Genomic DNA, 71,244 nt, shown 5'->3' with positions numbered 1-71,244 from the left:
AGATCTTTCCTGTGATAATGAGCATTTTAGAAGGAAAAACTGGCTGAAGATTAAGTGGGATGGAAAAATTGAAAATGTGCCCCCTATTGCTAGGTTCATCCTTTTAGATGGCATGGGATTCTCCCCAAGTTACATCTAGGCATATCCCAGTCAGAAGTAGATTTTAACATCAACTTTATATTACCTGAGGCCCTAGATCACTTTGGAGACTTTATAATATACAAAAAAGACACAAGAATTTGGAGAATTTAGCTGTAATACCCATGACTAAGCCTGAGACAAAAAACATTACCACTGTGATGAAAAATGATGCTGTCCCACAGGAAGAAATCCTAGTTTGTCGCCATTGTACAGTATTAACTCCTTTGGTTAAAGAGTATGACATTGATAGGGTCTGGGCAGGTGTTTGGCAGACAAAGGTGAAGTTGCACGTGTCTGGTAATGTGCCTGATCACCTGCCCAATTCTTTCTTTATTGGTAAGGAGTGGGGCATCTGTTTTTATGTGGTGCAAGAGATCACCTGGCAAAGGCCTGTATTGTCCTAAGATGTGCCTTATGCAATGCAACAGGACATGAAGCAGAATCCTGTGACCGAATAAGGTGTGATCTCTGGTTCTGGATGGGTCATACACACAGGAAGTGCCACGAAACATATCATAATATGGTCCGTCTCTTTCCAAGTTTGGCTAAAGAGATGAGACGGGAGATGTCACCACCAGCAGAGGGAAATAGTCAGGAGCCAAATGCAGAGGTCTCAGCTTCACAGGATGAAATAGTAACAAAAAGACAAAGGCCCAAGTCAAAAAATACTAAAAAGAAGGAAAGGAAACCAGAGAAGGCAAAAGAACTGGAGACTAGGCGTGAAGCTAAAGAAAAGGAGACCAGGCCTAGGCATGTTGATAAGAATGGTTGGCTTACTGTCCACAATAAAAAGAACAAAAAGCAAGCTTACTCACTTGACCCAGGGGAGGGTGGGTCTGGAGTTTTCTCAGTCAGCACTGGGAATAAATACTCAGTGCTGGATGAGGACGCAGATTCCTGGGGAAATAGGACAGAAAGGTATGAGCAGGAGGAACTTGATAGAATACAGAGGGAGGAGGAGCAGGAGGATATGGAGGTGCAGTTAGCATCCCAAAGAGGAGTTTGGAAGCTGAAGTCTTACCAGTTAGGAGGAAGCCTACAAATTCTGTGAGATCAGGCAAAGATGTTTTGGGAAAATCTGAGGTTGTGTGTGGTGATGGTGGAGGGTCTGATTACCCAACCATTCAAGTTAAACGCTATAGAGAAACTGCTTCTCCAGTAAAGGAGTTATTTTCCTTCAGGAAACATGACTTGCTACTATGGCAGATCTTAGGAGGGCAAAAGCTGAATGGCGGTATGGTCCTTCTTTTTGGTTAATAGCAGAGGAGCTATATGGGGGAATTGCTGTTCTATTTCGTTATAACCTCAGTGTTAAAGTGCATAGTTTCCTTGAAATTCAAGTAAGACGCTCTCTTCTCCTAGACGTAACAGTGGGTGGGAGACTTATTTGTCTCATTAATATTGATGGGCCACAGTATGTGGCAGGTAGGCTGGCTCTGCTGGCTGAGGTAAGACCTTTCCTGCATACATCCCTCCCGGTTGTCTTGGCTGGTGACTTTAACCAGGTACTTAGGCCTAAGGATCGCACAGGAAATCCTAGAAGATCTATGCAAACTGGCATTATCTCTACACAAATACAATACTTACAGGCATATTGACCTTAGACTTTCTGTGATAACCAATGATACCAGATCTACGCTGCTATCACAGACCTTGTGCATTGAATGAGATATATCGATTAGAATGGTATTGACAAACTCATTACTTTTCTTTTAACTATGCCTCTTTTGAAATATTCCCAAGGGATAATCAATTAAAATCACTGCTGCCGCAGTTAGTCTGGCTTCACTGGACAGATTTAAATCGTTTATCCCAGGGGTTTTACTTAGAGATATTAGAGATATTGAGAGAGAATAGACGGATAATAGACGTTGGGTTGTGAGTCTGACTTGTGCACAGTAAGGTGGGTAGATCTTTTACCCTAAAGCAGGTGTTTTTAGGCAATGGCACAGGGTGGATTTTCAAGTGCTTTTGATCAATGCCTCTGGGCTTCATTGCCTTTGAGCTTTCTTTTCCTGGACAGGTCCCAGATATTGTGTTATGTTGGCATATAGATGATAGAACTGATATGGCAACCAGTTGGCACATGAATGAGTGCACAATGATGGGCAGGCAAAAAAAAATGTCATCCTAGCTACCATTGTCCTGTACTCTTCCACTAAAGCTGGCCATAGATGCAAAGATAAAATCTTATGAATTGAAGGTTCTTACGATTTCCGGACTGTGTGTGGATCGCCCGACATTTTTCGTACCATGGCGATCGGTCATTTAGTTGATCGGGCAAGTTATAAAATTTCTGGCGGCATTTCTCTGCATGTATTGTCTATCTGACAATATCAAAAAGTGACTGTGACTATCACTACTATCTGTCAGACATAACTTTTCTTTGATTGCTGTTGCGACCAGAACATTGTCTGATTTGTTCTTTTGCTACTTTATTTAATCTGAATGGTTAATGGCAGGTCGGAAGAGTGCGATGGCTGATGATTCGTCTGATAGAAGGTTAAAATCTGTGTCTATGGTCAGCTTAAGCTCCACTGCTATGTTTGTCCGGCAGTGAGCTGGGGGGAGTTGTTTTGTAAATCAGGGTCGGACTGGGGCGGTGGAACACCGGGAAAAACTCAGTGGGCCCCTGGCTCTTGTGGGTCCCGCCAGTCCAGATCTGAACCCTGTGATCCTTCTTCCTGTCGCAACTTCCCTTCTTCGGGCCAGTTGTGGCAAAAACACAGTGCGCGCATGTGCACACGCATGGCGCAGCAGGGGGCCCTGAGACAGCAGTGCCAGGCCCCCCAGTCTACCCTGTTAGATATAGGCATACAAGAGCTGCCATCACCCTAGGAACAGCTCAGGTGTCTATAAAATTCCCATTCAGTCCCTGCCCAAGTGATCTTACAATCTAAGGTCCCTATCACATTATCATCAGGCCCTGCCCCAGTGAGCTTACACACTAAGGTCCCTATCACATTCCCATCAGTCCCTGCCCTAGTGAGCTTGCACTCTAAGATCCCTATCACATTTCCATCAGCCCCTGCACTAGTGAGCTAACACTCTAAGGTCCCTATCACATTCCCATCCGCCTCTGCACTAGTAAGCTTACAATCTAAGGTCCCTATCAACTTTAACATTTTTAAGATCATTGTTTTTTTTTGGTAATAAGGTTATTTCATTGTTATGACAACTAAATGTTATTTAATACTATACAAATAAAAACATTCACTTTGATATGCAGGCTTTTTTTTTATTTCTTTGTAGGCTTTTGCGAGTAAATTGGGGGGGGGCCTTCAGATCAGGTTCCCTGGTGGGCCCCAGTCTGACACTGCCCCTGAGGGCCGGTATTACAAATTTACTACCAATGTACTTGCCCATACATTTCTAATACTCTATAAATCCCTCTATTCCCTGACCTACCTGTCTGCTGCCAATTAGTGTATTATAGCCATAGGCCCGCCTCTGCCCGTTTCTTTAACCCGCCCACACATTTTCCTAGTATCTGACTGTCACCATCGTCCTGCTCCCAAAGTGACGTTGCCACCAACTGATGCCGTGTCCCGCCCTGACCCAAAAAACAGTATTATAGGCATAGAAAGGTGGCAACCCTATTTATGAATGTGATATTACTCCCCCAAAAAGGGGGACAGGAAGGTGACATAAGAGGTGGGGTAAAAAGGGGACAGAGCAATGGTGCAAAGGGGTGTATCAGGCTATTTGGGTGGGTATAAGCAGGGGGGATAAAGCAGTAGCTGGAGCCAAGATTGGGAGCTACAAATTAACTGCCACTCTATTGTGAACTTTGATGTCTGATACACTATATAAGGAGTCAGAACCAGCAGTGCAGATAATTTAAAGAGACAGACAGCTTTCAATAGAAATTACATTTACACATAACCATAGATATTATTTTTACCTTTTTAATGAATGTTTTTTGGAAAGTTTCTTAAAATTCAGTTTTCTTTCAGTGGGCAAAATGTTGTTTTTAGGTTTCCATCCCCTGGAGCAAGTTCAAGTTGCAGCGAGGGTTTACTTACCTTTGGGGCTGACAATCAAAACATGTGTGAAAGTTACGTTAATAGGAGCCAGTTCTTTGATAAAAAAAATAGACCGTATGAAGCCTAATCTGTTAATCACCATAGCAGTGAGCAGAATGAGAACTTTCCGGCAGTGCCCTTCACCTTAATGTCTTCCTCAGTTGCTTGTTTTCACGTTGGTTGCTAGGCAACTGGGGGCTACCACAGTAACAGCAGTTCGCTGAAGCAGTCTCGGGTTTATCCAAGCCCACAGATACACTGTTTTTCAGCAAAGAGGGTTGAGGAAGCAAGAAAACCCAAACCACGAGGAGAGGCAACAAGCTGAAAGACCCTGCTGGAGTCTCCTTCTCTCTCAAATTACAGGGTTATTAGTGAACACATTCTCGTCCCCATGGTGGGAATATAGGAGCAGAGATGCAGATATAAATAAAGGCAGATGTCTTGGCATGAGCACACGATATGCTAAAACCTATGGGAGTTTACTATATAAGAGCTTGCTGGGAAATATATCAGAAAAGCATAACAATATAACCAGGAAATTAAAGTGTCTCCATATGGCCCTATATACAAAGTACCTACTGGTCAGTGACAGAACTACTGTATAACTACACCTCCTTGGAGCCCACCGGAGCTGTGAAAAGTCTTATCATGAGCAGGGTCATATTTTTCAGTGCACACACCGGTGTGCCGATTCATGGGGGGCAGCGGAGGGCCTGGATACACATCCTGCACCTGGCCCACCTGTGAATAGTTACCCCACTGCTAGTGGTATTTGGATTGGATATTATTGGTAGGTCATGAATGCAGAATTGGCAGCCCTGTGGGGTCCTTACTATCCACCTGGTGCAACTGACACCAAAATAAGCTCTGAATAGCAACAACGTTGTCAGCATTGGCTCCTAGCGCCCGCTAAATAACCTGACATCAAGGTCCCACCCTCGAGAAACTTAGATGGAAAGAGTGCTTAACTGAATAGATATAATATAGTCCTGTGATGGGAATTAGCAAGGGCTGATAAGAATTGCCCTTGGTTGGGGTCAACTAGGGCTAGAGCTCACCGAAAGATTCTTTTGTACCCTAGCTGGTCAGTCCAACCCCTGCATTTATATGTTCACTTTCTAGTGAGTATAAGGATGTTCCATCTATGTAAGATCAACGGTTTGGGCTCCTATCTATCTGATTATGGAAGTTTTGTTGCCTGACCCAAGGTCTAGGTCTTCCCAAATCCTAACCCTGTCTGTCCATGAGAACTCTACTTTCCCATCTGATCTCGTAAACCCACACCTAAGTACTAGGGGCACCTTAGCAGAGTAGGGCTTAACCAGTGTCAGACTGACCCAATAGGATACCAGTAGATCTTCTGGTGGGCCCAGGTGTCAGAGGGCCCTCCTACTTCTAACCATTTAGCCTACTTCTTGGTCATACCAGATTTCTGTATGGGAACAAAGAAGCTAAATAGATGGAAGAGTAGAGCCTAATATGTAAGGAAGAGACTAGGAGAGTATAGAGCAGTGATCCCCAACCAGTAGCTCACGAGCAACATGTTGCTCACCAACCAACTTGGATTGAGTGGCCTCAAAGCAGATGCTTATTTTTGAATTCCAGGCTTGTAGACAAGTTTTGGTTGCATAAAAACCAAGGGCACTGCCAAATAGAGTCTACTGTGGGCTGCCAGTCCAAATAGTGGCTACCAAATAGCCAATAGCAGCCCTTATTTGGCACCCCAGGAACTTTTTTACATGCCTGTGTTGCTCCCCAACTCTTTTTATTTTTGATTGTGGCTCACGGGTAAAAAGGTTGGGGACCCCTTGTATAGAGGTCGATTGAAGAGAGCAAAACAGTTTGAAGCATGATCCTATAGTCTAAGGTTTTCTGGTGGGCCCCTGGCATTTCAGTCCAAAGGGAAAGCGACCATGAAGAGGGGTGAAGATGCCACTTACATGCTATTGAGATAGCAACACTGTTAAGGTGGCCATAGACACACAGATCCTATCGTACAAATCGAGGATTCGTACGATTTTCGGATCGTGTGTGGCGTGTGCAGACATCTTTCGTCCGGCGGAGATCGGCCGTTTGGTTGATCGGTCAGGTTTGATTTTGACCCAACCGATCCCACCGGAGCCCACGGCACATCGTATTTGGATCGGTCAGCCATACGGCCGAACAATCAGATTACCCCCAATATAGCCATGTTTGTTAATGGCATATCGGGGAAAGATCCGCTCATTTGGCGATGTGGCCAAACAAGCGGATCTTTGCATCTATGGCCACCTTAACTCTATCCCAATCTTTACCATGAGGTCAGAACTCAGGTTCAAGTCTTTTCCTTCTCTCCCCATCTGTACTATGAGCTCAGCCTGGAGATTATGCTTCTCCCTCAAAAACCTAAAGCAGCCTGCCCATTAAATGTGTTGGGCTGACAAATGGCCACTTAACACTGTAAATCTTTTAGCAAGAAGTAAAACAACATCCTCCTGCAGTTTTCTCATTTGCTCTTTCCAGAGAAACGCCTTAATCTCCCTAATAGCCATCATACCTTGGCTTTCTGCAAGCAAATTGGTAAAAGCCAATTTATGGAGAGAAGGCCTAGCACTCTGGTTAATGTAAACCTCAGCTAAAAGGCTGCAATGCAAAGGGAGATAAGTCCTGGCCCACTAACTAATATACAGTAGTAGATTATAAGTGACATAAAAGGAAAATGCCTTAAGTTTTCCTCTACACAACAAATTGCAGAGCAGGTGTGCTCATCCCTGTGGCTCAGGTTAATTGGGTCTAAGCTTCAAAACTGAAATGTAAAGAGGAAATGCTCCATTTAGTGAAACATTAAAAAACAAGCGCACTATTAGTAGTACTTTTAGCCTCAGTAAGTCTATCCTTCCATCAGCCATGGTAAGACTTCCTTATGTTTGCCTCAATACCCAAACTGCCACCAGTGCATGGGTAATGATCATGTGATCACAAATAACACCAGTAGGGTTAGCGCTTCACTGGCTTCTCCCTGTATGGTAGTGGAGCTAACAATCTAAGGTCATTACATTCCCACAACACATAGGAATCAAACTGAAATACCTGGAGGAAACTTATGCAAGACACTCTTGTCTGACTAGGGTGTTTGGGGCCAACACCAACCCATCACTCTGTCCGTGGAGGTCTCCTCCCCTGTTGTGAACTTTCCAGCATGTACCTCCTCTTGTAGCTGTGACAAACCAATACCACTGCTGAAAGATCATAGACAGCAGATCTGGGTCAGGGGGGCCACAGGATTTTTTCGCAGTGTCTAGACAGTCCAGTCCAGCCCTGCTTGTAGATGCTGCCAGGCTAGATTTGAACCTGTAAGCCCAATGCCTCAAGGCTACAATGCTGACAGATTTGCCACAATGTGGGGCACCAAACACCTAAAACTGCACCTTGTCTATTGGACCAAAAGAATCACCTCCCTTTCGATATCTGACTGGGCACTAGTCCATGGCCAAAAGTATTTCACTGGGTTAAGTGTTCTTTGTCTGAGGACCAAACATTTAGATGAGAAAACTGGGTAAATATCCACCAAAAACAAGCAGATTTTTACTTGAGGTGGCCTCCCATCTCTGCATAACCAGCTTTATATCCTTAATTTTGCCAACATCCCGAATCGATGATGGTAGCAGAGTCCCTGAAGCTGAATGAGTGTGTGCTTTGCAAGGCAATGAGGAGACACTAGTTCCCTGGGGATGAGGAATTATTGTACAGGGAGGCACAGCAACTGCTTTCTATGAAAGATCATAACAGCCCTTAGCTGAGCTTGTTGGTTAAAATGTGACAACTATGGTGACAAGGGCTTGTAATTTGGTGGGATTTTTTGGAGTGGACAAGCGTTTGAATGTGCAAGGGGGTAGTGTCTCGAAAGGGATTCTGTACCCCTTTCTAACTACCTACTGACTTAAAAATGGGAAAAGCCCTTGATCTTTTGGGTTGAATCCCTAGAACTTTGTCAGCCTTTGAAGCAGCTGTTGCCTCGTCCTTTATTTCTAGGGCAACGAGCATTTCGTGAAGTAAGCGTTTGGCTATGTCAGGGCCTGCAATGGAATCGTCAGAGGAATCATCGCTGGCAGATAATTCACCTGGTTCTGGGTCACTATCATGATCACTTAAATCACTTGAATTAGAGGAATCTGTATCTAAAAGGAGACGTGGTTTACTCATTTTACTCTGGGTAGATGTCTTATTGACCAACAATTGGATAGTGAATTTGATCCAGTCAAATAACTCCTCTAACTGAGGTGGTTTTGCTGAAGTAGAAGGATTTTGTTCCTGTGTTTCCTTAACCCGATTGCAATTCTCTATATCCTGTGATAGGATTGGATGTGGTGATAAAACTGGAGTGGAGTCCGGTGGCTCTGCACAGTCCCGGCATAATTCTTCTCATCTTTGCGCAGGGTATGCTTACATCTTTTGCATTTTTTAAACTGACTATAGGCCCTTTTGTTAGTGGCCTTTTTGGTCTTAGGAGCCGTAGTGAAGCGATGCATGTCCTTTCTGAGGTCTTCTAGAGCGGTGTCTGACTCCATGATCTATCAGCAACGCTGGTATTAAGTGATCTGTGCGACATAAATAAATAAAGAAGCTTTTAGGGACCTGAAGTAAACCCTCCTTAAGCTGTAGGGTATAAGCAATCCCTTTACTCATTAATTAGGCTTGATGGCATAGCATGGTCTGAGGCTTAATGTGTATCAGCCCGTTATGAATATAGTATATGCATAGTATATAAGTTGATCTGCCGTATAATGTGGCTTATTAAATATTTAAGCAACAACTCCAGCCATACCTGAAAAATGCCCAAGATTCGGTATAAGGCTCACTGAGCCGAGAGGTGCTGAATGCGCCTCAGCTCTCCGTTCCGGAGCATTAACTGCGTCTTGCTGTATCCAGAGGTGGATACTTAACCCATAGCGTCTGCACTGACAGGAAGGGCCGGTCTAGAGAAACAGACTTTGCTACCTAAATGTAGGGTAAATCTCCCCTTTGGAAATACATTTCCATGTGTGCTGACCCATTTAGTATTGGAGGGTGCTAACCAATTGCTGAGAGATATAACTAGCCTTTTACCCTGGCCACTGCACTGCTTCTATAATAAACAAAGGGATCTTATGTACTGTACCCCAGGCCAGTTTGCTTGATTTATAGAAGTAGAACAAATACAAAGATTATCTTGAAACACTGAAGGTGTGCTGTATTTTCATGCACCCTCAATGTCATACATGGAACTTACGCTTGCTATTGGGGGGGGGTGTTAGGTGTTTAGTAATAGCTGGTAAAAAAATAACACAATGAATAACACAATGAATAAGACAAGTTAGAATAACACAAAGCTGAAGTCCAATAAGGAGAGTAAAAAGGTTTGTATTACCCAAACGAATCAAGTGTTTCACCACTAGGTGGCATCAGGGTGCAGAAAGATGTATTTCTAGGAGTTATCCTGTAAGCGGAACAGGAAAGCCTTATATAAGTATCAATGAGACTTGCACCACATGTCTCTTGTTAATTATTGTTACCCACAGTATGTAGAGGAGCAGAATTACCGCTTCTTCTTTTACTACTTTTTACTATCAGATCAGCCTGATTTGACCCAGCATTTTGGTGGCCAAAACAACTTGTTTGGTGACCTGGCCATACCAGCCTGCCTCCAGCTTTACTGTTTCCATCTTTTCCTATTATCTCCATATTGCCCTTAAATGCAAGGAACTCTGAGTATCACTCATGTATTATAAGGGATATTGTACCCCTTACTGTAAATTATAAGAATATTAGAAGTCGCTGAGAACTTACTGCTTTCTGCATCTCACCATCCAACTCTGCTGCAAATCTTTGTATTACCATTATTCAATTGTGGGGTAGGTGTTAAAATGCATCAGTTTACGTTTATCTAGCAATTTGTTGCTTGCTTTAGTGAATAGTTTGGTATGTCCATTTTATTGCTATTGATGTCTGTTAGATGACCAGACTCAGAGATTCTTCTGTCTTTAACTTGTCTTAATTAATCAATTGCTGGCCCTCACCCATGTGACCCTCTTGCTGTATATCAGGACATTCATTCTAGGGGAAGCATAGCAGGGGTGAGCATGGCAGGAGAGCCATGGCAGATTTAACAACTTAAGTCCGTTAAAGTACAGAAAGTTTAAGTACAATATATAGAGTTAGACAGAGTTGGCCAGCAGTTGGATCAGAGTTGAATTGGAATCTCCAAGCAAACACTGGACATCACTGCAACAATTCTTCTATCAACAAGATAAGACGGATTATACTGTCCAACTATGTTTAGTCTGATTGCCTTCTTTTTCTCTCTCTCCTCTATACTTATGCATATATCCTCCGCACTCCAACATCCATCAAACTATCCTGAAATTGAAATCTCCTCTTCACTGCTCCCATCACCCTCTCTCAATCTAAGCACACTATCTTGTATTGTTAAATCTATTATCCCCTCTCATCCCATCAAACATTACAATGCTCGCACTGTCAAATCTAGGTCACACCTTGTCTCACTCTCATTATTACTGTTACTTGCAGCTGGGGATATCTCCCCAAACCCTGGTCCAACTCACTCATTTGTACCCTCACTTATTCCTACTCTCAGGCATTCAACAAGGTCTTTTCCAGTCTCTCAGACTTTACACACTTCTAATATTGCAAACCTAATTCACATAAAACCAGCACCCTCCCTGTCTTTCTCATGTGCCCTCTGGAATGCACGGTCAATCTGCAATAAACTAACAGCAGTCCATGACCTCTTTATAGCTAAATCCCTTCACTTTCTTGCAATCACTGAAACATGGCTCTCCCCCTCAGACACTGCTTCACCTGCTGCCCTCTGCTATGGAGGCTTCTCACTTACTCACACTCCTAGACCGGATGGCCGTCATGGCGGTGGGGTGGGATTTCTTCTCTCCCCAAAATGTAGGTTTCAAAATCTAACTACACCGACTTCTCTCTCCTTCACTTCTTTTGAAGTCCACAGCATACGTTTGTTTTCTCCAATCTCTCTGCGTGTTGCTGTCATATATCGCCCCCATGGTCCCTACTCCACCTTCTTGGATCACTTTGCTGCCTGGCTTCCATACTTTCTCTCCAGTGAGACACCTGCTCTCATTTTAGGGGACTTCAACATCCCCATTGACAACTCTGCTTCTGCTGCCACCTCTAAACTCCTCTCTCTAACAGCTTCTTTTGGTCTCTCTCAGTGGACCGACTCACCTACCCACATCGAGGGTCATGCTCTTGACCTTATATTCTGCCACTCATGCTGCCCATCCAACTTAATTAACTCTCCCTACCCTCTGTCTGACCATCATCTACTCTCCTTTCAGATACTGCTTTCACCTGCACCTTCACAACCATCTCTCTCTACCCACACGTACAGAAACCTTAATGCCTTTGAACCACAACAATTATCAACAGTATCAGCACAATCCATATCTCATATTAATACTCTCTCCTGTCCCAATATGGCAGCTTCTCTCTACAACGATGCCCTTTCAACAGCACTTGACTCCCTTGCACCTTCTACCACCCGTCACAGCCGGCCAGCTAGACCCCAACCCTGGCACACTAGTGTAACACGGTACCTCAGAAGATGTAGTAGATCAGCTGAGCGACGGTGGAGAAAGTCACGAACTGATCCTGACTTCATCCACTTCAAATTCATGCTCTCCTGCTATAACCGAGCTCTATCATTAGCCAAAGAACAATACTTCTCTTATCTAATATCTATTATGTCCTCCAAACCACAGCAGCTGTTTGCCACATTTAACTCGCTCCTATGCCCCCCTCCACCTCCTCCACCTATTAATGTTACCGCCCAAGACCTTGCTCATTTCTTTAATGAAAAAATCGATCTCATTAGGCTGAGCATACCGTCCGACAACAATCTCAGACCAACGTACAGTCCACTCACATCTACTTTGCACTCCTTCACCCCTGCAACTCTAGATGAAGTTAGCAAACTTCTAGCCAGCTCAAAACCCACCACCTGCTCCCTTGACCCCATACCCTCTCGCCTTCTCCACCCAATCTCTGATACACTCTCTCCTGCACTTACCCACCTATTCAATCTTTCACTCTCTACTGGTACCTTTCCATCATTATACAAACAAGCACTAATCACTCCTATCCTCAAAAAACCTTCCCTTGATCCCAGCTCTCCCACTAACTATCGACCGGTCTCCCTTCTTCCATTCGCATCCAAATTACTAGAAAGGCTTGTTTACAAACGCCTGATCCAGCATCTCACTCACAACTCCCTTCTCGACCCATTGCAATCTGGCTTCCGCCCATCACACTCGACTGAAACTGCACTCACCAAAGTAACCAATGATCTTCTATTGGCAAAGTCTAAAGGTCATTATTCCATTCTAATCCTTCTAGATCTCTCTGCAGCCTTTGACACAGTTGACCACACACTCCTCCTTGACATTCTACACTCAGCTGGCATTCGGGACACTGCTCTTTCATGGTTTACATCTTATCTGTCTGACCGTTCCTTTAAAGTTTCCTTCTCTAACTCTACTTCTACTACTTTCCCACTCTCTGTTGGAGTTCCTCAAGGCTCTGTTCTTGGCCCCCTGCTGTTCTCGCTCTATACAACTTCACTAGGGAAACTCATTCAGTCATTTGGACTTCAGTATCACCTTTATGCTGATGACACCCAACTCTACTTGTCTACTCCTGATCTTTCTAATTCTGTCCTTTCCCAAGTCACAGACTGTCTCTCTGCGGTCTCCTCCTGGATGTCACAGCGCCACCTGAAACTGAACCTTTCTAAAACAGAACTCATTCTATTTCCTCCAAGATCTTCCCCTGTCCCTCAGATATCACTCACCGTAAACAACACCACCTTTCATTCCACCACACAGGCACGCTGCCTAGGAGTCATCTTAGACTCTCATCTGTCTTTTTCACCACACATTCAAACACTTGCAAAATCTTGCCGTATTCAACTGTGCAACATTGCTCGAATACGACCCTATCTCAGTTCAGAATCAACTAAAACATTGATTCAGTCTCTCATCATCTCCCGCCTTGATTACTGCAACTTACTCCTCGCAGGTATTCCAACAAGTCACCTTTCACAACTCCAATCTATTCTAAACGCGGCTGCTAGACTCATCTAGCTTGCCGCTCAACATCAGCTGCTCCCATATGTATGTCCCTTCACTGGCTCCCAATCTCTTCTAGAATCAAATTCAAATTACTTACACTTACATTCAAGGCCCTTAATAATGAAACCCCTCCCTATATTTCATCTCTAATCTCCAAATACACTCCTTCACGAAACCTACGCTCTGCTTCTGATCTTCGCCTCACTTCTCATCTGGTCACTTCTGCCCATTCTCGTCTACAAGACTTCTCTCGGGCTTCTGCTTTTCTCTGGAACTCTCTGCCACAAGCTGTCAGACTTTCTCCTTCCTTCCAAACTTTCAAGCGCTCCTTAAAGACCCATCTGTTTAAAGAGGCCTATTCGATGTACCTTAATTAATCTGTATCAAAAATGACAAAGTGTTTATACAATCCTAATGTCTCAATTGTACCCTAACCTTTTAGTTTGTAAACCCTATTGTACTCTGTAATCCTTGTCTGTTATCCACCATTTATTTCCTGTTTGCTATAACTGCAGTAAAGCACTGCGTATCTTGACAGCGCTATATAAATAAATGATGATGATGATATATATATATATATATATATATATATATATATATATATATATATATATATAGTACTCATACATATACCCTTATATATCTACTGTATATATATATCACATAAATATATATAAGAACAAGTGAGGAGAGAAAAAATGTAGCAAATATATTGTTCCAACAACACTGGTCAGTCTGTAGTGAGTCCTTCTTCAGGGCTAGGGTGTCTGCATGTAGATGTGCTATAGATCTCATTGTAGACAGAGACTTGGCCAGTGCATAAGGCGTTTAGTTGTCAGTAGAGGGCAGTCTTATGATTATATATGAATATATAGATGTTGGCCTCTACTTGAGATCCACCACTATGGACATGAGTGGGCAGTAGTTAGAACCCATAACACTACAGATCCTTTGGTGGGAAGACTCTGCCAACTAAATAGATACAAGTATAAAAATACTTGTATGTACTTGACTGTTGTCTTGCCAACTAGGTAGTATGGATCCCTATGATTATTGATGGCACCCTCATGGAAAGGCAATGAAGGAATAAAACCTAGAAAGTTAGGCCTAGGGTGCTGATAAGGAAGCTCGTGTAGCATTGCATCAGCTTGACCTCATTTGCCTTTAATGTGCAATGCATTGGTGGACCTGCAGGGGGGGGTCTCCCATCTTCTTACTGTGCTTGCTACTAGTTGGTGCATCTTCCCCTTTGAGCAGAACAGGACTGCTTCTTCCTAAATGGGAATTTCTATCCGACGCTATTTTTTCTTGCCTGGTACGAGTGGAGATAGTAGAGATACAGTGAAGATAGCAAAGTCCCAAAACTCAGTGTGCGGAAACAGAACGAGAAGCCATCAAATCCCCAGGATCATAAATAATATTACTGGGATATTGTCTCATATCACAAAAGAAGAAACATAGCACTGAGGTTATGCCGCTGCTTTTTATAGGAGATTATTAAATCCTTCACATTGAGCTTGTGTGCCACCTCTGGCGCTAAAGAAGCATTTGCTTAACATCAACTGATTAAATGACCCACATCTTTACACCCAATCTTATAGTCCCCTATAGAGACATACTTATTACCTGGAAAAAATACAAATTTCTACCCATACTGTCTAATTATAAGAAATACATCTCTAATATTTGTAGCATATACTTGGAAAACCGATTAGCCCTTATCCCATACATTTTTTATAGACCTCTCATAAAGACAGCAATAACCTGGGTACTATATTCTGTATATACTGTAACAAGCCATCATGCCTTGTTGCACCTATGACCTATTGCTGTAATCCCTTGAAATGTAATACTTGAATAAGGGGAGCTGTTTTGGAACAATAAGGGACTAAGCAAGAGAGGCTATACCAAACACCTTTACCCAAACACTCTCATTTATTTCAATTTTCCTTTCCTTTGGAAGGAAGATATTGACTTGCTTATGTTGTGTCACAAAGTCAATATCTTCCTGAAACTTTGTTAACCTCAACACAGTCTGGAGCTATAGTAGGGTGACTGTTACCCCAATGTTTCTATATATCTGTAACCTTGTTATGAGCTAAGGGTGCCCAGCCTGAAGGCCAGTTAGGGTGAGATTTGGAGTGAGTGCTTATTTGTGCCCACAACTATGGGGTGTGATTGTTGTTCCCTGGTGTCATGGTTGCACAGAATGGACACAGCTCTCCTGCTGAAAAGCTTTTAGCAGCCCTGTCTGGTTAGGGATGAAGGGGGTTATATCTATATATATGTGTGTATATATATGTGTCTCATGGGGGGATGGAATAGTAGCTGCTACTTGTAGTTGCTACTTGTAGTTGGTTACAAACTCATTTCATTGGTTGCAATAGTGTCCCACTGTACACACAATAGGTAATAACAGAACTTAGATGCTACTACCCTACTAATATCCCTTGAGGAATCTGAGTACATTTGTTATACAAAATTTCCACAAACTTACCCCCATCAGCCTTTGTCTCTTAGCAAATGAAGGGCTGAAGGTTGGTCAACGCTGATATAAAATATCACTGTTGCTGATGTGCACTGCTGCATCCATCTTTTCAAACTGTCTTCATCTTGCCCTGCTTTTGCCATCAAATGTCACTATGTTTGTCCTACTGCCTCTATCTCCTCCTACTTGTCTCCATCTTGCCCTACTGTTACCATCTCACCCTACTGTCTGCATCTTGTTCTACTGTCACCATCTTGTTCTACTGTCATCACCACCTCTCCCTACTGTCACCATCTTGCCCTACTGTCACCATCTTGTCCTACTGCAGTGGTTTCTGGATTTGTAAGTGCAAGTCCCATTTGAGGGAGCCAGATCTCCCCTCAAACTGAACTTATAGCTGAGCTTTCAGATTTATGTAGGAGAACCCATAAACGTTCTCCCTAATTCCCACCGTAACTGGTCTTGAAGTTAAGCCACCGTCGCCATTGTACCATGCAACCCCCTATTTGGCAGACTCATTGTTTGGGGGCCACTTCCACAGTGTCTCCATCTTCCTTTACTGGCTCCTATCACCATTTTGACCTACTGTGGCCCCTGGCTAAACCACATCCTGCCCCAGCTTGGCTTGACTATGAGGTAATTTTGGGTTTGTTGTTGTTTCGGTAGTGGGGGTACTGTGGGTACCAAACACATAGGCATGCTGCAGACTGAACTGATTTATGTGCAGCCATGCATCATAATGAATTGCTAATAAGCCATGTAGGTTGTGTATTCCATATGTGTTCGATTTTAAAGGGGTGAGGTGGCAACCCTAACTGTGGAAGACCAAGGGATGCAGCAGGTGACTGTTTTAGGATTGTTTCTTGCGCACAGGAGGCCAAATAGTTCCCTTCAGGGCCCCATAGGAAGAGGCGGGTCAATCCCAAGGCCATTTGTAGTGTAGTCGCTTTAATAAAGGCTGTGTGGTGGGCGTGGCTGTAAATATACAGGCAGATAGTCCCGCCGTTCCATTACAATATGATAGTATTTAGAACTGATTGATTAGGAAAGATTCTGTTCCACAGTCCACATGCCATCGTTCCATCGCTCTCTGTCACCAAAGTCTGTCATGCGCCCCATTGCCGGTCTACTTTACCATTGGACAGCCGGGGTATCTGTCAAATCGGAAACCGCCTCAGGCCTGGCGCTGATTGGTGTAGAACTGTGCTTTGGCACGTACGCAGATTGGACGCTCCGCTGAAGAGACTTGTGATTGGTGGCTCCGCTGGGACAGCGGAAGTGTTCTTAGAAGTGGAGTTTTCATGCGCCCCTTGAGCAGAAGCAGCAGTAGCGAGTCCCAGGGAGAGAGAAGTGCCGGTGAGTATCTGGGCTGGCTTGGCAGAGAGGACATACTCGGTTGCTGATGGAGCGCATGTTCTGTGTCAGCCTGAGTTTTCACTTCTTTGTACTAAGTGAGAGTGCACCTTGGGCCCCTGAGACCATACATGCTTTGTACAGATACATGTGCTATTGCTATCAGATATATCTCTAACGTGTGCCTCGGATGTACTACAACTCCAAGCTTCCTTTTCTGCCAAACTGACTCTCCATGCTGGGAGGTGCAGTTTAACATCGCATGTAATGCTACAGGTTACCAGTAACTTGCTGCAGCCCATCTCAGCCCTTACAGGCCCATTCCACATCCACCTTATCCACACATTTACTTACCTAGTGCCAACCCACCCAGTGCCAACACATCCCAGTCTTATATGGGCCCAGCACTGCCAGAGATTCTGCATTCTGCACCCAATTCTGTGTCTATTTGGCACTGGCAGTCAGATCCTGGGCCTGTCCGTTTCATTCAGCACCCAGTCTGGTGTTGACAGTTAACTTAGAGCTTATGGCCTCCATGTTGCTGCCAGTTTGAATTCCTTTCTGTCGCCTCTACTACTGCTGCCCTAGTCCCATTTGTGTGCATGTCTGTTATGTGTCCAGCTATTGACTGTGTGAACACAGAGAAACCTTTCTGCTGGTTCTTTCCTGTCAGTTATTCCTGGCACACGTGTGCGGACGCTGCGCTGGAACGGAATCTCTATATTTAGGTAGCTTTGCTGGCCCTTCCTGACTATTTGGCTCCTTTAATAGATGGCGTCCCCCATTCTGTGCTTATCATCACACCCTGGCTAATTTAGCCACCGGGATTAGTTTAAATGATGAAGCCTTGGGTGTGATATTTACTTTGTTCTCCTGCTGTGGATAAAATAGACCTTTCTGGCATAAATGGGGTTAATCCACCCAGTCTTAAAAATAGAGTAGGGAGATGTCCATGAGTTAGTGCTCTGCCTTACAGACTTGTCTCAGTGAAATCCAATCCAAAATACTGTGCAATGCGCCCCAGCCAGAGGGGTCAGAGAGTAACAGTAAGAGTGTGGAAATTGCTTAGAGCAACAGTCCCAACTCTGTCAGCTGGACATACTGAGCAAACTCTAAAAGCACCATTTGTTCCCGTAACATAGATCATGTCTACGCTCAAAACCTGCATTTAGAGCGACAACTGCCATATTGTTTCCCTTAGACAATACTGTAGGAGGTTATAGCTTATCGTGTAGCCAGCACATTCCTTCTCTGTATATTTGTATTTATACATATAGGAGGGAGCTGCCATGTTGTTCCACCAGTGGGCTCTAGAACAGTGAAAACAAGTCCTCTGATGTGGCAGTCTAATGGAAGAGTCTGGGTTTGGCAGATGCCATGGGGACACTACCTTCCAGAATACCCGATGCCTACAGTAAAGTTCTGGTTCCAGTGATGGCAAAACTTAGCTGCAGGGTTCAATGACATTCTAGATAATTCAATGCTTCCTACTATGTGGGACAGTTTGGGTTGAAGGCTCTTTCACAGCCTCTAGACGCCTCCTATAACCTTTGATGAGTGTCTGGATGGTGGTATTTTTGACCATTCGTCCGTACAAAATCTCTCCAGTTCAGTTAAATTTGATGGCTGCCGTGCATGGACAGTCTGCTTCAAATCATCCCATAGATTTTCAATATATATATTCAAGTCGGGGGAATGTGACGGCCATTCCAGAATATTGTACTTCTCTCTCTGCATAAATGCCTTTGTAGATTTCGAAGTGTTTAGGATTATTGTCTTGTTGGAATATCCAACCCCTGCGTAACTTCAACTTTGTGACTGATGCTTGAACATCATCCTAAAGAATTTGTTGATATTGGGTTGAATTCATCTGACCCTCGATTTTCTTGGAATGCAGTGTTTTTTTTCCCCCATGCAACACTTTTTGTTATGACCAAATAACTACATTTTTGTCACATAAGTGCAAAGCACTTGTGGCTTGTCTAAATGAGCTTTTGCATACAACAAGCGAATCTGTTTGTGGCGTGAGTTCAGAAAGGGCTTCTTTCTCATCACCCTGCCATACAGATGTTCTTTGTGCAAATTGCGCTGAATTGTAGAACAATGTACAGATACACCATCTGCAGCAAGAGGTGATCTTTGGATTATCTGTAACCATTCTCACAATCCTCCGCATATGCCGCTCCTGTATTTTTCTTGGCCTGCCAGACCTGGGTTTTACAGCAACTGTGCCTGTGACCTTCCATTTCCTGATTACATACCTTACAGTTGAAACTGACCGTTTAAACCTCTTGTAGCCTTTCCCTAAACCATGATAAAACACGATTGCTTTGAGGATCCCATGCTGTCACTCTTTAGATGAGAGTCAAACAGAAGCACAACTTGCAATTGGCCACCTTAAATACCTTTTCTCACGATTGGACACACTTGCCTATGAAGTTCAAGTCTTACCAAGTTGATCCAACCAATTTGGTGTTGCCAGTAATCAGTATTGAGTAGTTACATACATTCAAATTAGCAAAATTACAAGGGTACCCAGATTTTTGCACAGCCAGTTTTTCACATTTGATTTAATTTAACACAACTGAATACTACTTCACTAAAAAATTTTGTTCAGAAAACACCCCAGTACTCAGATTTTCCTGGGAAATGAAAGAGATACCACGGTTATCTTTTTTTGTTGAAGGTGGAGTAAATTATTATGCAGGCTAAAAGGGATCTGCAAACTTTTCATATGACTGTATATCTTCTATCAGAGACAACTCCTGTCTGTCTATCCTTGCTTTATATACATTCTCTCTATATATCTACCTCTCTGTCTGTCTATCTAATTAATCTCTCTCCATCTCATTTTGATACATTCTAATATTCCATTTAACCTGCATTTCAAGGACTGTCACAGTTTTTTATTGTACATGAAAGCGAATTCCTTCCTTGTGCTTCCAGATCCGAGTCCATAATGTCGACTGAGCTGGTGGAAGATGAGACCCAGTTTTACGGCAAAGCCCAGAATTATTGGAAGAATGTTCCGGCTACAGTGGACGGCATGCTGGGAGGATACGGTCATATATCCAACACAGATCTCAATAGCTCCAAGAAGTTCCTCCAGAGGTTTCTCAGAGTGAGTATACATGGAACCATCTAGATGGGGATCTGTGTACCCCATAATGACAGTTGTATATGTGGCGTTAGAGACATTGGGAGGTAGGAGCCAGACAGGACACTAACTAGGGGTGATTATAGTTTGTTGGAGCTGCCCTACTGTGGTACTAGATTTAAAGGGCTGGTTGGAGTGGGGGGGGGGTGAGAGAGAAAGGAGCACATACTGGCTGCCAGGACACCTCATGTTATTAGCTGTGGGTGTTTTTAGTAGCTGTCTGAAAGCTGATAAGTACAGGGAGTAAGTGGTAACATGTAATAGTGCCTTCCCTGACTAATGCTTTATCTTTAAAAATAAAAATACAGCTGTGGTAAAGGCTGAACTGTCCCTAGAACAGCCCTTATACTGTTGTCATTGAAAATTGTTGTCATCTGGCTGAGATGCGGGGAGTTCTATGTCATAATAGGCAGACAGTGCAAATGCTGTTCTTTATTTTGCTACACAGCTAATTAACAGCCAACTAGGAAAAAAAAAAGGGGGTTACAAAAATTACAAAGCTAATAATTGGTGAGCCCAACGCATTTCGACCATAGTGGTCTTCCTCAGGGGCACAAATTATAAATAATCAAAAAGACCCCCTTTTTTTCTTTGATGTAATAAACCTTTTTATTTTTGGTAAATTGAGTGTGCAATCCGTCTTGGATTCTTGTATGCTAGCTTTGGAGACCCACATGGGGAGCTTCCTATCAGATTAACAGCCAACTGGCAGGAGCATAGGTGCTTTAACCAAATCTCTGTTTGCATATCTCTCGTGCCACGGTTTATCTCTGGGAAATACCTTCCCAATTAGCTGCCATCACCATGACCTCCATTACGGTTCCTTTGTTAAAGGAGACCTGCCTGCCCTACAGTGGTATCTGATTTCTCTGCACCAACGTCAGGTTCCACTACCCATACATGAACTTTAAGTCACCTTTGTGTTCATTAGATGAGACTGGCATTCTTACCAGCATTATTTTTCCATTCTCACCAACAAGCAGGAGGGCTCACAGAAGACTGGAAACACATGCGCTCTAGACTGTGGCGCTGGTATCGGCAGGATCACAAAGCGACTGCTGCTGCCGCTGTTTAAGACAGTAGACATGGTGGACGTGACGGATGAATTTCTGAACAAAGCCAAGAGCTACCTTGGTGAGGAAGGCAAGAGAGTTGGCAAATATTTCTGCTGCGGTCTGCAAGAGTTTTCCCCAGAGCCGAGCCGCTATGATGTCATCTGGATCCAGTGGGTAATAGGTAAGCATGAGCCCTTCCCAGCATGCACAGTGCCTAAATACCAGTATAGTGCTTTACCTCTTTTCTTTAACGGCAGGGCATCTGACAGATGAACACTTAGTGAGCTTCCTGCAGAGGTGCAAACTGGGCCTTCGGCCAAACGGCATCATTCTCATCAAAGACAACGTCACTCAAGATGGCTCCATTATGGACGACGCGGACAGCAGCATCTGCCGAGACATAGATTTAGTCAGGAAACTCATCAAACAAGCCGGCCTCTCTGTTTTGGCTATAGAAAGACAGGAGAATTTCCCTGACGAGATATACCAAGTCTTTTCTTTCGCTATGAGATAAACACGGAAAATGTATTTACCGGTCCATCAATTCGGGAATCCTTACGGACTGTTCTGCTTTGCCAAAAGATGTCCTTATGCATGGTGAGACAGGGGTGGAGGTTCTTTTGCTGCGACTGGTGAAGATTTGAAACTGGAACAATTTAAGATTTTCTAAAGATCAGAAATGGTTCACTGGAAGAAACCATCAAAGCATGTGATGGGTCACATGGAAGGAAGTGACTTGTGGAATAATTGAGTTAATTTGTGTACTTTGTTCCCAAGAGAAGTCACTCTGGGACCCAGAACAGTGCTCCCCTCAGCACCCTAGCTATAAAGAATTCCATGTGTGCTTAGACGGAGTGTTGACAAATGGAAGCGTACCTTCATATACTGGAATAAGTCATAGCACCTCCCAGAATGTTTCGTATTTTAATATAATAAATTATTTTTCCTTGTTCCTGCTTTTCCCTTTGGTGCTAGTCACCTGTTTCATGGAGCCTCGTCCTTCAGGCCAAACTCAGTCAAAACCAGGGTTATACGTGTGTGCAGACATTGCTGCTGTCAATCATATATTGGATGGATTTCCCCATGCTCTGAATTGTGGTTGTTGGACCCAGGCACCTGCAAGCAGAGGACTGACAGAATCAGCAGCATTGCCACCCAGAAATTATTGGGTGCCTTTAGGCAGGAGAATTAAATGCCATGTAGGCATGCAGTCTGCTTTGAGTCTGCCTGATGGGGTTCACATGTCTGGGCTTTGTATCACACAGTGTGGCTAAGGGTGCATAGGTTTCTGTGGACATTCAGAACCCCCAGCTTCACAGACAGCGACTTGCTGTGTGTAGGATGAAAGTCTGGCAGTAGGTGGACTTTGATATCACTATGTAAGGGTCGACCATTTGGTCACCAAGTAAAGGGCCTTATTAATGATCTCTCTCACCCCTTTCTGTCTGCTTCCTTCTGTGTTGGGTTGATAAAACAGACATGTTTGATTGGTGCAGTTCTAATTTTTCCTTCATCCAGTAGAGGGTGCTCCAGTAGGGTGTTTTTTTTTCTTTCAGTGAGCATGGAGATGATTCATGGACTCACAAACCTTCAATAAGGAATGAGAAGAAAGGGTCCAAGTGTGTTTGGAAGATTTTTATTAGAACAGATAGATTTTCCTTTGCCATTTAAGGTGAGGCATGCAAAGGAGAACTGAAACCACAACCAGCTGACAACCAGAAAAACTATCCAACCATATGAATGTACAATATTCTATTTCCAAACCAAAAGTCATATTAACCCAAGAGGCAGCTCATTCTCTGGGACTGGGCACAGTTCATAGACTAAGGGACAGCAAGGGCAGTTGTCTCTGCTCAGCAGAAACTCATTTAAAGGATGAAGGTTAAATAAAATGGGTATACGTTCTAATCAGATTGCCCCAAATGGTGTTGAGCCACCATAAACGGTCTGTTTTGGCCAATAGGGTGAAAGCATTGTTAATATCTGAGGCCTGATTGGCTTTACTTCTCCCAACAGCTACAGCAAGTCATCATTGTATTGGTTGTGTGTGTGTCCACAGGCCAGGAGTTGCAGCAAACATTACAGGATGAGAACAAGCACTCACACAAGGCAATGCTGGAAAGAGGATCCTTGATGCTTGTAATTTGCAACAGACATTGGCACAAGTGGTTTCTCTTACTATAATCTTTGCTGCAAGTTCTACCCACTCCCTCCCCATGGGACATATATATATAATAAATATGGAGTAATAAGCCAAAGACATGGGTCTGCCACTTACATGTCGTCCGCTAACCTCGCCCTCGTTATTACGGAGGATCTGGGCGAGGCTGAAGGAGCGAATGGGTGTGCTTATCCAGACACCTTAATGAAAGCAAGTCTGATTAGATGCTACAGGTTCATATTGTTGCATTTGTTAAATGCAATAAGCCTTCCCATTATAAATCCTCCTCATTAGAACTGAGGGAGGAGTGATTGATAAGTAGATACCATTTCAGCCTGTCAGGGAGGGGGAGTGCTTTCACTTTTACATCCACGGGCCAAGGTTGAAGCCTCTGGCGTATGAACACCCTACATAAGTGTTTCAGTGTGGGAGGGGAATGCTCCAGCTGTATCAGGGACTGGTGCATTGCAGCCACTTTGTCTGCATGGGTGCTGCACCCCACTGTGTTTATCTCAAAGTTCCTCGGTAGTTTGACTTGAGGGGACTGGGCTATCATAAGGTCCAGGACATATTCTGCTTTCTGCAGCAGGTCCATGGAATCACAGTCACCACAAGTGCGAAGGTAACTGCACAGCCTATCGAGGACTATGTGAAAGCCAGACCAGCAAGATGGTCCATGTAGGGAGCAATTGTACGAGGCTCCAGATTCCAGAAGGAAGCGGAGTAATGGAAAATGAAGCTTGAAGCTCTTGAGGCACGTGTGGGTCAGGGACTCGTGGGACGGGCACTCGCTGGGGTCGGCACCATGGGCCATGAGCAGCTGACTGACTCGAAAGCAGAAGTGATTAATCAGCTTGGCTTCTTCCTGGTCACATCCCATTGTCTTGCCCAGCAGGAAGATGATGCATGAGAACACAGTGTCGTAATCCTTGGTCGTGGCCTTCACGTTGGCACCTATGAGTGGAAACATAACAAATCCTATAACTAGGATGACTGTCCCTCACGGACAATCACAGACAGAGGCCTGGGAGTTGCCACTCACAGACTAAGAGAAAAGAGGCCTGGGAGTTGCCACTGACTGAAAGTCAAGAGAACCTTCTAGCTGCCCATACATTTAAAGATTGAGTGATACCAGAGGGGATCCTGCAGGAAAGGACCATAGCTATACTCCAACCCAGTCCTCATATGACAGGATTTTTAGACCTGTCTGATAAATATCCGATTTTCTGCCAGATATCTGTTGGACAAACCATCCCAAGGGCTTTATACACGGGCCAATAAGCGGACAACTCGTTCTGGAGGGGAAACTGTTCTGTCTGCTTCAGGTTAATTAGGCCACAAGCAAATAATAGCAAGGATGATTACATGATATACACTGGAATATTACATGATATACACTTACCCCCTTCAAGCAGCAGGCGGATGTTTTCTATGTTATGGATCTGAACCCCATCACTGCTGGCCAGCGCGTGTAATAATGCAGTCTTCCCTGTGTAAGAATCAGTTCACAAAATGACTTTCCCTTTAATAAGGTGGTACCACATCAAATTACAACTCTAAAGGAGAAGTGAACCCGGTCTGAATCCCCAAAACCATTTACCATTTTTGTCAGCTGCGTTTACATCTGCACCGAGCTCTAGCAGGCGTTGCAGGCACGGTAGTCTTTCTGATTCTTCACTAGCTAAATCCAGTGGACTGCTTTCATGGATCTGGGAGGAGATTAAAGATGAAACACTGCACTCTTTGGTCACCTTTGTTCACAATGTATTTTTGGCCCTTTTTACAAAGTTGGTAGTGGTGAAAGGGCTGTGATTGGCTGAAGATATTGTTTACACTGATAATCCAGCCTATTAGAGGTTTGTATCTCTCCAGGCAGTTATGTACTGGCAGAATGTAGAACCCAGAACTAGAGATGTGAGCTTAGCCTGAGGTGAGGAGCTTTCCTTAAAGTGATAGACACGTTCCTATAAAAATCAAAGGAATGTGTCAGTATCAAGTATGTGCTGCACCCAGAATAGTTCCCCTCAAAGCCCCCCCCCTCCAGCCTAGCTAACCTGCATTAAAGGAAAACTATACCCCCCAAACAATGTAGGTCTCTATAAAAAGATATTGCATAAAACAGCTCATATGTAAAATCCTGTTTCATGTAAATAAACCATTTTCATAATAATATACTTTTCTAGTAGTATGTGCCATTGGGTAATCATAAATAGAAAATTGCCATTTTAAAAAATAAGGGCCGCCCCCTGGGATCGTAGGATTCACTGTACTCACAAACATACCAACAAACCATACATGTTAGGTCACATGAGCCAATTAACAGACAGAGTTGTGTCTTTTGCTTCCACACTTCTTCCTGCTACAGTTAGAGTTGAAGTATTTCTGGTCAGGTGATCTCTGAGACAGCACAGAGACCATCACGAAATGGTGGCTCAAGGCAAGAGATGTAAAAGGGCAACATTTACTCAAATATATATTCCAGTTTGGTGAGATTCTTTAATATGCCACTTAATATGATATGAACTATCTGTTGCTTAAGTGTTCATTTTGGGGGTATAGTTTTCCTTTAACTTAACCCTCCGACACTGCTATAAAGTCTTCTGTGCTGTTTCAGTCATGCTGGGCTGGGTTGGGTTGGCACGATCTTTCCATAGGCTAATTACGAATGAAAACAGGACCTCAGCCTATGGAAGGATCGCTCCAGCCCAGAGTCACTGAAGCAACACGGAAGATCCGTTAGTAGCGTCAGCTGCACAATGTTTCACGGCCTTGGGGCAGCTTTGAGGAAACTATTCCAGATGCAGCACATACTTGATACGGACACGTTCCTAGGATTTTTATAGGAACTTGACAGCATCGCTTTAAGCACAGAGAATGTCATAAGGTATTGTAAATGCCGCTTGACTGCTACCAGTAGAAGCTAGCCCACAGGCAGCAGAATATAAAGGAGACTTCATCCTCACCCTGTCCCTCTTGTTAATATCAGCTCCACTCTGCACCAACAGCTCCACCATTTCGGGCTGGTTTCTCAGTACGGAGATGTGTAGCACTGTGTAGTAGGTCACCGGATCTGCCAGGGGAAAGCAAGAGATACATAAGCACCACAGCTACATCCTCTGAACATGGTGCAAATCCCACTCTGACTAAAACCAACTGACAGGCTAGACAGACCCATTTCTATATGTATGCATTCGTTCAGGCCAACAACTCAACCAATCAGAACCATAGGAAGGGAAGAGGAGCTGCGTATCCACAGTCAGACTGGCCTGCCAGAATACCCAAGAGAATTTCCCACTTGGATCCAAGCTGAGACGATTTTCATCAGACCTACATTTCCCCCACAGGTTTTCATAAAAGAGCTGGCCCTAAATGTCAGACTCTGTGATGGGCCCTAAAAGGTCAGACTCTATGATGGGCCCTAGGAAGGCCAGTCTGACACTGTGTGGATCTCCTTCATTTATTTTTCCATTAAGGCCAGATATTTGCAGCATGGCCTGTCAAATCTGAGATACATGCCCAGATGGCCAGTCTTTTCTGGCCCATTAGAGAGTCAGTGTGATGGGTCCTATAGTTAGTACATGGTGTTTGGGCTAGGGTGGCGCTCACCATACCTACCCTCAAAGCTGAGATCCGCCCCGTAATGTAGGAGGATTTTGGCTGGCGGAACCAGTCCGAGCTCGGCCACCTTCAGCAGCGAATAACTGACTCCCTCCTTGTAATAGGAAGATTGGGAATGTCTCTCCAGTAACCCATTCAGAGCCAGCAACTTCTCGCTCTCCCCAACCAGGAGGCTTAAAGCAGAAAGGACATGTGATTCCAGTATATGGGATACAACTTTACCAGAGCTTACCAATTAGAAAGAACCAATACCTGCTGCTGTTGTCCGATGCCCCCAGCTGTTCAGGGTCTTGTATCCCCAGTGCTCCCAGGATCTCATTCACCAGAGGCTGGTACTCAAATATAATCCTCCGAAAGCCATGGAGGAATGGCATCGTGGCAAGAGAGTTTCAGCCTTGATCCAGCACAGCAACTGCTCTATCAGTACCGGGGAAAGAAAAGACATCAGTAAATGGCTCTCCTGGGTCAGTGATTCAGCCCTGGGGCTACTATATGCCTCTTCACTTTATTACACGCCATTATCATAGAAAGGCGTACAAACCCCTATGGCCCGCTACTACAGCTTTACGACCACTGAGCCTCACTTTGTGACTCAACAGAACATGATTCCCACACTCTACCCCGGGGATGCACTGGGCTCACCACCACTTTCTAACATACTACGGACTCGTGATATAAAGCGATCGCCTGCAGACATTAGGGACTATTTTGAAGGTCTACATTCACAATCATCAGCCACTCGCCTACCTACACCCTGCCGGAACCTGCCAACCAAACCGGAAGCCGCTCTGCACAATACGGAACACAGGTTCTCTAAGCGAGTGGGCGTGGTTTTAAGGAACTGGGCGCAGGCGCAGAGTTTGAGGAAGCTGGAGCGCTTCGGAGCTACGACAGATGGCGCTGGCGGATAATTTGAAGGGATTTGAAGCGCAGGTGAGTGTCCCGGCACAGCCTGTGTAATGAGTTTCATAATGGACGTGCTCTGAAGTGACAAAGGGACTGTGACGTTTGGCCTGAGGGAGATTCATGGCCACTTGGTGGCGCTACTCTGGCATTAGCTGAGTCCCCTGTGTCGCTGCAGCTGTGCGTCTGTGGCACTTAACTGGCCTATGGAGCCCTCATTCACCGACACTGGGCGAGAGTGTTTCTAAACTGTAACCCATAGCAACCACTTAGTCACACCTCACAGCATCTGAAAGAACGAAAAGAGGGACAACAACTTCGGGTAGTGCAGCGACACTTCTTTTTGCCCACGCCATTTTTTGTAACTACACCACCTATTTACCATGTTCATTTTACAACATTTCTGTGTTTTTTATGTGTTGTTACAGTTTTGCTAATGAAGGCGAATTGCCCTTTAAGCTGCAAGTCACAGTTTCCCCAAGAGACCTGCTTATCTTTAATTGTTACAATTGTTTCTTTGCGTATCTTAAATTGTTCCGATTGTTTCTTTGCTTATCTTTAATTAATACAATTGTTTCTTTGCTTATCTTAAATTGTTAAAAAAAGGTATCAAAGTGCAGCTGCCGAGTGTTCTGGGCTCTCTGGGACAAAAAGCCTCCTTATTTTAATTAAGTTTCACAAACTTTCTATCTTTTTCTGGGTCAGTGCAGGAGATCAAAGAGAAAGTTGGGATATTCCAGTAAGAAACACAGGACTGTGGGCTGAGTTGTCAAAATTGGGACTGTCCGCAGAAAACGGCACAGTTGGGAGGTATGCCTAAACTGTATTCCATAGCAACCACTTAGTGCTTAGCATTCTGCAACCGGCTGCAGCTAGAACAATGATAGCAATCATTTGATAGGTTGCCTGGGTTATTGTCCAGGTGCAATTTGTCAAGGCTGACTGACCCCCAGTCCACAGTGTCCCCCTGACCAAACACACAGTTACCTCTGCTGGATTGTTTTATGGTATCTCTCTGCTCAAACTATGAGCAAACTTTGGGGGCTGTTCCTGCTGAATTGTGCTTAGTACAGGGGAATACCTATGCGGCCATAGTTTTATGGGATCTCTCTGTACAGGCTATGTAGGGATCTTTTCCTGCTGAATTGTGCTTAGTACAGGGGAATACCTATGTTGCCATGGTTTTATGGGAATATTTCCCTTTAATTAGATTACCTGGAAGGGGTAATAGTGTTTCTTGGCTATAATAACCTAGAAATTTGATTTTATTCCCCAGTTATTCTCATAAAAGCATGTCGGCTTTCACCACCCCCTTCCCCAAGTGCATAAACCCCAAGAAAAAAAGGTCTGTACATGGTGGGCCTCCTGCATTCCTGCGTCTCCCCCAGGGACTACGGCTCCACTCCTCTTTCAAGAGCTGATGACTAAAATAGTTCCTTCCTGCAACATATGCTGAGCACGCAGCTTCACCACTGTTGGTTCACATCCCGTGCTGGGTCCCTGCCACCTCTCACATGGTCTTGCGCCAGAGAAGGAGGGGGGGCTCTGGGTCAGGGCTCTGAAAAGAAAAACAAAATAAGAGAAGGTCGCAAAGACAGGAAGGTCCCAGGGAGCCAGTGTCAGTCGGATACAGGCTCTGTCTCGTACACTCACCCCAAGTACCCCATTTGTCACTGTCTGTGTTTTTTTAGAGAACCCATCCCCCCATATTCACAGGCACGTAGCATCCCCAATATTCCCTTGGACAGTTCTCAGTTTAGTATGTTATAGAATGGCTAATTCTAAGAAATGTTTCAATTGGCTTTCATTTTGTTTCTTTTATAGTTTTATTTGCCTTCTTCTTCTGCCTCTTTAAAGGTTTAAAATGGGGGTCACTGACCCCATCTACTAAATAAATGTTCTGTAAGGCTACAAATGTATTGTTATTGCTGCTTTTTATTACTTCCTTTTTCTGTTCAGGCCTCTCCTATTCACAGATATAATCAGCAAGCAGACTGCTGTCTGCTTGCTGATTGTATCTACGGAACAGGTGGAGGTGGCCACCACAAACTTGCACACCGTTCATTATACCCTAAGGGTGAGTGCTGACTTCTAATCTCTCCTATTCACATTCCAGCCTCTTATTCAAATCAATGCATGGTTGCTAGGGGAATTCTGACCCTAGCAACAAGATGGCTGAAATTGCGAACCGGAGAGCTTCTGAATAAAAAGCCAAATAACTCAAAGACCCCAAATAATAGAAAATCAAAAGCAATTGCAAATTGTCTCAGAATATCAACCTCTCATTATGTCATAATTAAAGTTAATTATGACTTCCACCCATGATGCTCTGAGGTTTCACTGGCACACCATCAGGGTCAACTAGGGGCACAATAGGGGAGGGTGCCCTTATAGCCATTGCCCTAATAGGAGGTGGAGACTCTTGTCTCTATTACTCTCTGGCCAGTATGTTCTCAGTCAGGGTGCCCATGGGATGGTGATGAAACCATAATGGCAGCTGGTTGACCCTGTAAGGGCCCAAAAGATTTTCATTGGTTCTTATTAGACATGCAGGAGATCCTTTCAGCTCAGGGCAGTGCATCATCCAGTAATTGGCTCAAAGCCAAACCATCAGCTGACCTGGCCAACAACTTGGGTGCTCTTATTTGGTGAACGATATTACTGTGGATGGTACCATCAGAGAGGCTGGCCTCTGAGGAGTAAGTGTCTACCGTATCCTTAGTCATAAGGCCAATCACAAATCCACTTGGAACAATCTCCCCACTTTTGCATGTGATGGATTCTCCCACTCTGCAGTCCCTTGCACCTCTTATGGTTTCATTCCTGGTGTAAGATGTACGGGGGTAGAATGGGCAAGAGTGCACTGGTGATTATGACTTGCATCGTGTGCTGTGCCGCGGGCCCTTCTGTAATTGCTGTTAAACAAGCGGTGATCTCAGCCATATGCAATGTGGTGCTGGCCCTACTGGGAAGGGGATGAGATGAACCATTGCACTGGTGGGGGGGGGGGCTGCAGCCCCCCAGTCACACATGGTGATTAGTGATGCACCTCCATCATCTTCTATTTTCCCAGCATGCTGTTGTGCCAGCAGTGCAAGGAATTGAAGATGAATTGGAGAAAGAAGATGATTGTGGCAGTAGCTGAGGATTCTGGGAAGGCAGTGCCTGGTTTTGCAGCAAGAAGAATGCAGTTGGCGATTGATGAGCAGGGAGGGGAGGGGCACTTTAGGAGCAGTGCCAGGGAAATGTGATCATTACACACAAACCCCTCCTGGCTGTCTGCTGGAATTTAATTAAATTGGGGAGGGGGGGGCAGGAGCGCAGGGAACATCTGGAACCAATATGTGCCGCTTTGATTCCTCCTTCTCTCCCCGGCTCTTCCTTGTACACTTTCCTGTTTCTCTGCTGGGGGGAGAAGGTATGGGAACATATGAGGGGGGGGGGAGAGAGATATGTCAGCCGTGGGGGCCAGCTGAGTATCTCAAGGATACTGGGGTAACACAAAGATGAGAGCAATATAATCAGGGTCCCTTCGTAAGGGCTGAACTCCACAGCTCGCCAAGGAGCGATCCATTGCCATGCAATGACACGCAATGTGTTGGATGTCCAGAAGATAAAGGAAAGTAAATGAGAAGTTGCAGGTAAAAACTATTAAGTGCCGTGGAGTTCAGCCCTATAACTATGGCAGCATAGATATTCCCCTGTACCAAACACAATTCAGCAGGAACATTAGAGGATGTTATGATTACGAAATATAATTATATATGTCCCTATTTACTATGCGTGTAGAACTGCCTGTATGTGTGGGAAGTGCTTGATCCTGATTCTGCGCCACTGATCTGTATCTCATGTGGGACCTATGTCTGTGATTGAGAAGCTGCTCGGGTTCCACGCTGGGTGGGCTGGGAAAGGGGGCTGGTGGGGCTATAAAGCAGCTTGCTAAGCCCTGGCTGCATTTGATAACATGGGGTAATGTAGGGCAATACAGGCTACAAATATCCTACTATTTATCCTTTTTACTCACAGCGGGGCCTCTGCTGCACTCACACAATGGGGAGAAAAGGTTAAACTGATAAGGCTAAGCTCATGGAGTAATCGGCAGGACACAGGCCTCTGAGTGCTTGATAAATGGGTGCCTATTAATCACATGTTAGACTTCACTTAGCAGGGCCCCTACTACTGCCCCAGGCACAGCTGCACATGGGTCACCCACATTGGAAATCCAGGAGAAACCTCATACTGGAGAGTTTGGTAACAGAACATTTTACCCCCAATCCCCTGCCCTGTCAGCAGTGCTCAGCCAATAGGTTTCTAGCACATGTATTGTACCTTGCCTGATGTACAGCCATATACAGGGAGGCAATATTGTACCTCCATCCCATATGTATAAATACAAATATACAGAGAAGTAATGTTCTGGGCATCAAACTGCATTGCTTTAGTTGGTCATGTTTGTTCATTGTGGCATCACTTGTGTTCCTCTTTAAAACAGAGATGCCCAGAAGCAGCCTTAGCAGCAACAGGCAGTTCATACCTTGGAACAGACTGGATGCAAATCATGGAGAGGGTGCAGTAGTCCCAGTGGGCAATAATGGGGGAAGAAAGGGCAGAATCTATTTGGTGTGTAGATATAAAGGTGGAGAGGTGGTTATATAAAGGCAGCTGTGTAAGTAACACAAGCACCAGAGGGCAGTCATTAGGGCTCATTTGCCAATAGAATGCAGATGCTGATATACATATATACAGGGCCGCCATTAGAAATCACAGGGTCCCTTACAACAAAATTTTCAGGGCCCCCCGCCCCAGTGCCCAGGCCCCACCCCACTCCACACAACAGTTAAAGGACCACACAGACATCAATGCTAAAAAAGGTAACCAAGTTATAAAAAGCTATTGATGGTCAGGGTCCACTTATAAGTTAAAAAAAAAACTGTGGTGCTAAGGCACCCACTTAAAAGTTTTTTTAAAAAAATTGGTGATCAGGGCCCCCCTACAAGTTAGAAAAAAATAATTGGTGACTAGGGCCCCCCTACAAGTTAAAAAAAACATTGGTGTCAGGGCTCCCCTTGCAAGTTAAAAAAAATGCTGGTCATTTCTTGCTACATTATCTGCTTCATTTACCTTGCACCCGAGGTAAGCCCTGAAGGCGGTGTGCTGCCCATTTGGACTCTTTATATATATATATATATATATATATATATATATATATATATATATATATATATACAGTGGTGTGAAAAACTATTTGCCCCCTTCCTGATTTCTTATTCTTTTGCATGTTTGTCACACAAAATGTTTCTGATCATCAAACACATTTAACTATTAGTCAAAGATAACACAAGTAAACACAAATGCAGTTTTTAAATGAGGGTTTTTATTATTTAGGGAGAAAAGAAATCCAAACCTGTGTGAAAAAGTAATTGCCCCCTGAACCTAATAACTGGTTGGGCCACTGCAACTGCAATCAAGCGTTTGCGATAACTTGCAACGAGTCTTTTACAGCGCTCTGGAGGAATTTTGGCCCACTCATCTTTGCAGAATTGTTGTAATTCAGCTTTATTTGAGGGTTTTCTAGCATGAACCGCCTTTTTAAGGTCATGCCACAACATCTCAATAGGATTCAGGTCAGGACTTTGACTAGGCCACTCCAAAGTCTTCATTTTGTTTTTCTTCAGCCATTCAGAGGTGGATTTGCTGGTGTGTTTTGGGTCATTGTCCTGCTGCAGCACCCAAGATCGCTTCAGCTTGAGTTGACGAACAGATGGCCGGACATTCTCCTTCAGGATTTTTTGGTAGACAGTAGAATTCATGGTTCCATCTATCACAGCAAGTCTTCCAGGTCCTGAAGCAGCAAAACAACCCCAGACCATCACACTACCACCACCATATTTTACTGTTGGTATGATGTTCTTTTTCTGAAATGCTGTGTTACTTTTACGCCAGATGTAACGGGACGCGCACCTTCCAAAAAGTTCAACTTTTGTCTCGTCGGTCCACAAGGTATTTTCCCAAAAGTCTTGGCAATCATTGAGATGTTTTTTTAGCAAAATTGAGACGAGCCTTAATGTTCTTTTTGCTTAAAAGTGGTTTGCGCCTTGGAAATCTGCCATGCAGGCCGTTTTTGCCCAGTCTCTTTCTTATGGTGGAGTCGTGAACACTGACTTAAAAGTGGTTTGCGCCTTGGAAATCTGCCATGCAGGCCGTTTTTGCCCAGTCTCTTTCTTATGGTGGAGTCGTGAACACTGACTTAAAAGTGGTTTGCGCCTTGGAAATCTGCCATGCAGGCCGTTTTTGCCCAGTCTCTTTCTTATGGTGGAGTCGTGAACACTGACCTTAATTGAGGCAAGTGAGGCCTGCAGTTCTTTAGATGTTGTCCTGGGGCCTTTTGTGGCCTCTCGGATGAGTTGTCTCTGCGCTCTTGGGGTAATTTTGGTCGGCCGGCCACTCCTGGGAAGGTTCACCGCTGTTCCATGTTTTTGCCATTTGTGGATAATGGCTCTCACTGTGGTTCGCTGGAGTCCCAAAGCTTTAGAAATGGCTTTATAACCTTTGAAATTGAACTCAGGTGTGATAAACCACAGTTAAGTTATTTTTTAACAAGGGGGGCAATCACTTTTTCACACAGGCCCATGTAGATTTGGAGTTTTTTTTCTCCCTTAATAACGTAAACCTTCATTTAAAAACTGCATTTTGTGTTCAATTATGTTATCTTTGACTAATAGTTAACGATTTTTGATAAGCAGAAACATTTAAGTGTGACAAACATGCAAAAGAATAAGAAATCAGGAAGGGGGCAAATAGTTTTCACACCACTGTATATATATATATATATATATATATATATATATATATATATATATATATATATATATATATATATTATATATATATATATATATATATATATAATATATATATATATATATATATAATTGTGGCACATCAGTGGTCGCCGGCTGTCACTCAGGCTGACGTCCACGGGTTCCTAGAATGGGGCACCAAGAGTTGCGCCTCACTCTATATGAATATGATGGCACTGCATGTATAGGGGTGGGCACCCCAGAATGTTACCTAGCTGATTATCATTAGGCCAAGGGCCATTGCCACACCACTGAGCTAGGTGGCACAAGAGAGCCCAAAAAAACTGTTGGCATTGGGTAAGTTGCATGTTAAATACCCCAATGTCTCATCCTAATCAGTCTTCCCTTTGTACCCCATCCTCTCCCTTAGGGGGAACCGGCTCCAAATTTTGGATACATGCCCCTTGTCCAACCCAGCCATTTGTCACATGAGCATTTCCACTTGCCCCCCCTATCCGTTCTTAAAGTGACTTTGAACATGGTTTATGGCTCTTTTAACCAGGAATTCCTTTTTCCCCCAGATCGTTTGTATTCACGTTACGACTCCCTGTTGTCTAATGTCTGTCTGGTGAAGCCCAGTCTATACACACACTGGCTGCTGCTTCCCTAACGGGCCCTCAATCCCTCACTTTTATGGGCTGAGGACGGGGCCACGCTGACGGAGCAGACCAAAGGCAATAAAGTGCAACTAAATGAGCCATCCTTATATGAAAGGACACAATGTCCACTTCCAACTGCGCTGCGGTACAAATCCTGCAGAGCATGCTGGGAATTGTTGCAGCAGATGCTCCTTTTACAATGATAAAAATGATAAATTCAGCTTAAAGGAACCTTAATTAAAACGACTTTACTTTAATATTGATGTCATACTGTGCTAGGGGGTGTGGGGATTGTTTTAAGCGCTACGTACTATTTTGTGTAGCTCAGCTGGTTGTTGTGCATGAGGCACACGAGTCATCTTTGCGTAACTGCTTTCTGGGCTCCCTTGGCGTGAGTGAAGAGATGGTACTGACCAAGTGTATCCTACAGGGAGCCCTGGCATTCCTGAATCGGGGAGTGATTGGTTTGACACTTGGTCTGCAAAGGAAAATGCTCTGGGGAGCACTAACATTATATCCCCCACGCACACACATAGCCTGGTGTAAAGTACGGTAGCCATTGGCCTTCTCCCCAGATTTCAGAGTTTGGGGGTTTAGAGCCCTCCTGCTCTATAGAACTACCCTGCAGAGGAACGTGTGTGCCCTGGGGGAGGGGGGGACAGGGGTGCCCGGAACAGGACCCACTTGATCCCCCAGACATGCTCTCTCGTGGCTGCAAAAATGGGGGTTGTCGTAAGGTGGCATGGACCCCAAAAATATTTTTGCAGGGGGGGGAGCAGAAGAATGAGGTTATGGCACTGATAAGATGGATATAAATAAGAGACTGACATGCTGTGTTTACCTTTCCCTTTATACGTGGGTAACTGTCTGTGCCCCCCTCTCTGTGGGAGCTCAGCTCTAAGACCCTCATTTCTTGTTGGTTATTGTTGTAAGGAGAACAACTGCAGCCTCAGAGAGCACAGGTCCGTTGCTCGACACCAGATGAAAAGCTCCTGTTCCTCCCCGGCCGCCTGGTTCTCATTAGTGAGTCTCATACTGTGAGTGTTTCATGGACCTAATTGCCTCATTAAGAGGAACCTTCCTTTCCCAGGGGTCCTGACCTGCGGCTCAGCAGAGGAGTCAGTTTGGCGGCAGGATCTGCTGGTACCTCCCCCCCCCCTGTACAAACCAATGGCATCCCAATGTCCCAACCCTGTGCCCCACCATACTGCACATACTCAGCAATTCCCCACTATATCCCAGTGCTACTTATCCATTCTGTCCACTATTATCCCAAAGCCACGGAGAGGCAACTGGCCAAAAAGCCACAAGAATGACGTCACAACGGTGCAATCGGTTAAGATGTAGTGAGAACCTTGTGTTCTACTGGCTACTGAAATAACATTGGCAGAAGAACTATTCATAGGTAGCACCCCTGTCCCCCCCGTCTGTACAAACCAATGGCATCCCAATGTCCCAACCCTGTGCCCCACCATACTGCACATACACAGCAATTCCCCACTATATCCCAGTGCTACTTATCCATTCTGTCCACTATTATCCCAAAGCCACGGAGAGGCAACTGGCCAAAAAGCCACAAGAATGACGTCACAACGGTGCAATCGATTAAGATGTAGTGAGAACCTTGTGTTCTACTGGCTACTGAAATAACATTGGCAGAAGAACTATTCATAGGTAGCAGAGGGTTCTTAAGGGGGGATCAGAGGCAGATAAACCTAACCAGATCTGGACTGGGATCCAAAATAGACCCTGGCATGTCTAGTACACAACAGCCTCCCACACCCACAATAAATGGTGCCTGTCTATGACATCTTACAGCAGCCCCTCTGGCATTTGTCCGAACCCACAGACTTCCGATGTGGGCCTGAACATGACATCACCATGTGCAATGCCAAGCACTGACTGGAGTGGCATAAAGGGCACCTCCAGTTGCCTCTAGGGTTTGCAGGAGGAGGAATAATTATTTGGAGCCATTTCCATGGTTTGGGTCCCTGATTCCAATGAAAGCAAATCTTACAGATCTTACTTGTTCTTGGTTTGGGAATGTTGGACAGGGGGTGCCCAGTTTGGCCATGCAGTCCTGAATAAGGATAAAGGGGCACCAGTTGGTATGTGGGCATGGCTCTCTGTGCAGGAACACTGTCACTATGGGGCATTATATGGCATTGAGTGTCTACCCCATGCCATTCCTTTGTATCATTCTCATTATAATGATCACTGTTGCTTGGCTCCATCACATTCTCACACCTGGAGTTCACTTTCAGCGGCAGAGACGGGACAATTGCCCTGGAACCTGCACATAAGCAGTTCTTGTCGGTAAAAGGGGTTTGGGTGACAAGATGCTCAGTAGGACAGAGGTCCATTCTGTTGGCTCCCATAGACCTGTGTTTGATACTGGGTCTTTGGGCACGTGCTGTGCCAATCCATGCACTGCAGGGCAAGAGGTGACAGTAACACTTAATATGTTTGCTCCCCAACTTGTGTCCACCATACAGCTGTTGTTCAGTTCAAAAGCCACCAAAGTCGGAGGGGGGGTGGTCTGTATTATATTAGGCACGGCCACATGTAGAAATGGCTCAGTTGCCATAAACACATTGACATAGTAACAATCTTTCGATACACAGAATCTATCTCATACTGGCGCCTGGTCTCACAGCGGTGGTGGTGGGAGGGGGAACCAAAGAACTTACAATCTGTTCCGTACAGTTGTGCACTCCGCATGCTAATTTAAATGACTGGTGCAGATGTTGCTCCTATCACCAGACCCCAAATATTTATACAACAAAGCGACTCCATAGACCTTTATCCCTTGCATTGCGGGCAAAAAAGACCTGGTTTATTAGCGTCCCGCAGAAGAGGAATTTTGTGACTCTGCTTGGGGAATCCCAAAGCAGCCCCCCATCTACTCACAGGAGCGCCCCATCCTCCCCGACTGCCACTTGTTGATAGAAAGCATCTAACCTCCCGATTTCAGCCATTAGGACCCATCTACAGGGGCTGCAAGGAAAACAGAGCCTGCAAGGGCCATCTTTTTATTCCTTCCCCTCTGCCAAAAAAAAGAAGAAGGGAAGGGAGGTCAGGGGTCAGCACTAAGGAGGGGGCGTGTGGAAAGATTTATCCAAGAACTAGAGAAAAAAAGAAAAGGGGGGAGAGTAAAAAGTTTGTTTTCTTCTAGACGTCAGCGAAAAGGCGTTTTTTTTTTTGGTCACTTGGCTGAGAGTGAATGTGAGAGTGAGCCGGTCCCTGCCCTACAGGGGGAGAAGCATTTAGGCACAGGGAGCTTTTGGGGAAGGGAGAGGAAAGTGCTGCAACAAGTTTAGGGATAAGAAAGTGTGACTGTCGGTGAGTAGAGACAGGCAGAAAGGAGCATAAAAGTCCTGGGCAGGTGGTATGGACAGAGATTTTGGTCTGGACAAGTCGATAGCCCTCAATGAAATGCGGATCCTGGAACCCTCTGAGCTCCCCCACGGAAGGAAGAACTTTAGTGTCAGTCACCTCTTGGACCTGGAAGAGGCAGTGGTGGCAGGGATGCAAGAGACCGCAGATATGTCAGCGCCAGCGGAGGACGACGACAAGGAACCGGTGTCTGGGGGAAGCAGTGACAGCGAAGTGACAATTCAGGAAGGTACGTGACCTCCCCCTGTGCCACTTACATGGTTGGTAAGGGGTCAAATGTGATGGCTGGTACTTCTATACATGTGCAGTCACAATACATTGATGACTTGAATAACAGAGACTAGAAATGGGCACCACAGCTGCTGCAGAACTCTCTGTGCTGGTATAGGGCAGCTGGGGGCCCAAAGAGGCCTTAACCCTGGGATAGAGAGTCACTGCCATTGAAGTCAAGTTGCTCCGTTTGTATGAGATCTGAGCTAAATCTACTTTCCCAAAAATTAGGTGCCCTTATCTGCCAACCCCTGCATTCCATAGTGTCTGGTACTGATAAGTCTGCCCTATTGCCCCATCTAATACCCATGCATGGGAAACTGATCATATGTAAGAACAGGACAACTTGGTGATGTGATGTTCAGCAGTGCACTTACCTGGAACTGCCTCCCAGTAGAAGTGGGATATTTATTGTTATTTCTTTTATTAAGTTGTTGCTGTAGAGGGCAGCGATTTTGCCAGGTGCATATGTACTAATAGTGAGTGAAGCTGCAATCTTGTTCCCAAAACCAATAGACACATAAATCGCTTTTCTTCTTGAGTGGAACAAGGAAAGTGCCATGATGCCTCGTACAAAGATGATTGCTTGGCAATGCCAGGCTGCCCCCCTGCCACTGGGGAGAAGGTTTCTTGGGAATCGCTCTGCTCACACATCAGTTACAGCTGCAGAGTTTCAGTTAATACACCAGATATAACTTCCAGTTATTTATAGGCTTTATTGTACTTTATAAACATCTTCTTAAAGGGATAGAAAACCTCAATAGATTGTTGCCTTTATATGAAAAGCCACATTGTTGCAGTCACGCGTACCACAGATTTTCTTCTCCACAAGTCTAAGAGAGCCCGTTTTGTGCCCTGTAATTCAGCCGGCTGGGGGCAGCCATGTTTCCAACACTGCCGAGGCCGGGACATCCCACGCTCTCTCTGTACATTGTGTCTAGTTAATTTATTTGTTACTTGGCATTGTTACAAGATGCTCCTCTAAGAACATTGTATCTTTTACCAGGCACCTGTGGTTTGAAATCTTTACCTGCTGAACTACATTTCCCAGCATCCTCAGCAATAGATCATGATGTTGAAGGTTTATAAGTCGGCAACAGCAGGAGATTCTTAACTGTATTGGGAACTTCTTGTAGATCATGTAGATTTATTAGCTGTAAAATGGTTTGACAAGCTCAATTCCCCAGTTCAGCTCAATTCTAAAGCAAATCGCATATCATCCAGACTGGGAGTTGTAGTTTATTGGGATAATTTTCTCTCTCTTTCATTCAGAATTTTTTTTTGGGGGGGGGAGGGTTTTGATCTGCTGTACACATTTGGATGCGCATCAGCTGTATACAATGAAAGATGAGACTCCAGATTAAGTGAAGCAGGGGGTGCCCTGATGGAAGCAGGGGGTGATGAGATATTGGTACTGGAGGGACAGGGAAGTGTTATTACAAACAAGGGACCAGGGGTGTAACTACAGAGGAAGGAGACCCTGTGGGGGGTTGGGCAGGAGGTATAGGGGGCCCCATGAGGCCCTAATTAATGAGCAATTTCAATATAAATTAGTAAACCAGGACAATATCTGGATATGTTGGGGGCCTAAAATTGATTTGCTTTGGGGCCCAATAACATGAGCTTACGTCACTGCAAGGGACCAATCGGGTACTGTATCATCAGTTACTGTACCACTTGCCTTGTGCCTAGGGTTGCCACCTGGCCTGTATTTTACCGGCCTGGCCGGTAAAAATGATGGCTGATCCCAATGTTATTAATAGGGAAAAAAGATAAATGTATAGGAAGGCCGGTATTTTTTCCCAGAAAAGGTGGCAACCCTACTTGTGCCCCAGAGCCAGGAAAGTACAGGGGCGACCCTGGGAGTGGGGCAATTTTTTGAGGGGGCAGAATTGAATAAGCTACCGAGGTCAGACAGGTAACAATGACTATATAGTAATTGTTACCAGTCTGACCTTGTAACCTATTTGATTCGCCCCTCCCAAAAAAAAATATCAGGCATCATACTTGGATTGTAAGCTTTGCCGCTTAGGAACTCACCCACCATAAAAAAGCACTTCTGTTTTATGACTATGTAATATAAAATATGTGTTTTTTTGGTGGGCAAGTCCCTCAGCAGCAGAGCTTACAATCTAAGTTTGAAGCCTGATGATCAGTTGTTACCATGGTAGCTGAATTTCCGGTGTCAGTGCAGGTGGCGGTAGTGTGAGCAAACTTATAAGAAGTGTCAGGTTACACAGAATCCCATTAATACCGAATAGCCTGGGGGAAAGCCATACAAATAATTGGCCTCATTTACTGGGGCTTAAACTTAATATTTCCCTTTCCAAGTGTTCAGGATGACTTTGCTGCGATGTAGTCTGCGTACAGATCACTGGCCCCCTCGCTAACACTCGCTGCTGCACACTCACAGGGGGCCTGGGTCTGTAGCTGTCGTTTGCACTTATTGCAGGGATAGTCTCGATTGCGGGGCCGGGCCCCTGTCTTCTCTGGTCGCAGCCTGTTCTGTTTTTATGCCCCACCCAAGTGTCAGCACCAGTGGGTCCTACTCAGAGATGTGACGTGTGAGGCTGATAAGCACAAATGTTCCAGGCTGGAAATGCACCACCAATTAGTTTGCCTCCATGAGATGAGATCTCCAGATTTATATATCCGTGCCCTCCGTCATCCCCACCAGATCCAATGTCCTTGGATTGGTGGACCAAATCAGGCCGATTCGATCTTAAAGGGGTGGTTCACCTTTAAGTCAACTTTTAGTATATTATAGAACGGCTAATTCTAATTCTTTTATTGGTCTTCCATATTTATTTTGAATTATTTGCCTTCTTCTTCTGACTCTTTCCAGCTTTCAAATGGGGGTCACTGACATCATCTAAACTCCTCTTTCTATTCAGGCCTCTCCTATTCATATTCCAGTCTCTCATTCAAATCAATGCATGGTTGCTAGGGTAATTTGGTCCATAACAACCAGATTGCTGAAATTACAAACTGGAGAGCTGCTGAATAAAAACCTAAATAACTAAAAAAAAAACACAAATAAAAAATGAAAACATTGCAAATTGTCTCAGAATATCCCTCTCTACATCATACTAAAAGTTGATTTAAAGATGAACACCCCCTTTAAATTAATGAAATTGGGCTGACCTGGTGATTTGGCCTCTGGGCCAGTGATCAGATCATGATGAGGCCTATGGATGCCATTTTCTATCCTGCCTAATGGGGGTGGTTTCACCACAATGGTCTGAAAAGCACTGCGGGGGGCCTTATAGAGAAGATGTATAACGTGAGTACCCTAATGGTTCTGTGAGTGGGATTGGCCAGGTTAATGGTTGGCTGTTCACAGGGGCATCACTAAAAGATATTGGGCCCCATAGCAGCATCATTTTAGGGCCCCTGTAAACTATAGGAGCATTTATATAAAGCTGCTTTTGGGTCATTGTGCCCTGGCTGCACTGCCACTGAATCCCCCCATTCCCAGACAATTACGGAACCTAAATAAAAGATTGTGCAGAGCCTCCTGCTGCGGGAATATTGGGTTTTTTATTTGGCACCTTTCTCATGTTTTCTAGCCACAAAGGAAGGATGGGGGGCCCCGAGGAGTTTTGCTTTCTGCTCCCTTGTTCTCGGATCCTGCGGTCATTTCTCTTTCAGCCTACAAAGGGGGAGCAGGGCTCTCGCAATCTTTGTGATGGAGACTGTGGCTGAACGAGGCGCCAGTTCCTGACATTAAACCAGATGTTGGGAGGCGCCGCTCCAAGCATCACACGCAAGGAGACTGCAGCCACATGGCACGGGAGCAGAATCCCTGCAGGTCGGGACATTCCGTGGGAATCATTCACGCATTGGATAACAACAGCAACATGAGTTGGAAATCTGGCAATTTCGGGGGGAAAAGCACAAATGTTGCTTAAGGATGTACCCCTTGGTCAATTAATACCGGCCTTCCCTCTAGAATTTTCTGTTCTCTAGTTCCGACTCTTGAAATTATTTAGGGGAAGTCAATTCAAGTCAGATTATCAGCAAGCTGCTTCTGCACTGTCAGGAGTCACAACCATAGACAGAAGGGAACACCACTGGACTATCCAGACCTAGTCAGCAGCTTAATGGCTGTATGGGGGCTGCCATACTGATATCTGCTAGGTTAGAGGATTGCTTCCGCCTGTTGGCCCCTTCATAGTCTTATTATTAGCATTGCGACATAATGTGAAATAATAAGTCTGGCACCTGGTGATGATTTCAGAGGACCTTTTTTGGGACCGTCTTGGGTGGGTCTTCTCTCAATTCAACCTTTCCCTGCTTCTGAGGGTTTTGCCCCTTTTAACGTTCTTCAGTTGCCTTCTTGCCCCTTTGCCCAGTTCTTTACTTCGAGCTTCTGTATGTGTGCCCAGTCCTTTTAGAGAAGCCACATAAAGCCAGTGAGGGATTGGAATGTTCCTAGGCCCCCTGTAGCATTGCTCACTGTGGGACATCACAGGTCTGGCAGCTGGGCTAAACCACTACTGCACTGGTGTTTAATGGGCGGTTGACCTTTAAGTTATGGTAACTTTTAGTATGTTATATAATGGCTCATTTTAAGCAACTTTTCCAACCAACTATGCAATGTGGCCCTTGCAGTTCAAAGGTTCTGAGTTCAATTCACATCACAGCGCTGATTAAACTTTGCATACAAAGTGCTGTCTGACAGTGTTTATGTTTGCACTGTATATTTACAAAGAATCAGGGATTTTTATGAATCTGTGGTGGTTGTTGTCCCTTGCAGCGTGAGGTTTCTGAGTTCAATTCCTATCGTAGCAGTGGTGTAGACTGTCCCTTTAAAGTGCTGACTGAACGCATTTGTGTTATATATTTATGAAGAATGATGTGTTTGTATCAAGTGGTGCAATGGCTCAGTGGTTGGTGGTGGCCCTTGCAGTGCAAAGGTTCAGAGTTCAATTCCCACTTTGGTTAATGATGTTGCCTTGTAGTGGAAATGTTCTAATTCCTCTAAAGGTCTTAGAGCTGAATATTTCTAAATATCAGAAAACAACGCTTTTTTTAAACCTTTAGGGGACTAAAAATACAATTTTCCTTACACTCCAAGCTCTCTATAAAGGGATGATGCCACACAGCTGGCAGGCCCGGACTGGCAATCTGTGGGTTCTGGCAAATGCCAGAGGGGCTGCTGTATAGTTCCATAGAAAGTTACCATATAGTGGGCTGGTAGGGGGCTGTTTGGGCCTCTTTGTACTTGTAATGTCACAATCTAAGGTGTCGCCAAGTGGAGCTTATCAGGAGTGCACCACCAGGACAGAGACTGCCCCAGTGGAGCTTGTTCAGGAGCTATTCAGCTGCCTGTAAGTTCTGAAGGAAACCCACAACAGACATGGAGAGGAACGTACAACGACTTGCAGATAGGGCCACAACCAGAGGTGGGGCTGGCCAGATCCCAAGCCCAGTCGAGGCCCCAGAGCTGCAAGGTAGTATGTTCTCACCATATTTGCTGGGCCCACATCACCCATCCGCCTGTATGATTATTCAGTGTGGGGGGACCCATGGAGCACAAACAGGACCTGGTGGGATTTTAACTCAGGCCCACAGCACTACCCAATTAGCCATCCAACAGACATTCTTCTCATTGGTAAATATATATATATATATATATATATATATATATATATATATATATATATATATATATATATATATATATATATATATAATCTACATGTTTATTCTGCACTGAGCTGCTAAAACTGGCCACTAAGCCACCATGTCAGGCTCCCAACACCCTGTCCCTTGTTTATATGGTATCAACCTGACACGCCATAGCAAACACACAGAGCAAGAGGCAAACACCCCCAAACAATGGCAACCACTGAGTGGTCCAGCAGCTCACTAATGTTGGCCATTTGTTATAGCAAGAAACTAGGAGGCATCTTCTAGCCTTCTGGTTGGGTTGCTCTATACAGAAGAACCCACACATCACAAAAAAAGATGGTGTGAAAATCAAGAGCCATTAGCAGAGAGGATTGTCAGTGCAGAGGTTATAAAAGAGAGAACGTCTGATGTGGATGTGTAAATGTGCAAGTGCTGGATCTGCTTCTACAGCAAACACCTGTATTTGTACCCCGGCAGCCCCCAACTTTGGGGAGAATCACAAGTTCCTTAAAATATAATTTTCCTGTGAAGCACTGATCAGTACTTATTATTTTACTTATTGATACAGTACAGTATATATTTAGGTCAATGAGGCGGAGGATTCATGCTCAACATTGTATATAAAAAATACATTGTAACAATACATTTGTATATTGTAACTTCAATTGACTTTATTCCTCTAGAAATGAACAATTCACAGGGTGATGTTTCTTTACTCAGATTCACTTTGGAATCAGAAAGAAAAGATGGAGTTGTCCTTATGGTGGGCATAAGTTTGATTTTCAAAAACCAGTTCAAAGTGCCACGCCCTTTGTGCTTTACCCCTTCTTGCAACCCTTTGAGATTAGACATGCCAATAACTGTGTATTGGGCACCAAAATAGTGGACTTTATCCCACGTGGCTCCAGCCCCAGGGAACCGATCCAGCTCCTCCCACACTCAGCGCCATTAATTAGTAGAATCCTCAGGGGCCCCAGACTCGCCTTCATGTATTTTCCCTCAACTGTCATCTGCCCCAATCATGTTGCCAGTTTATTTTGCAGCCAAGCTGTTCATTAATAAGATGGCAGGGCTGATGATGTTATGGGGAGAGGGAAGTGGCTGGGGGGGGGTTGCACATTAGACCCTCATCACTTTCCAGAGAATAATAAACAGCAATGCCCACTCCCAGGGCCAGGCTTTAGAATCTGTTTATTTGGATATTTGGGATAATTTATGGGCCTCTCTCCCAGCTCCGCTCCATTTGCAAAACATTGAATCAAAAGGCATGGTTAACCCTTCCTGGGATCTTGTCCAGATTCACCTTGCAGATGGATTTAGGGGGTTCCAATAGCAGGCACTGCCCTGGGGCCCAGCAAAGCAGTAGGTTAAGCAATGGGGGGGAGCAGCAGTGGGTGTATAGTCGAGGGCTGTTCTCCAGCAACTGTACATTGTGTAAGTAGTAGATAGTAGATATAAATACAAGGGACCCACAATGTCTGCGTGTACTGCCAGTACTGCTGCTGACCCTGCCTCTCCCCCCAGCCCCCCGTTAGCGTGTTGCACTGAGGCGATAATTCCAGGGGATTAGCTCTAATTTATAGACTGCAAGTGTGAACCTGATGGTGTTGAATTGTGGCTTTTTCCAGCCATTAGTGTTTCCTAACTAGAAAAATTACACCCGGCGCCTCCGCACTATTTCCTTATGCGCCTAATACTCATAATACTCCTGTTTAACCCTTTCTTTTTCAGGGGTGTATAATGGCCCACTGTTCTTCATTTATTTGTTTGCCTAATGAGAATATTGCTGTTCCTTGTATATATGACATTGGAACCTCCCACAGTCCAGGACAATATTCTGGATTTCCTCATAGCCTCTGTGGAACACTCATGTATTATAAGATATAATGTACCCCCAACTGTAAATGACCAGGATATTAGAAGTCAATAAGGGGTTCTGTGACCACATTCTGTATATGTGTCAGTGCTTGGACTTGACAGGCCAAGTTGGTATGTAAAGTTGGCCCAGCTGAGGCTAGTTTTATACCTTGCAGTATAGTGTTGTATGGAGCCGGTTCATTCCTGCACTGCTGTCCCTCCACACGTACAGTTTAAGCATTTGTACTGAGATTAAAGTAATAATGGTAGCTCAACTACTAAACTGTTGCCATCTGCTTCTCAGGAGGAAGCCCAAATCCCAGCAGCAGCAAATCCTCCAGGAAGAAGAAGCAGAGGAGGAACCGAACAACATTTAACAGCAGCCAGTTGCAAGCTCTGGAGAGGGTCTTTGAGAGGACTCACTACCCGGACGCCTTTGTACGGGAAGATCTTGCACGCAGGGTTAGTCTGAGCGAGGCCAGAGTACAGGTAAGTCAGTTTAAAACAACAGATCTGCATATCCAGCAGGAAAAGGCAAAGCTTGAGTGCAGAGGATAATGGGAGTTGTAGTGTTTAACATGGCATTGTCTCACCCTTTCCCCTTGCTGATTACAGGTCTGGTTCCAGAACAGACGAGCCAAGTTCCGGAGGAATGAAAGAGCCATGCTTGCCAGCCGTTCATCTACCCACCTAAAATCATTCAGCCAGGACGCAGGCGTGGAGCAGCAGGTATCACCCCAAGCAAGCACCCTGACCCCCGAATATATGCCCTGGAACTCAAACAGCAACTACAGGTGAGTGCACTACACATTCCTGCTACTCCCTACTAAATGCAAATGGAAATTCCTGATAAAAAATATCAGGAAATGGTGCTGGTTTTTTCCTAATAGGGATATACCCTGCTGTGTTTAATGGTACCAAGCCAACAACTACACCCCTTGATTTTGGTAGTTCCATGTTACCAAGATTGTGCAATAATTAATGGGTATAATTGTTGGCTTGGTACAATTAAACACAAGGTATATTTCTGTTAAGCATTCAGTCCATGTACTGGGGCGTTTTCCTGTTTCCTCCTAAAACTCTTCAGCACCAGGATTAACTTTGAAGAAGAGGGCACCCGAGATATGCATGTGTATATCTTTAAGATTGTAAATGAGTAGCCATCTATTGCCAGGACTAGAGGGAATGGGAAGAATGAGGTTCCAGGTAAGCAAATGTGATGCTGACTTCAGATGTAATAGTCTCAGCTGCCACAAGAGAGCAGCCTGCAACACTGTTGTGGTGGAGCATACTTAACTGGAGCTGTGCAGCTTTGGCCACTAGGTTCTCTATTTGGGGACAGGGCTCATCAGAAATCACGGGCCCTATACAACAAAACTGTCAGCACCCTCCTGTATGCGTGGCAAGTGCAAACTTCCCTCTTGCTATCTTACAATTTAATAGGGATGCACCGAATCCACTAATTTGGATTCGGCCAATCCTCCAAGGATTTGGATCTGGTTTGGCCGGGCCTAAGGATTCGGCTGAATCCTGAACTGAATCCTGGATTCAGTTCATCCCTACAATTTAAGCAGAGCTTCTTGCTTTAAATTAACTCTTGGGGGGCCAGTCAGCTATACCTGGGGAGTGTGGCAGAGCATCTTATAAGAGACGTAGCGCAGCAAGGATTTGCAGTTGGGAGCTAGCAGCATTGCTCAGCTGGTGGAAGGGAACAAGTTGACTGGAGACACAAGAGAATGGGGCAATGGGCGAATATGGGTCTCTGACTGTTTAAAGACAAGAGAGAGAAAAATAAAGAAAAAAACTTGGATGGAGAATCACCATAGGAAACAGATCCTTAACACTTTATAGATCAACAAGAGTGTTACTATAGTTTTTCCATTTATTTGCCATTGATCAACAGTTCTATGCACACACAGGGAGCACAGGGCAGATATGGCACACACAGGTAGCAAAGGGCAGGCAGAGTAGGGCACACACGGAGCATAGGGCAGGCAGAGTATGGCTTGCATAGGGCAGACAGAGTATGGCACACACGTAGCATATGGCAGACAGAGTATGGCACACACGTAGCATAGGGAAGGCTGAGTATGGCACACACAGGGAGCATAGGGCAGACAGAGTATGGCACACACACGGAGCATAGGTCAGGCAGAGTATGGCACACACAGGGAGCATAGGGAAGGCTGAGTATGGCAAACACAGGGAGCATAGGGCAGACAGAGTATGGCACACACGGAGCATAGGTCAGGCAGAGTATGGCACACACAGGGAGCATAGGGCAGGCAGAGTATGGCACACACAGGGAGCATAAGGCAGACAGAGTATGGCATACCAGCACGGCGCCAACCCAAGGGGTCAATATGGCTGACAGCATTGCACGCCTTTCTAAATAAGAAAACTTGCCTGTTACTAGGACCCTAATTGGTACTGTGAGTGGATAAAGATGCAGGAGTGCCCCCACCTCTGTATAGCAGCCTTCTCACTCACTGCCAGCAAATCTGTCTCAGGAAAATGAGCCTCTGTCAGCACCGTGTTTGTAAGAGGCAAACATGTCCTCCTTCCTTATATAAATTTGGTTTTTCCTTACAGCAATGCCAGCCTGCCACCCTATAGCCCAACTACAACTGCCACCAGCACGGCGCCAACCCAAGGGGTCAATATGGCTGACAGCATTGCAAGCCTACGACTAAAGGCCAAGGAGTTCAGCTTGCACCAGAGCCAAGTGCCCACTGTAAACTAAACCGCCAGAGGATGAACAGACTATTCTGAGACAGGCTGGAGTGCACCGACACAACACCAAAACGCCTGTGGGCAACAGAGGTTCAGAGACTGAAAGAGCCAACAAAGCAATGTTACTGAAATATGACCTGCCTGCCATTAGGAACCCCAAAATCTGGGGCAGAAGAATGCTGCATAAAGTATTCCCAGCATTGCAGGTGGGCAGCACAACAGTAATCTGACATTTGGTGTGGGGTGTAAATAAGCAGCCTTTGGGGGGATTAGGTGGTACAATACTTGTTCTGGATTTATAACCCATTATTTACTCACATGGTCCTGGGCTCTATCCCTCTGCCCAGCCTTTCTAGCACCCTAGATACTCTCTGTATATATGTACATAGCAATGATCCCTTGTAAATACAGGCCCTTTATATGGTACTTTACATGCTATGCCAGGTGTACCCTAGATTATCATTGCAACAATACTTGGTCAGTATCAGCCTTTACCTGACCCCTCCCAGGTAGGACTGCAACTCCCAGCATGCCCTGTGAATTGCAATATTGCACAGCTGGGGAGAGGGGGCAGAGTTTGTCTAACCTTGATTTAATGGTTTCTATGAATAAAACCACTGACACAGGGCAATCTGAGGGAGACAGAAGGGCATTTTATATCTGTTACCTGTTCCTCTACTTGTACAATGTTACTAATTTAGTTCAAACTAATTTGTCGTTAGGGCTCATACACCAGCTTGGAGGCATAAGAGCCCTTTTACATCAAGTCTCCCAATATGTCCAGCACCTTGAGGTGATCAGGTGACCACTGGGCATTCCCAGCTATGGAGCGGTGTCACTGATACCAGCAAGAGATACAGGGAATCCAAGGCGTGTCTGTTCACCATTACAGGTGCTAAGCCTATGCATCCATGTCAGGCTTTAGTTGTCCTTTAAAAAGACTACTCCCTTTGCAGAAGATGGCTTCTCAGCCTGTCAGGGACTATATTGTGCAACCACTGCCAGAGTCACACAAGAACCTTAACCAAGTGCTTAGGCTCATGAATTCCTTATTATCATTAATTGATGTATCAGTCTTTACTAAGACAGCGTACAGGGCTCACAGGGGGACTGGCTCTCAATACATTGGTAATATAAAGGAAACAACTATTTCAAAGGTCTAGTAACCCATAACAACCAATTAGGCCTTTACTTTAGACAGGGGGTCAGTAACTGGTTTCTATGGATTGTTAGGACTAATGCAAACTTTGTGATGTTTAATATATTAGCCTCTTTCTGGAGAGTGGGACATGTCAGGAGTTTGCCAGGGACTGCACCATACCTACGGCAATTCTACCTGAGCACAATCTCTGATCCATCTTGTTGTGCATCTATATAAATGAAAGAAAATCTGAATTAGAGACACAGACAGCTGTTGGGATCACCATCTCTCACCTGCTGGCCAAATATACAGTGAGCAATATCTCAGACAACCTTTGCTACTACCAGTGCAGAGATCTACAACTCCCACCAGTAGCTTGACTGAGATAGGGTCTCCGGAGAGCTGTAGCGTTTCTGCAGAATTTGGGAAACTATATCACAGTTGTGAAATTCATGCTTTGCAGATGTATGCTTTGCAGCAATAACAGCATGATTAGGGTTGCCACCTTTTCTGGAAAAAAATACCAGCCTATATATTTATCTTTTTCCCCTATTAATAATATTGGGACCAGCTATCATAAAATACCGGCCAGGTGGCAGCCCTAAGCATGATGTATTTTTGGGGTAAGTACACTGCAGCTTTGTAGTGTCAGTCATATTGGATTGTTGTGCTGGGCAGAATTGCCTCAGAGTATTTGGGCTGGGCAGATGACACTTGTGCAGCTCAATGTATAAATAGGGTCACAGTTTCTCAATTGGATTGGGATCAGGGCTTTAATTGGGCCATTGCAGAACATGCACCTTTGTAAATTCAAATAGGAGGACAGAAGGACAATATGCAGGATGACTGCTAATGTGCAATTTATTGCTTATCCACACGACATGTGTCAAGGGCCTGTGACGCCCGAAACATGTCGTGTGGATAAGCAATAAATTGCACATTAGCAGTCATCCTGCATATTGTCCTTCTGTCCTCCTATTTGAAATTTACATTGGTATATGTAGGTGCATGGACGGAGCACCTGAGAGACAGTTGGACTAGCTACACTATGCTTACAGGTGTGTAAATTACTGATTGAAAGAACATGCACCTTATTGTTCTGGAGCTGCTCTGGTGTCACTTTGCCTCGGGTTTAGGATCATTGTGCCAACTTTGTCCCAAGATACAGTTCCCTTGTCATATCTCCCTGTATTAGGCACCAGCCATACTCCCTTTATTCTAACATTTTTTATTCCATGTCCCTGTTGGGCATAGCACCCCACGTCTCTGTATTTAGGGGCCAGTCATATCCAGACCTCAGAGTAACAACGCAATTCATGTGAGTGACCAACCTGCAAACCCCTTGGTTCCATTCTATTCTCTCTTAGTAATGGCTTTTAAATATTTAGGGAACGTGTTTCAGAGGCTAAAACACAATCTCTCAGCAAGACAATGATCCCAAAGTAACACTGGGGGTGAATGTCCTGCAACTGCCCAATCACAGCCCTGATCCCAATTTAGAGACTCAGTGTTGGAAAACCAAGGGGCACAAGTGTCATCCCACCAACCTAAATAACCTGTGGCTGTGCCAGGGACAATGGGCCAAAATGACTCCCTAACAGTGTGCAGATCTGATCTGTACTTACCCCAAAAGTCTCCAGGGAATATAAAAGCATTGGAGGGGGATATACATGCATACATCATAATTCAGATTTTCAGAGTTTTGTGCTTTGAAATACAAATATCACAGAGAACAAAGATGGTCAGTATAACGAGTCCCGGGCAAGAGGCAAATAACACAAACAAGGCATTGCAAAATAATAATATACGCTACATTTTATCATTATGCAGTCGCAAATGTAAGAATGTTATGAAACCCTCTCCTCCCAGAGTCGTGTGTCCTTCAAGTGTAATGTTCCTACAGTGACAATGTATATGATTCCTCTCTGTAAATGCCCGACCAATACATGAAAGATTCAAAATAAAACCTACACAAGTCATTCCAGCATTTTGTTTTTCTCTAATGTTCATCCTGCCAACCCCTGTGCTATTATTATTATAGGACTGCTATTGGGAGCTGTGTATTTCAACAAAGCAGCTATAACTATAAAGCACTACCCACAATCCTCTGCCAGAAGAGCAGCATTCTAGTGCCTACAACATGCACTCAGCCCAATTCTTCCAACAGCTCACCCATTGCTGTGAGGCATTTGGACACTTCAAATAACAGATTCCACGGGAATCAGTGTTCAGTGCTGCAACCAAGTACAGGTATGGGATCTGTAATCAGGAAACCAGTTATCCAGAAAGCTCTGAATTATGGGAAGACCATCTCCTACAGACTCCTTTATAATCAAATAAATTCAAATTTAAAAAAAATGATTTCCTTTTTCTTTGAATTAATTGTACTTGATCCCAACTAAGATATCATTCGTCCTTACTGAACAATCCTGTTAGGTTTAATTAATGTTTGAATTCAATTTTAGTAGACTTAAGTTATGGAGACCCAAATTACAGAGAGCATTCTCCACTAGAAGTATATTCTGTAGCTAACATTTCCTTTATTATCAGAAATCTCTTTCATAAGATGTAGGTTGTAAGGATAACAAATACATTTGTCTCTTCCCAACCTAATGCATGGAGAGCTGCACTTCTGAGTTACAACAGAAGAGGGCAGCATATCCAAAGGCTACAAACATGATATTAATGACCTGGAGGAGGGCATTGAAAGTAATGTTTCTATTTGTGCTGATGATGCTAAATAGTGCAGAACTATAAGTCCCATGCTGGAGGCTGCCACTTTCTGGTAAGTGATTTGGGAAAATTGGCAGCAAACTGGAAAATGAGGTTCAGTGTTGATAGATGCAAAATTATGCACTTAAGTACATTAGAGGGCATTATAGACAGACAGTGGGGGATCTTTTTTCCAATAAAATGGATCAAGGCCCCAGAGGCCCCCCCCCCTTTAGACTAGAGGATCAGAACTTTCATTTGAAGCAGTGTAGGGGGTTCTTTACAGTGTGGACAGTGAGGTTGGGGGATGCACTGCCCAATAATGTTTATGATGGCTGGTTCTGTCTTTAAGAGGGGTTTGGATGATTTCTTAGACAAGCAGAATATCCAAGGCTATTGTGATACAAAATCTACAATTAGTATAGATATTGGTATATACAGTTTAATGGGTGTATCGAGGGGTTGGTGTGAGTGTGTGGATGTATGGATGCTGGGTTTCATTTGGAGGGCTTGAACTTTGGTCTTTTTCAATCCAACTTAACTGTGCAACTATGATAGGCAGATGCTGCAACAAAACCACACATTTTAAGCATAACGACGGTTCAATTTAACAAGAATGAACTTATGGACAAAAGGTGTATACGGCCAGGGACGAAACTAGGGTTAGGCAGAGTAGGCACATACCTAGGGTGCAAAGCTGGGGTGTGTGCCAGGCATGTACCCTCTTTTTCCTACCCCTAGTCCGGTTGCCCCTCTCTGCTCTGAAGTCGGCTGTTCCCGCTGAGAGGGAGTGCGGCGGCATCTATATGCTCGTCCACGCCTATCCGGCGTATGAACGCTAGCGTCTATGTGCCAGCCAGGGGGCCTAGAGAGCCTGGCCGGTCTGGCCCGGCGACGTTTTTCCCAGCATGTCGTGAGTGTGCACTGGGAAAGGTAATCAATATGTTATCATTATAAAGTACAACAAGCATGAGACTGTCCTACTACACTGATGAAGCCCAGAGATAAGCATTTATATAGAATTACTTTTTTTAGACTTGAAATCTGCTTTGTATATCTCTAAGATTGTTACCTAGGAATGTCTGCGCTTGTCTAAGTTAAAACAAATAAAAATATTTGAGAAACTAAATGTATTTATATATATATATATATATATATATATATATATATATATATATATATATATATATATATATACACACACACACACACACACACACATATATACACATATATATTTTTAATAAAATACAGAACACTTGCCATACAACTAAATACAATTATTAAACAATATATGAAATGTCTAATTGACTTCACATAGTCAGCGACTGCAAAGGGAACCCTTAGGATGTTTCTCATCTTATGAAGTGCAATTACTTCTAAAGGTTAAGAAAACCTGGGCAGGTCATGTCCTTCTTCACTTATCACCAATTCCAACAGTAAGACCATAGGTAGTAGTGACATATGGAGAGGGGCATGTCCCCTGTGACATTAACTCTAAAGGACAGGTCTGTTTCAGCCCCCCCTATGACTTCCATTCAAAACTGTATAACCCATATCTCCCAGCACACTCTACTGGCTTTTGGTGTATTTCAGGTAACAAATGCAACATTACACCAATGAAAGACAGAGTAGCGGATTATTTTAGGGGTTCTATAATAATTCAGGGGTATTGGCACAAGTGTAGCAAGCTAATCAGGCTAAGGTTGTATTGCACATATGACTGACAGAAAGGCATGGAATCAAACCAGTTAAAAATGCAATCTTTCTGTACACAATAAAGGATTCTGGAAAAGTGCAAGTGACCTTCCTGTGTATTAAAACAATAAAAAAGGTTTCAAGCTGCGACATGATGGCCACCATCTCTTAAAGTAGAAGGAAAGGTTAAAACTAAGGTTATCAGAAAGGTCTGCATAAATACACCAGTAAATCCTCAAAGTAACGCTGCTCAGAGTCCTCTGTCAAAAGAAACACTGCATTTCTTTCCTTTTATTGTGTACACATGGGCTTCTGTATCAGACTTCCTGCCTTCAGCATAAACCTCCAGGGCTTGGGCTTGAGCATGCTCAGTTTGCTCCTCATCCTCCTCCCCTCCCTTTTCCTTCCTCCCCTCACTACTATAATCTGAGCCCAGAGCTATGAGTGAGCAGGGAGAGACTCAGGCAGGAAGTGATGTCACACCAAGCTAATATGGCAGCTGCTATCATAAACAAACACAGAGTGTCTAGAGCTGTTTACTCTGGTATGATAAAAAAGTCTACAGAATAAAAACAGTGTCATAGCTTGTACTATTGTGGCTAATATATTGGCAATAAGCTCTCTCTGTGGCTTTCCTTCTTCTTTAAGAGGAACCTTAATCTTCATCTCTACCAGAGGGGGCTGGGGTTTTAGCAAGCGAGGGGCCCTCTGGCTGAGACAAAAGGCTATATCCCACTCTGCAGTATGATCGGAATGTATTTCTCAGGAATGCTTTGGGCTTTGGTTACCAGAAGGATGCGAAAGAGTAGAGAATCTGAAGGACCATAGAAAAGCAGGGCAGCTGTGCAATACTGTAGGCCATGGAACGTGTTGGGGGTTTCAGAGCCAAGACATAAGCCACCGTGTGGAGTACTCGGCATATGAAGAAGATCTGGAAATGGATCCTGGCAATGGTGGGGTTGGGACTGAGCATAGAGTAGACAGCTCCCAGGAACAAGAATGGATAAATGTTCTCCATGTCATTGTTATGAGCCCTAGAAGACAAAACAGAGGGTGCTGATGAGTTAGGGGACATGAGACTACACAATCATCACAAAGTATATACATATCAATGCAACGGTTTCTCTTCCATTTATATGCTTTCAGATAGCCCTTCATATAGACCTATAGGTGGAAGCTGCCACATTGCTTGATGAAGTATTCACCAAACACATTAGGCCCCACTCTAGGAGAGCAAAGTTTACCATGTGAAAGGAGGAATATCGCTGCTTAAAGTGGAAGCTAAGCCAACAGGGCTACATACAGTCTGGACCCCCTTCATCCTCTGTACAACTTGGGGTCCCTTGTGCTATCAACCCACCCTAGTGCTCCATACTGTACCCCATTTCCCCCCAGTCCTTCCCTTGGATACTGTGTATACAAGCCACTGGCTAAATACAGTCTATTGGTTAATAACAGAAAGCAACTGAATTTTTAATCTAAGCTAGGGATGCACCACTATTTTGGATTCAGCCGAACCCTTCACGAAAGATTTGGCCGAATACCGAACTGAATCCTAATTTGCATATGCAAATATGGGGTGGGAAGGGGAAAACATTTTTTACTTCCTTGTTTTGTGACAAAAAATCATGCAAATTTCTCTCCTTGCCCCTACTTTGCATATGCAAATTAGGATTTGGCCGGCCAGAAGGATTCAGCTGAATCAGAATCTTGCTGAAAAAGGAATCCTGGCCGAATCCCGAACCGAATCCTGGATTCGGTGCATTCCTAGTCTAAGCCATGCTCTGCCATGTAAATAAATTTGGGGCATAGATATTTATTAACATGTATATATAATGTATTTTATATTAAAGGGGTGGTTTAATGTTGGGTTAACTTTTAGTATGATATAGAGAGGGATATTCTGAGACAATACGCAATTGATTTTCATTTTTTATTTTTTGAGGTTTTTGAGTTATTTCGCTTTTTATTGAGCAGCCCTCCAGTGTGCAATTTCAGCAATCTGGTTGCTAGGGTCCAAATTACCATAGTAACTATGCATTAATTTGAATAAGAGACTGGAATATGAATAGGAAAGTAGAATACAAAGGTGGGTAATAAAAAGTATAAATAATTATACGTCTGTAGCAATTATATATTTCTGTGGGGTCAGTGACCCCCATTTAAAATCTGGAAAGAATCAGAAGGCAAATATTTCAAAAATGATATAAGCGATTGAAAAGTTGCTTAGAACTGACCATTCTTTAACTTACTAAAAGTTAATTTAAAGGTGAACCACCCCTTTCATACAGCAGCCACATTTTTGCCAATGTTGTAAATTAGATGACTTTATCAAACAACACTGACTGTCAGAAGATACAAAAGGGCCATGGTCATTGCAACTTACAAATAACATGGAGAAGGGAGCACGATACACAACATAAAGGTTTCCTTCCAACTGCCAATGTTGCAATACATTGTTTTTCATTGGCACCGAAGTTACAAGTTCATGCTATAATGCTGCGGTGTATTTGCACAATATAAAGGAGCAATGCATAGAAGGCTGTGGCTCTGTTGCAACCCCTCACTGAGAGTCACTGGAGCCCAAACACAAATAAATACACCAAATTTATACTTCAACCCCCGCCTGTAAGGGCAAAGCTAAATCTGACTGAAGAGCACGTCTGGGCTGCATCTGATTGTATCTCTGTCTCACCCGAATTTCCTAAAATTGCCCAGCAGGGACTCTCCAAGCACCCAACAAGAAAACTACAGGGATTATTCAAATAAAAAATGTCCTACTTTGTAGAGATGGTTCCAAATTTTAGTGTAGACAAAGTGAATATATATGTAAATGCTTTGAGGGCATATTAATTTCCTGGTGTTATCGGAGAAGAAATACCATTTTACAATTGGGGACCCCAGGCCAGTGCAGTTTTCTGCTGATAGAAGCACCGGCCCGGGGTGTCAGGTAAGTAAAAGTAATCACTTGGGGGTGCCTAACTTTTGGAACCTCAATTGGAAAATGGTATTCCTTCTCCTTTAAAGTCTTTTAAAGGAGATGTAAAGTCAGTTTTAATTTTAGCCGGTGGAGGGCATGGGGAAGGCAGTTCAGGGAGATTGTCTCCCCGAAGAAGAGGAGATTTGTCGCTGGGGCAACTAATCTCCCCGAATTTGCTTGAGTGGACTGACCCTAAGGAGTAGCAGTTCCTCAACAAATATTATATATATATATATATATATATATATATATATATATATATATATATATATATATATATATATATATATATATATATATATATATATATATATATATATATATATATATATTACTACTGAAAGGGGTCAAGGGTGGCCTGTCCCTCATATATATTATATGTGAGGGACAGGCCACCCTTGACCCCTTTCAGTAGTTATAACCATAGGAGCATCGGAAGAGCAGCCCATAAATCACCTAAGAGCCCACCAGCTGTGCCGCGATCAAGGGAGAGGAGAGAAAGCTGTAAAAATGATTGCCTGTATCTCAAAGCAGGTACAAACATTTTAACAGACATATATTATAAAGTTGTTTAATTTAGTGATAAGAATCTATATATACACTTTTAAAAGATGACTTTACATCCCCTTTAATAAAGACAATTAAAATAAAAAAATAAATATAAATAAATGGCATGGTGCCCCTGTATACATTTCCCTGTGTTTCCAAGATTATATGAGGCACTGAAATCTCCAACAATTAGTCAGGCAACTTTAGTATAAATGTTCTGGGAAACATTTTGACACAGAATGTATTATCCAACTTGTGTATTTCTGTGACTGGGAGCTCTGCCATATTCACGGCCTTTACAAACAGCGCCATCCAGTGGTCAAATCATCAGGGGAGGGGGGGAAATGGCAGATTTAGGGGCAGATTTATCAAGGGTCGAATTTCAAATTTGAAAAACTTCAAAATTCGAATTCAAAAAGAACAACCAAAATAAAATCAATAGAATAGGTCCGTTTTCGATCGAATCAAAGTTTTCCCCAAAAAAGTCCACCAATTCAACCCAAATAGGTTCTGGGAGGTCCCCCATAGGCTAAAACAGCAATTCGGTAGGTTTTAGATGGCGAATGGTCAAAGTCAAATTTTTAAAGAGACAGTACATTCAAATTTCAAAATTCACATTTTTTTCAAATTCGAATCGAATTTGGACTATTCCCTAGTCGAAGTACACAAAAATTAGCTTAAAATTCGAATTTTCACTTCGACCTTTGATAAATCTGCTCCATAATGTGTCTTTAAAGGCATTTCTCAAGTCTTGAAGCAATGACCATTCATCACAGTATGTACCCACAGAGCATAAACCCAGGAGTGGCAGGGTGCAAGGAGTCCTTACTGCCATGTGTAGCCAATCTTGTCTTGTGAACATCATGGGAGGTGGGGTGCATGGGGAGCCATACCCCACACACTTGTATAGTGATCCCTGGCGTTTAAGAGCATGATGAAAATGCTAATGATTCTCCCTGCCAGGACTGACAGCCGGCCTATAAACCTTAGGCACTCCTGCTGTTTTCCCTTTATGTGTTGGCAACACTCAGGTTATGGAAAAAATAACAAAACTTTTTCCTGTTTATCCCAGAAATGTAGTTAAGTCTCAGACAGGAATCTGAGCCACAGCTGAGGCAAAACCACTCTCCCTGAAAGGCAGAGCCTGCCAAGATCTGCATGGAGTTGGATGGTTCCCATTCTGTGGGACCATCTGGGAGCAGCTGTAATTCCTACATCCATGCAGAACTTGGCCCCCCCACTACACTGATTATCTGGGCTCTGCACTGCAAAGCGTCGCTGCTTCTCAATGGCCAACAGAAAGTCTTATTATGATTGGATGGACAAAGCCACAGTAGACTATTGCTGTAGTTCTGGGGAGAAGGTCCAGGCTGATAGGCCAATGCTAAGGAAGGAAGAGGTGCGGTATGTGACCAGGCCAAAGCCCCAGCAAACAGAAGTGAAACAGTACCCAGAGTCGTGCAGCTCTCTATGACTTTACAGCTAATGAAAGCAGCGCGTGTCTCTGTGGATTAGTTCATGATGTAGATGTTGGCACAACTTCACATTAACACTGAAACCTTTGCCAGAAATGATTTCCTCACAGCGCCAACGGTTCATAGTTTCACTGAAACATTATATGGTTTATATGGGCGGCTCTGCGCTCCAGGGGGAGGGAGGGAGGGGGGTATCAGGCATCCAGTGAATGGCTGCACATGGCACCAGAGGAGATGTGACTGGTCATGGCAAAAAGCAGGCCCATCACCCAGCTGGAACTGAACTATCGCTCTGGCTGAGGATGATGGGAAATGATGTAGTCTACAAAAACCAAAAAACTAGACTAGAGTCCAGACTGTACTGCACTCTATTCGACCAATGCCTTTTCTAATCCATCAGCTGATTGAACTGCAATCCACTACTATATAAAAAGCAGGAAAGATGCTAGCCATACAAGAAGAACAATTAGCAGTGCAGTATTGGAAAAGGCTGTAGAATAACATCGACAGTTGGTTAAATTCCCAACCTGCAGCCCTTGCTCCTGACCATAATGCACCTTGCTCCTCAGTGTCTGCAGATACTGTATCAAATATAAAGCTTTTCAGTCCTGGAATGAATGGGATAAATCCAACCCTAAAGCTAATTGTCCAGTGTCTCTTTAATCCCTCAAACAGAATGAAAGACAAAAAGTATCAGGTAATAATGAATAATGTACCTCCGGTATCGCTCCACATCAGGATCCTGTCTGTAGTACTGGATTCCCCCATGTCTCAAGGCATCTTCTGGATTGGCAAAGGCCTGTTGAAAAGAAGAGCAATTGGCGTTTATAATCACCAGCTGGGAATTATAGAGGCAATCTATGGCTAGGGGTGTAACAGTTACAGACAGCCCACTGAAGCTCTTTCAATACACTGGCACTCAATATTCAGGAATTCACTGAGCCACCTGTGGCTGGCATTAGAATGAAGATGCCACCTCTATAGCTCTGCTCCCCATGGTAAAGCTCTCGGCATAACAGTCAGTATCAAGGTTATGATATGTGCAAACTGGACTGTGTGGATATCACCCAGGAGGGAAGTAAAAAACTCAGAGTACATACAAATATACCAAGATGCTGCTTTATCAGTGTGCCAGTACAGCAGCCCTGTGGAGTAAAAGGTACAGTTCAGCAATGCCTTGCTACAGTCCTTAAGTGTGGTTAGCTGCCCACTGCTCCAAGCACGTACCAGTGATGCCAGTGGAAAGGGGGCGGAAAGAGACGTGCTAGAGAATGATAAACACAGCGCTTTAATTGCTTCTGAAGAATAAGTTCCGTGGCTGATCACATGACATCAATTTGGGATCGATTTCCCACACAATTAAAGAACCCTGCAGACGGAGAAGGCACCAGAACATTATTGTATAAAGAACAATGCAGCTGTTACCTTGCTCAATGTATTGGGAACAAGAGCAATAATGAGGGGGAAAACAGGGGGTTGCCCAGGCGCATTAACCTATAGCCTCCAAAAAGATGTTTGCTTTTAAACAGGTGATCAGTGTATATATATATATATATATATATATATATATATATATATATATATATACACACACACACACACACACACACACACACACACACACACACACACACACACACATATTAAGGCCCCCAGTCCATATTTACTGGTGTAGTGAGCAGGCTATATGACAGCACCTACCCCTCCTGCACCCTCTGGTCTCATGTCAGCAGACCACAGACGTAAGAAAATAAGTTAAATGCCCACAATGATATCACCTCTATGTACATCAACCTGTCGTTGTTTCATGACTTATAGGGGGGAGCATTCAGGATCCTGGCAAAGAAATGTGGAATATGTGGGTGCTATATAAATAAAAGATAATAATAATAATAAGTAAATGCATGTGAATAATTATCAGCATTGGGAAACATCAATGAAGAGAGCTGATCTTTTCTCTATCTTCTGACCAGGAGAGACAGTTATAAAATGAGTGCACTTTATGGTGTGTAAATGACGTATTGGTCTGTATATGCAGACAGGAATCAGAGCATTTTTGCCATTTTAGCCAAATTAATACAAGAGATGCACGTATTCTTGACGTAAAGTGGAATATAAGAGGTAATGTTGCAGGGAGAGTGCTACTAAGTGCTCCTATCTTATCTCTGCGAGTGGAAGAATTTAGCTCCCCCAGTTCATGATTGGACATCTGGTTTAACTTGCAGGTTGAAGACCACAGGGGAACCATGAGCAACCAAAAAAAATCCTGGAGTGCACAATATTAATGCAAGGAACTGTAACCCGTGGGTGGAACAAGCAAAGCACTCAGACAAGCAAAGCACCTGCTTCTCTTTTAGAGATGAACCCCCACCTTACAGTTTTTAGATGTTGTAGAACTTCATTCCTCCACATCGGTGTTATTGGTTCTTTGGAATGGCAAAAATATAATGACCAAGACACTAATGCACAGAGCTGATGTATGGCTGGAAGTTCAGAGCAGGTATACCCCAAAAAAACAAAAACAGGTTTATTTATATTTTATATAAATATACATTTAACATAGGGCTGTTTACCTTGAAATGAACTTTTAGTTTGAGGCAAAGAGTAATATTTTGAGACATTTTGCAGTTAGTTTTCATTGTTTATTATATGTGGTTTTTTTTAGTTATTTAGCTTTTTATCCAGCAGCTCTCCAGTTTGCAATGTCTGCAATCCAGTTGTTAGGGTCCAAATTACCCTAGTAACCATGCACAGATTTGAATAAGAGACTTGAATTTGAATAGGATGGGGCCTAAATAGAAACATAAATTTGTAAACTTACATAGCATTTGTTTGTTTTTGAAAGCTGAAAAGGCAAATAATTAAAAACCAAAGAAAAAAGAAGGCCAATTGAAAAGTTAACTTGAACCACCCCTTTAATACTATGTACCTAAGTGGCCTGGGTATAATAGAATGCCATTATCAGAGGCCTCTGTATAGACCCCTTGTATAGAGCACTAAATAACTATATATCTTTTTTTTTTCAATATTAAAGGGCAACTTCACAAAAACATAACTTTAGCTTTTTGAAAAGTAAACATAATTTTAATCAACTTTGCAATATACAATGAAAAAATATGCAGACGTTTCATGATTTTTGATGGTTTCTGCCAGTTCTATAAGCCTAGCCCCCCTTCTGCTCTTCTTCTGATCTATCTGACTACTTTGCTGAGCTGGGGGACTACTGTTACTTTGTATCAACAGCCAGCAGTCCTTAGAATACATCCTCCTAACCCCACAATTCCCTGCACATGTGATTTCAATAAGGAATGGAACATCATAGTGCAATGCATTGTGGGTTATGTAGTTCCTGCATGCTGTCTGTAAGCCGTGGAGAAGCTGTTACAATTTGCAACATCAGTGTTTTAGTCCCTCCTTCCCTGCCAGGATTTCAGATGATGCACAAAGAGAAGAACTGTTAACCAGCTGGATTGCAGCATAGAAAATGGCATTTATTCATACTTTTTGAAGAAACAGGTAACTGTGATGGGTATATTAGGGGTTTCTGTGTTATGTGGGCCTCTTTATCAAATTTTGGTTTGGAAGCTGGACTTCCCCATTAAATATAATGAATAGGTTCCCCTTTTATATGTAGTACTAAATAACAGGGCTGCCACCAGAAATCCTGAAAACCCATAATACTTGAATGCTCCTTCCACTTCACTGAGCAGTGAGCCAACTAAGTAAAACATGGCCCCAATGGGAAAATATGCCAAACAAACTTACCCATCTGGTCACCCTACAGTACACCAAAACCTTACCCAGTCCCCTGCAAGCCTCGTGCTTTTTGCAGTCCACAAATTTGACGGCCAGCAATCCAGTTTTGTAAATGTTAAGCAAACTGGTACCAAGTTCACAATTATTTTATACAGTTGGGACTACCATGCTCAAATTATTGTTCTTGCACCAAAAAGTTGGCATTGTGCCTCTAGTGACAAGAGCCCTACATGTCTAAGTAGACACAAGTGTTATTGTGCTCCTGTTATTAGGGCACCTCTTCCGTTCCCTATCTGGAAAAACATGCTGCGCTGTATTTGCTGCTGAAGTGGGTACAAAGCTAACATGTTGGAACACCTGATGGATAACAAGTGGAATCAAGGTAGCTACTGTCTATGATATTTCAGACAAGCTGGATCCAAATGCAATGCCTGCCTCAAATGCAAGGTAAACATAATAAACTGGTACCCCTAAAAACCTTTCTCCTTTAAAACATCTGGCAATTTAGCCCTGGGGCTAATCAGAAACCAACATTAGCCTGTATTTTACAGACACAAAAATAACCAAAGCAACAATATGACTCTGGATATGTGTTTTGTTATGCGTTTGATAATATCCAGGGACAAGGATATTATTAGGAGCCAGCAATCACAAAGCACCAACATATACCTGTAATACATCCCTGTACAAACAAAATATGGATATAAATATCAAACCTAATGACTACAAATAATACTGACCAATGCAGTAAAGTAAAGTAACATAAAGCAGTAAAGAGGGCTCATTCCTTAAGGCTAAGGCCACACTAGGCGATAGCGCCGCGATTTGACTCGCGGCGACTTTTCGCCGCGACTTTTAAGCCGCAATCGCTGGGGAAACTTTTGCGCTGGCGTCTATGCGGAATCGCGAAAAATCGCCAGCGTAAAAACACACGCGGCGATCTTTTCTCTACTGTCGCTCGAAATTGCCTCGCTAGGCGATTTCGAGCGACAATAGAAAAAAGATCGCCGCGTGTGTTTTTACGCTGGCGATTCCCCATAGACGCCAGCGCAAAAGTTTCCCCAGCGATTGCGGCTTAAAAGTCGCGGCGAAAAGTCGCCGCGAGTCAAATCGCGGCGCTATCGCCTAGTGTGGCCTTAGCCTAAGAGCTGACAACATACAGAAAGTGGACCCTGTGACTGCTAGGGGTCCCAATAAAAGTGAACTACCCCTTTAAGTAATTTGGTTTTCTATGCACCTGTGATGCCATAACACATCCATGTCACACTCTTTCTAATGGGATTATAACACAATATAGGTGGGGATAAGGAAACTTTTTGCCAGCCAGCCTTAGAGAATATACATTTAACTCTAGGCAAATCCATACATTAAACACAGTTATAGTGGGGCTTTCACAATTTGCATTTAAAGGGGATTTTCACCTTTAAATGAATCTTCAGTATGATGTAGGAAGTGATATTCTGTATAAATTCTCAATTCTTTTTCATTATCTTTTCATTATTTGTGTTTTTTAAGTTATTCAGTGGCTCTCCAGTTTGTAATTTCAGCAATCTGGTTGCTAGGGTCCAAATTACCCTAGTAACCATGAGAGACTGGAATAGAAATAATAGAGAGCCCAAACAGAAAGAATAGTAATAAAAAGTAAAAATAACAATTACAAATTTGAAGAAGGCAAATAATTCAAAGATTATAAAAAATAAAAAAAAATAAAAAAAAGAAATAAGCCATTCTATACCATATTAAAAGTTAACCTGAAGGTGAGCCACCCCTTTAACATTTACACCTTAAAGGAGAACTCCAGCAATTACATCCTGGCTAATGAAAGGAAATGTAATCCTAAGCAACTTCCCATTAAACATTCATTAAATATTGTCATTAGTTTTTTGCTATTGAAAGCAGTGTCTGTATATACTCCCTCTACTACTGGTTCAGACTCCTGAAACAATGTAGTAAAAGCCATCTGAATGGACATTTGTGAGTGTCAAGAGTCAGAACCAGAGAACAGAGAGGGACAAAAACAATGCTTTCATTGGCAACCGCATTTAAACATACAGCAGTGATCCCCAACCAGTAGCTCGTGAGCAACATGTTGCTCCCCAAACCCTTGGATGTTGCTCCCCAAACCCTTGGATGTTGCTCCCAGTGGCCTCAAAGAAGGAGCTTATTTTTCAATTCCAGGCTTGGAGGCAAGTTTTGGTTATATAAAACCAAGTGCACTGCCAAAGAGAGCCTCAATGTAGGTTAAAAATCCACATAGAGCTACCAAATGGCCAATCACAGCACTTATATGGCACCCCAAGAACATTTTTCATGCTAGTGTTGCTCCCCAACTCCTTTTACTTCTGAATGTTGCTCATGGGTTCAAAAGGTTGGGGATCCCTGACATACAGTGTCTTACATGAATATGAATATGAATTCCATATATTTTTATTATGCTAAAATGTTATTCTTTTGAGTATTTGGCTGGAGTTCCCCTTTGAATTCTGTAATGTTGGTTGCTATGTTGGTTGCTATAATGTTGCAACCCTTCAATGAAGATGCTTTATTTGTATCCAGCACCAATGCCAATATTGTGCATGCTGCTAGATGTGCTGGGCATTATCAGTTAAATAGGGAAAGTGTCCATAAAATTTGCAGTCCCACTGCTAGTACAGCCGACATTCCATGTGAAATAGTTCCTGTGCCAGACATGTTGCTATTGGTTGAGGCTGGACAGACCACTTCCCTCCCTGTCCACACCTTTGTGTCACTGAGCCCTGCTCTTTGCGTGTGGAGGGTTACGGCGCGTTCACAAGACGTAATGTGACCTTTCACGGAGTGGTGCAATCTGTGGGTGTGTGGATTTGCTCTCACAGGTATTAGCAGATGAAAGAGGCAAGAAAACACTTGCACAAACAAAAAAGCCGGCAGATAAAATTGTATTTTGAGAAGATGCCCAAACTGGCACTGGCCTACTAATGCTGGTACTGAACAAGAGCAGGTACATGCCACTTTCCATTAGAAAGGCCTGTAGAGCATCTCTGCACTTTCCCATTAGAATATAGGATACAGAGAAATATGGGCAGAACAAATTTAGTGGCACACTTGTAGCAGCTAAAAAATAACTTTCATTGTGAGATATGGGGCAAGCGACAAAAGACTACAAAAATAGCGCAGGCTATTCTCCCTAAAAGTAAAAGGTTCTGTGTCCAATTGCGTTGGCATAGATCTATGTAAAGGTACATAAAGGTTTTGCTTTATTTTAGGGATGGGTTCATTTTCAGTGCTATAAAGAAAAGGGTGGATGGCAAAGCAAATACCAGTTCTAGTGCCCAGAGTTTTAAATCATTGTTTAGCCCTTATCCTTCTTCTCCCATGACCTTGGTTCGTGGCACTAAGGTTGGTCAGTTTAAAGCCATATTTAAATGCTTTGCAGATCACCTGTCTGGATGAGTCCCCCATGCTGAAGCACGTTTATATATAATGTAGTAATGAATCCCTGTACTGTATATAGGTATAGAGCAGTGATCCGCAAACAGTGCCTGTGGCTTGTGAGCAACATATTGCTCAACAACCCATTATATGTTGCTCCCTGTGGCCCCAAAGTGGGTGCTTATATCTGAACTTCTGGATTGGAAGAAAGTTAAGTTGCATAAAAACAGGTGTACTGTCAATTAGAACCTCCTGTAGGCTGCCAATTTACATGGGAGCTACCAAATAGCCAATCACAGCCCTTATTTGGAATCCCCAGTCATTTTTTCCATGCGTGTGTTGCTCCCCAGCTATTTTTACAATTGAACGTGGCTCACAAGTTAAAAAAAGGTTGGGGACCCCTAATATAGAGGAACCATCTGCACAGAAAATCATTTAGGATGCCAGGAATTTTACCTGGAAGCTCCCACAATCTAATTAAACTGGGTCACTACATGTAAAGTGAATCCTGTACAGGGTGCTTTTGATAAACACCCGATGTACAGCAGCACCAACATTAATATTATGCTTTAATCTGTGTTTTTATGGGAACTGTAATTGTTTCATTATACTAATAAAGATATTTTGACAGTGTCGTTCAGTAAAAAAATAACAAGCTGTCACTCTGGCTGCCGCACACAGGTGGAGCTCAGTGCAAAAAATGTCACATTCGCTAAATGAGGCTTTTGTGAATACATATGAGCCACAAGGTGTATTGTGGGTAGGGTTGCCACCTTTTCTGGAAAAAAATACTGGCCTTCCTGTATATTTATTTTTTTCGCTATTAATAACATTGGGGTCAACCATAATTTTTACCGGCCAGGTGGCAACCCTAATTGTGAGCAGCATCACCATTAGGGCTCTTACACACGGGCGGTTTTTCCTGCGTTCCCCCGCGTTGCGCTTTGTTCTGTTCAGCTGCAGGGAAGCGCAGGAGTAGTAGACGCACTCAATTATTGTGAAGGGGGCTGTACTCACACAGACGCATGTAAGTGCCATACGCAGCATGTTGCATTTCACCTGCGTCCGTGTGAGTACAGCCCGCTTCACAATAATTGAGTGCGTCTACTCCTGCACTCCCCAGCGCTGAACGGAAGAAAGCACAACACAGGGGAGCACAGGAAAAATCTGCCCATGTGTAAGAGCCCTTAAAGCACTAAGAGTAAGCAAACACACCTGATGTGGGGCTGCAGCACAGAAAGCACAGCTGTACCTTTTTAAACAGGTAAGCTCTAATGAGCAGGGGGGGGGAGTCCTCTTTACATTCTGTCTTTATTTCTGCTGTACAGCTTTGTGTAATACGTTAATGCCATATAAATCCACAACTTTAGGCTTGCAATTGTATAACTGCCCTGCCCTCATGCTCCTACACACACAGCCTTTCATTACAACCAGAATGGGTTTCCTGCCCTCTGGCAAAAGTTGTTATTGGAGCCTGGAATTGTTTATATCCCCTTCTCTCATTCCACCAGTCCCTCTGTGCTCCCCTTTCCTGCTGGATTTTGCTCCATAGAGGAAGAGGAGAGGGAGGGGAGTGGGTTCAGATACTTTGCTCTGGAATGTTTGGATAGTTGGAACGTGAAAGTTGCACTGCAGTGTATATACAAAGTGGACACATATGAGACCCACATGCTGCTGCCTGGAGCTCTGCTGAGAATCCCCCTATTTATTTATTTATTCACTCAGGGGTGCTGTGATTTTAAAGGGGATTAGGTGGTAACCCTACTCCAGAGTGTTGCGCCAGCCCTTAGGAATTAGGAAACACCGGAAACTTTACTTAGAAAATAGCCTTAAGTCTTAACATTTTTTGTAGTTGGATGTTTGTACCTCTGTGCTATAGAAGTGCCTGACAAAAAGAGAGCTCAGGAGAGACTTACCTTCTTGCGCAGTCGGATCTGCCCTGTGATGACAGCTATGATGTACATCTTCAGGATGAGCAGGGTGCTGTAGAACACAAAGGAAGCGAAGACTTCATTATCCATCATGTATCCTAAGGATGCACTGACTTATTGAGCTGTGCAGCAGGCAAGCAGTACTCTGGCAGTGATACACAGGGAGAGAGGAAATGAGAGCAGCCGCACAGCAGTGGGCGGGACAATACAACTGCACAGCTGGTAATCCTAATATAAAAAAAAAAATATTATATGCCTAGAAAGGAATTTTGTAAAAAATAAATAAATAAATAACTGTGGGGTCATATCGGCTTTCAAACTGTGTTTTGGGAATAGTGTAAGCAACAGCTTCTTTTCCCTTCCATCTAGGGTTGCCACCTTATCTGGAAAAAAATATTTTTCTATAATTTTCTGGGTTTTCCCTATAAATAACATTAGCATCAAGCAACATTTTTACCGGCCAGGTGGCAACCCTACTTCCATCACTTGCAATCTGATTTAATTGTTGTGTGGACACTGACTGTATATATATATATAACATGATTGTAAATTAACACTTATGCCCAGCCTGCCTACTGGATGCCTGGCATCACATCCCTCTCTCTGCAAATATCTTAAATGTATTATACAGCTCTGTCTAGACACTATTGGAAACATCAAAATTGACATGGCACATGAGAAAGAATATAAGTTTACAAAGAGGAGTTTCCAGTATAGACATGGAACTGCTTTTGATTTAGACGCAGGTCTCTTTAAACTAAGGTACTTTCACAACTGTCAACTCACAGAATTTTCCCCTGACACCTGTGGCTCATCAGCAGCTGAAACATCAGCTACAATACAACTCAAACCAGTAGCACCAGGAGTCATATGGAAAATTAGATATCCTGGGCCCAGAGGCATCAAACTACCCCATGTCATGTGATAATGGTCACTTCTGGCAATTTTAAGATATTATTTCAAGTTATCATTAAGAGTGAACAGAAATAAGTAAATAGGGCCTCAAGTAAAAAAAATCTCACCTAAATAATCCATGTCCATTTTCAGAAACCCTGTAACAGTAATGATCTGATGATCTTTCTAAGCTGTCCACAGCAGCTGCCCATCTTGGGTCTTGTTATGCCATGTTTGTATACTTGCCAGTATCCTCCCTTGGGTGGCTCATTGACTGGGGTGCTCTCAGAGGCAGTCACACTGGAGATTACAGGCAGCTCTGCAGCAGGATCAACCTCACCAGTGGCACCTTTCACCTCCTGAGTTCCTAGCAGCTTGGCAGGGAACCGGATGGGCTCTCTCTGTACTTTTAGTGATGCAGCAGTCAGGGGCGCTCCGCCAATGAGGCGAGCTGAGCCGCTCGCCTCAGGTGGCAGCGCCAGACAGGATTCCAGGGGCGGCAAAAAGCCGCTCCTGCACCTTTAAGAGCCGAATTTCCGGTTTTTAAACCGGAAATTCGGCTGCGCTATTGCGAGAGAGCGCAATTGCGCTCTCCGCAATCGTGTTCCTGCCTCCCCTCGCCGACAGGTAAGTCGTGCGGGGGGCGGCATTGCAGGAGCCGCCTCAGGCGGCTCCTTCCCCAGAAACGGCGCTGGCAGCAGTTTCTCTACACTTGACAGTCTCAAACCAACTGGTTCTGGCCCTGTTAAGCTCTGTTACAGACCCCGTACATTTGGCTCCAAAGTCAGGCACACCCTTTCTCCCAAGGCTCTCAAGCCTGTAACTGGGCTGGATGATGTCACAAACAAAAAAACAGGGGAAGGATTTCTCTGGTCCTCTACAACTGGTTTCCAAAATGCCATGTAATATGACTCACCTTGTAATCTCACTTTTATTTACTGTATTAGAGTAGCCCAGACTATGTGAATTAAACAGAAAAAAAGAGATAGGGGACTAATGGCATCAGTAATAGAGGCAGACCTTCACTGACATAGCATAACATAAGTATCCTCAGATACGACCTCAAATGGACGCATCTATGATGCTATTCATTAAAGGTATGTACACCCAAATGCTTCTTGAACTTCTGTAATTTTCCTCTTCTGATTAATTGTGCAACGGAAACCATGAATTTACCATCATAATGGACATGACGGTTAACATGCCCAGACTGGAGATCTGTGGACTCTGGCAAATGCCAGAGGGGCTGCTGTAAGATGTTACAGAACGTGACTATTTCTTTGGCATTTTGAAGCTGCGTGTGCCTGAAC

At 43.8% G+C, this 71,244-nt stretch overlaps 4 protein-coding genes across 9 annotated transcripts; 2 read left to right on the top strand and 2 right to left on the bottom strand.

The window, feature by feature from the left end:
• The first annotated feature begins 17,007 nt into the window (after positions 1 to 17,007).
• On the top strand, positions 17,008 to 22,306 carry ntmt1.S (N-terminal Xaa-Pro-Lys N-methyltransferase 1 S homeolog). 2 transcript variants are annotated; one of them, XM_018232121.2, is made up of 4 exons: positions 17,008 to 17,144; positions 20,088 to 20,262; positions 21,279 to 21,534; positions 21,611 to 22,303. In XM_018232121.2, exons 2-4 carry the CDS (start codon positions 20,101 to 20,103, stop codon positions 21,865 to 21,867), a joined length of 675 nt encoding a protein of 224 aa, XP_018087610.1. In that variant the 5' UTR covers positions 17,008 to 17,144; positions 20,088 to 20,100; the 3' UTR covers positions 21,868 to 22,303. The 2 variants fall into 2 exon arrangements, with proteins under 2 accessions (XP_018087610.1, NP_001089614.1); NM_001096145.1 differs by having other exon boundaries at positions 17,066 to 17,144; positions 21,282 to 21,534; positions 21,611 to 22,306.
• Positions 22,307 to 22,973: 667 nt separating this feature from the next.
• On the bottom strand, positions 22,974 to 28,026 carry asb6.S (ankyrin repeat and SOCS box containing 6 S homeolog). 5 transcript variants are annotated; one of them, XM_018232010.2, is made up of 7 exons: positions 27,880 to 28,025; positions 27,385 to 27,544; positions 27,130 to 27,305; positions 26,478 to 26,584; positions 25,115 to 25,223; positions 24,917 to 25,003; positions 22,974 to 24,468 (listed from the first exon to the last, which is right to left on the bottom strand). In XM_018232010.2, exons 2-7 carry the CDS (start codon positions 27,504 to 27,506, stop codon positions 23,789 to 23,791), a joined length of 1,281 nt encoding a protein of 426 aa, XP_018087499.1. In that variant the 5' UTR covers positions 27,507 to 27,544; positions 27,880 to 28,025; the 3' UTR covers positions 22,974 to 23,788.
• A 10,605-nt stretch (positions 28,027 to 38,631) lies between these two features.
• Positions 38,632 to 52,507, top strand: prrx2.S (paired related homeobox 2 S homeolog). Its single transcript, XM_018232695.2, has 4 exons — positions 38,632 to 39,119; positions 46,959 to 47,143; positions 47,270 to 47,448; positions 49,247 to 52,507. Exons 1-4 carry the CDS (start codon positions 38,885 to 38,887, stop codon positions 49,395 to 49,397), a joined length of 750 nt encoding a protein of 249 aa, XP_018088184.1. The 5' UTR covers positions 38,632 to 38,884; the 3' UTR covers positions 49,398 to 52,507.
• Positions 52,508 to 55,465: 2,958 nt separating this feature from the next.
• LOC108699947 (prostaglandin E synthase) lies at positions 55,466 to 69,219 on the bottom strand. The gene is made up of 3 exons (XM_018232694.2): positions 69,026 to 69,219; positions 60,659 to 60,741; positions 55,466 to 55,972 (listed from the first exon to the last, which is right to left on the bottom strand). The coding sequence occupies exons 1-3, from the start codon at positions 69,131 to 69,133 to the stop codon at positions 55,723 to 55,725; spliced, it is 441 nt and encodes a 146-aa protein (XP_018088183.1). The 5' UTR covers positions 69,134 to 69,219; the 3' UTR covers positions 55,466 to 55,722.
• Positions 69,220 to 71,244: the final 2,025 nt, after the last annotated feature.

This window comes from Xenopus laevis, chromosome 8S, assembly GCF_017654675.1.
Source record: "Xenopus laevis strain J_2021 chromosome 8S, Xenopus_laevis_v10.1, whole genome shotgun sequence".
NCBI lineage: Eukaryota > Metazoa > Chordata > Amphibia > Anura > Pipidae > Xenopus > Xenopus laevis.
The sequence above is the reverse complement of the archived record's forward strand: the minus strand, read 5'-3'. Positions and strand labels throughout refer to the sequence as shown.

What these genes read in the sequence shown, in the direction of transcription:
- prrx2.S (XM_018232695.2), top strand. Translation starts at nt 38,885, where the DNA reads ATGGACAGAGATTTTGGTCTGGACAAGTCGATAGCCCTCAATGAAATG. An exon ending in TGAGCGAGGCCAGAGTACAG is followed by an intron (nt 47,144 to 47,269) that starts GTAAGTCAGTTT and finishes TGCTGATTACAG; the next exon opens with GTCTGGTTCCAGAACAGACG. An exon ending in AACTCAAACAGCAACTACAG is followed by an intron (nt 47,449 to 49,246) that starts GTGAGTGCACTA and finishes TTTTCCTTACAG; the next exon opens with CAATGCCAGCCTGCCACCCT.
- ntmt1.S (XM_018232121.2), top strand. Translation starts at nt 20,101, where the DNA reads ATGTCGACTGAGCTGGTGGAAGATGAGACCCAGTTTTACGGCAAAGCC. An exon ending in TCCTCCAGAGGTTTCTCAGA is followed by an intron (nt 20,263 to 21,278) that starts GTGAGTATACAT and finishes CTCACCAACAAG; the next exon opens with CAGGAGGGCTCACAGAAGAC. An exon ending in CTGGATCCAGTGGGTAATAG is followed by an intron (nt 21,535 to 21,610) that starts GTAAGCATGAGC and finishes CTTTAACGGCAG; the next exon opens with GGCATCTGACAGATGAACAC.
- asb6.S (XM_018232010.2), bottom strand. Translation starts at nt 27,506, where the DNA reads ATGCCATTCCTCCATGGCTTTCGGAGGATTATATTTGAGTACCAGCCT. An exon ending in GCATCGGACAACAGCAGCAG is followed by an intron (nt 27,306 to 27,384) that starts GTATTGGTTCTT and finishes TTCTGCTTTAAG; the next exon opens with CCTCCTGGTTGGGGAGAGCG. An exon ending in ATATTAACAAGAGGGACAGG is followed by an intron (nt 25,224 to 26,477) that starts GTGAGGATGAAG and finishes ATCTCCTCCCAG; the next exon opens with ATCCATGAAAGCAGTCCACT.
- LOC108699947 (XM_018232694.2), bottom strand. Translation starts at nt 69,133, where the DNA reads ATGATGGATAATGAAGTCTTCGCTTCCTTTGTGTTCTACAGCACCCTG. An exon ending in AGATCCGACTGCGCAAGAAG is followed by an intron (nt 60,742 to 69,025) that starts GTAAGTCTCTCC and finishes TCTTTTCAACAG; the next exon opens with GCCTTTGCCAATCCAGAAGA. An exon ending in GATGTGGAGCGATACCGGAG is followed by an intron (nt 55,973 to 60,658) that starts GTACATTATTCA and finishes TTTGTCTTCTAG; the next exon opens with GGCTCATAACAATGACATGG.